This window comes from Canis lupus, chromosome 11 (genome assembly GCF_048164855.1).
Source record: "Canis lupus baileyi chromosome 11, mCanLup2.hap1, whole genome shotgun sequence".
NCBI classification, from domain to species: domain Eukaryota; kingdom Metazoa; phylum Chordata; class Mammalia; order Carnivora; family Canidae; genus Canis; species Canis lupus.
The window spans coordinates 28,401,085-28,466,810 of NC_132848.1; the positions used below are offsets into that span (position 1 = coordinate 28,401,085).

The 65,726-nt window shown below is 55.9% G+C and overlaps 1 protein-coding gene, 1 long non-coding RNA gene and 1 other non-coding gene across 14 annotated transcripts; 1 reads left to right on the forward strand and 2 right to left on the reverse strand.

Annotated features, from left to right (window-relative positions):
* Positions 1-6,257: 6,257 nt before the first annotated feature.
* On the reverse strand, positions 6,258-32,807 carry LOC140642816 (uncharacterized). 9 transcript variants are annotated; one of them, XR_012039212.1, is made up of 11 exons: positions 32,694-32,807; positions 28,035-28,135; positions 15,022-15,235; positions 14,462-14,607; positions 13,346-13,597; positions 11,567-11,707; positions 11,131-11,313; positions 10,693-10,799; positions 10,223-10,331; positions 9,887-10,106; positions 6,258-6,631 (listed from the first exon to the last, which is right to left on the reverse strand). It is a non-coding gene; the product is annotated as an uncharacterized lncRNA (long non-coding RNA). The 9 variants fall into 9 exon arrangements; XR_012039218.1 differs by lacking the exon at positions 10,693-10,799 and having other exon boundaries at positions 6,260-6,493; XR_012039211.1 differs by lacking the exon at positions 10,693-10,799 and having other exon boundaries at positions 6,260-6,631.
* PDGFB (platelet derived growth factor subunit B) lies at positions 30,069-51,390 on the forward strand. 4 transcript variants are annotated; one of them, XM_072843913.1, is made up of 7 exons: positions 30,069-31,164; positions 39,489-39,585; positions 41,668-41,757; positions 42,947-43,152; positions 44,464-44,635; positions 49,268-49,421; positions 49,793-51,390. In XM_072843913.1, the coding sequence occupies exons 1-6, from the start codon at positions 31,102-31,104 to the stop codon at positions 49,393-49,395; spliced, it is 756 nt and encodes a 251-aa protein (XP_072700014.1). In that variant the 5' UTR covers positions 30,069-31,101; the 3' UTR covers positions 49,396-49,421; positions 49,793-51,390. The 4 variants fall into 4 exon arrangements, with proteins under 4 accessions (XP_072700014.1, XP_072700015.1, XP_072700016.1 ...); XM_072843914.1 differs by having other exon boundaries at positions 30,076-31,164; positions 44,491-44,635; XM_072843915.1 differs by having other exon boundaries at positions 30,079-31,164; positions 44,491-44,635; positions 49,271-49,421.
* On the reverse strand, positions 46,354-46,426 carry TRNAE-CUC (transfer RNA glutamic acid (anticodon CUC)). Its single transcript has one exon. It is a non-coding gene; the product is annotated as a tRNA-Glu (tRNA).
* Positions 51,391-65,726: the final 14,336 nt, after the last annotated feature.

The window sequence follows — 65,726 nt, forward strand, 5'->3', positions numbered from 1 at the left end:
GGACACCTGCAAATCCTTGCTCAGTCCCAGGCTCAGAGAATGACACAAAGAGGGGAAGAGGGGACAATGAAAGCAAACACCCTATATACTTGCTAACAGGCTCACGCATGTCCAACAATCAAAATACATCAAAGGGTGTGGAGTGGAAACGTCCCCCTCCCACCCCTTCAGTCGGCTTCTGGAGGCTTCTCCTAGAGACGGCCTATGCAGATAGACTCAAATATATATTATCTTTTTGTTCTCCACCTTAAGCCCACAACCGTAAGTGGCAGGTTCTTCCTCGCACCTTGGAGCGCGGCCCACACCAACAGACACGGGGCTCCCTCGTCCCTCTCCACTGCCGAGCTGTGTGGGGGCCCATCGTCTCTTTCACGAGACTGCGGATGGATGTGTCATTTATTTATTTATTTAGGAATACGAGAGAAGGGCTTACTGAGAGTGTCCTTCCTTGTGTCTGCCACGGGGGCCCCGGCTTTGAGTGTGGACTCCGCCACAAACCACACTGGGTGGGGTGCTGGCGACTTGCTTCTCCTCTCTTGGCCTCCGTTCTCTGGCCTGCGGAGATGGAGGTTGTATCCGGTACTGAGATAATTTGCTGATTGGTGACCCACTGGCTGGACCCTGTTCATGAATGTGTTTTGCTCCCCTATGTTTCCCAAAATCTGGAGATTCCACATTAAAATCCTGGCTTTTGGAAATTCAAGCCTGGCAATAGGCGGCTGGAGCCCTTTGGATGAGGCAAGGGTGCTCCGCTTGGCCACATGCCCCACCACGCCCCATTGGCCACTTGCATTCTCTCTTGCCTGATCCTGTCAGCCTTGTCTGTGTGCGTGTGCCTTTGGCTGCTGCTGTTAGAGTTGTGCAAGCATAATGGGGGCTTTGTGAACTCTCCAAAGTCGGGGGATCCTTCACAGGTCCAGCTTCACCCTCCAAAGTGTCTGGGGTTGGGTGGCTGGAGCCATGGCTCGTGTAGGCCTGGGGACCCAGGCCCTAAGCAGGAGGCTCCAGAGCGTCTCCTCTCCCAGAAGGGAAGAGGAAGTGCTGGCACCACGTCTGGGAAGGGCTCCGGGCTCTGAGCCAGGCAGCTGTGTCCCAAGTGGCAGCGGCTAAGTCTTCTTCCCTAGTCTGGAGCCGGAAGCGAGGCTACAGGCACCTGGAGTTCCCATCTCCTGGTCCCCAGGATGCAGATTCCTGTACGCCACCCCCACGCCTTCCTCTTCCCCACCTACGTTTGGCAGCCACATCCTGTAGGTTGGGCAGGGCCTAAAGGGGAGACAGGACGTGGGTGGGCTCCCATGGGGGACCTCAGTGGCATCCTTTCTCTTCTTGGCTCCAGGGTGCCTTGAGACATAGTTCGAAAACCACTGATGGAGCCCTTTTGACAAATGGAAAACAGGGGTCTGGGGTGAGGAAGGGTGGGAAGGTCGGACCCTGGGGACCATGCAGGCGCCCCAACCCCCAGTCTACAACAGAGCCTGGCACGTGAAAATGCAGTGTGTGGTGCCCCGGCCCACCTCCCCTGGGAAGCCTGCCCTGAGGGTCCCCCAGCCTTGCTCTCTCATTTGTCCAGAAGGCCAGGGAGGTGTTGGGGCTCTATCACTTCCTATGTCGGACACCCCATTTCTCCAACAGCCCCTGTGCGGCATCTGCCAAATGCCCACCCCGCAGGGTTGTTGTGAGCGGTGAATGGGATACAAATGCAGATAACACGAATACTAACCCCAGCCATTACCCCTCCCTGAGCGCCAACCAGACGCTGCGTCTCATTTGTTAAAACAGCTTTATTAAGATCTAACTTGCATCCTTAAAAACTCACTCATTTAAAGTGTGTGATTTGGGGCACACCTGGGTGGCTCAGTGGTTCAGTGTCTGCCTTCAGCTCAGGGTGTGATCCTGGGGTCCTGGGATCTAGACCCACATGGGGCTCCCTGTGGGGAGCCTGCTTCTCCCTCTGCCTCTCTCTGTGTGTGTCTCTCATGAATAAATAAACAAAATCTTTTTTAAAAAGTGTGTGATTCAATGGTTTTTAGTATGTTTATGGAGTTGTACAAGCATCACCATCATCTAATTTTAGATCGTCCCTTAAAGAAACCCAATCCGCACTACACCCTGTTCCCCTTCCCCAGCTGCCCGTTGTCACCTGCATACTCTATGGATGTGGCTCTTCAGGACTTTTCAGATCAACGAAACCCACACACAGTGGAAGGTCTTTTGCGACTGGCTTCTTTCACAGAGCATCATGTTGTAGCATGAATCAGCACTTCATTCCCTTTTTTTTTTAATGGCTAAATAATATTTCACTGCATGGATTTACCACATCTGATTTATCCATTCATCCCTGGTGGACTCTTGGGCTGTTCCCTCTTTTTTGGCTAGAATGCTTCTATGAACATCCCTGCACGAGTCTTTGTGTGGACATATGTTTTCGTTTCTCTTGGGTGTATGCCTAGGCAGAGAGCTGCTGGCTCAGATGGCAACTGTGTTTAACATTTTGAGGAACTGTCAAATCATGTTCCAAAGCCGCTGAATCATTTTACGTTCCCACCAGCCATGCACGAGGACTCCCATTTCTCTGCATCCTCACCAACACTGGTGTCTAGTCTGTCCTCCTGATTACAGCCATCCTAGTCGGTGTGAACAGGCACCTCGGTGTGGGTTTGATTTTGTTTTTGTTTTTTTTTTTAGGTAAGCACCACACCCAGTGCAGAGCCCAACATGGGACCCGAACCCACAATGCTGAGACCAAGACCCGAGCCGAGATCAAGAGGCAGATGCTCAATGGACTGAGCCACCCAGCGCCCCCTGAATTTGATTTTGGCTTCTCTAACCAATGAACCATGGCGATCGTCTTTCATATGTAGTTTTTGGAGAAATGTCTATCCAAATGGCAGGGTCGCATTTAACCCTCACAGCGACATCACAAGATTTGTACTATCGTCAGCTCCACTGACAAAGGAGAAAATTGAGATTCAGAGTAGCTCATGAGAGGTGGTGGGGACAGGGCCGACGAGCTCTGGGCCACAATGCTGGGCACCGAGTCTGGGGAAGTGGATCTCATGTATTACAAAGTCTTCAGAGGGAAGGCCATTGCTGTGGTGGGGATAGGGCGGTATTAGGACCCCCCATCTCCCAACCCTGGGGCCTATTCTATTTCTGTCTGCCTCTGTTTCATTCTGTGACTTTTTTTATTTTTAAGATTTTATTTATTTATTCATGAGAGACACAGAGAGAGAGAGAGAGAGGCAGAGACACAGGCAGAGGGAGAAGCAGGCTCCCTGCGGGTGCTGATGTGGGACTCAATCCTGGGACCCCAGGACCCTGCTACCTCAGGATCATGCGCTGAGCCGAAGGCAGATGCTCAACCACTGAGCCACCCATGTGCTCCTCATTCTGTGACTTTGGACAAGACACCTCCTGCTCCGGGTCTCAGTTTCCCTATCTAACATTTACTCTGCTATGGGAACCAGATTTGGTGCTACAGGTGAATTCACTGACAGACGAGGGGCTTGGTGGTTCCAAGCCCCAGGCGGCTCCCCCTTGTTCCTGGCCTGCCTGGCTGGCTGTGTGCAGGGGCCTCTGTTCTGGGTCTTGGGCTAACACGTGTGATCTTGGGCGTCCCATGCTGGGAGGTTGGGGTCCGCGGGGAAGGCCTTGCTCGGGCTGGTGGTGAGCGGAGAGCAGCTGGTCAGTGCCTGGACTGCTGGTCTGTGGGAAGCAGCACATTTGTCCCTTGGCTGAGGGTCCTCCCCACTGTCCACCTGCTGCTTCCACCTGGGGGCGGGGGGTGAGGCAGGAAGCTGCAAAGGGAGAAGAGGAGGGTCAGGCTGGGGAGGAAGAAACTGAGTAGCTTGACTCAGCCACTGGCTCGCTCACTCATCAGCTGTTCATTCAGCCCTGGGTGCCGGCCCTCCTCGGCCCTGGGCCTTCTAGATGCTGAGCACCGGATGGTCATGGTCGCGGGGATGCGCGGAGAGGGTGGACCCCGCAAGCCTGCGACCCGTGCTGTGAGGGGCACACGCCCCGGCCCGGCCCCACGGAGCTCTGGTGGAGCTGGACAGATGGAAAGAGAAGAAATGCAGAATCGCAGCTGTTCCTTTGGGTGTTTGCCAGGGGCCAAGCAGTGCCCAAGGCACTCGGAAAAGTGCAGTCATTTAATTCACTGTGCGGCACTTTCATGGCCAAAAACATCATCATCTCTGTTTATAGATGGGGAAACTGAGTCTAGGAGAGGAGCAGGGAGTAGGTCATGGGGCCCCAGTGAATTAGTTGCAGAGCTGGGGGTAGAACCAGATATCCTGCTCCCAGCTCTAGGTCCCCTCCCCACCCTGAAGCCCTTTCCTCTCTTCCCCACCCCACCCCCTAGAACTCAGACCTGATGCTTTGCACCCCCTCCTTGCCCCCTACCTCACAGGATCTGACCATTGTTTGGGACAGCCTTCCTGTGTGCTGAAGAGAAACTTGCAGCAGCTGGGGGGTCTGGGGTCAAGCCCTCAATGTGACTTGGGCAAGACCCCCACTTCTCTGGTTCTTCATCAGTCAGCAAGAGGGATGGACTGGGTGCTTTTGGAGGGGCCATGTCTTAGGGGAGCTCTGGAGAGCATGGGCTGGGTTAGGGTGGGCTCCCTGGTGAGGTCTGGGTAGAATGAGCTTGGGGAAGGGTAGCTGCCGCCTTTGGGTCATTTTCCAGGGGACACTGGAGACTCGTCCTCCCTCCCCAGCAGCTCTGGCCGGCTTATCATCTGCCTGTCTCAGGCGGCTCTTCCGAGCGGCTCCTCAGATTTCAGCCTGGAGTTTGTGATAGTGGGATGGTGGGAGACCCGGGGGGCAGGTGGGTGGCCCCGCTGCTAGTAGGGCTCTGGCACCCCGTCTCCCCTGGGTTATCTCTGGTCCGGGCCAGGCTGGGAAAGTGAGAAGCTGTGTTATCTCCTCCACTTCCCTCCGGAGATAGGGCCGCCTCAAAGCCCTCTTGTTCCGCCCCACTCACACCCACCGGCCCCCGGGAAAGTGGGGAGGCACCAAGGCAGCACTGGGGCCATGGCTGGGGCAAGGGGAAGAAGTGAGGCTGGGGGACTGAGCACCGGGCGGGGAGCAGGGGGCCTGGAGGGTTTTCAAGTCTCTCTCTTCTCTATACTCGCTGAGCACCTATGTGCCGGAGCAGCGGGGAGAGTGTAGCCCAGGCACTGGTCAATCAGGTGACTGAGGGGCAGGGATCCCCTTCTGGAACATGGGGTGCACTAGTTACTAGGAGGTCTGGGGGTTCTCAGGGAGGGTTCGGGCAGGTGGGGGGCTTTGGGAGGTCCGGGCAGGGGCTGGATATGTTGATTTGGGTGTATTTCAGGATTTTAGCAACCTGTAGGTCCTGATGCCTCCCAGGCTGCGGAGTCATGGTGAGGAGCCCCAGGGGCAGAGGCACCTGCAGCTCTTGTCTGCAAAATGGGTCTGGGAGGGGCTCGTTCTGCACAGACCGTTGAGGTGGAAGCAAGGTCCTTCGTGCTTCCTGCTGCAGGCTACACGGCCCAGCCCTGCTAGCTTAGGGTGACCCAATGCAAATGTGACTATTTGCCTTTGACAAAAGTGGCCCTTTAGCATTCTCAGCTGGAGTGAGTGTGATGAATGTAAGAATTCGGTTTCCCAAGCCCCTCTAGGTGCTGAGGACCCAGCAGTACGTGGGGGCTGGCTGCCGCACTAGGCCCAGTGGGAAGACAGGGGACCGCTGGCACGTGGCACCTGATGGCTCCACCGAAGTGTGGCACACGGAATAGCACCCCCCCCCCCCCGGATGGTCATGTCCTGAGCCCTGGAACTCGTGACTGTCACCTTACGGGGCAAGAGGGACTTTGTAGGTGTAAGTGGAGGATCTCGAGACAAGCTGTTAGCATGCATAATCCATGTGGGCCCCATGTCATCACAGCATCTTTATAAGGGGGAAACACACTGAACTGTCCACTTAAAAGTAGTTAAAATGAGGAGCACCTGGGTGTCTTAGTAGTTGAGCATCTGCCTTTGGTTCAGGGAGTGATCCTGGGGTCCTGGGATCCAATCCTGCATCAGGCTCCCTGCAGGGAACCTGCTTCTCCCTCACTCTCTGTGTCTCTCATGAATAAATAAATAAAATCTTTTTTTTTTAAAAGATCGGGATTGAGTCCCGCATCGAGCTCCCTGCACGAAGCCTGCTTCTCCCTCTGCCTGTGTCTCTGTCTCTCTCATGAATAAACAGAATGTTAAAAAAAAAGAAAAAATGACAAATTTTATGTTAGATATAGTTTATTACAATTTGAGAAGTTTAACAATGCCTTAAACCCCACATCGGTGACTTGCACACTTTAAACGTGAGGAATTGTACAGCGGTATCTGTATGGTATCTCAATAAAGCTGTTCCAAAAAACAAAACAGAGCCATTCTATAAAACAGCCAAGTAGCATCCTCAAGTGTCAAGGTCGGGAAAGACTGAGGTGACCTGAAGGCCAGATGCCATGGGGAGCCTAGACGTCTTCTGAAACAAGGAAAGGACATCGGTGACAGAGCTGGTGACATCGGAATAAAGACTGTGGTTTGCAAGGTTGTATCCCTGTGAACGTCTTCAATCTGGTAAATGCAGCCCAGTCGTGTTGGATGTTAATAGTAGGAGAATCTGGGTGGAGAGCACGTGGGAGCTGAGTCATCCTTATGACTTCTATAAGCCTAAAATGAGTTCTTTTTTTTCCCCCCTAAAATGAGTTCTAAATAAAAAGGTAGAAAAAAATAGGAGGGAGGGAAGAGGGCCAAAGTCAGAGAGAGGTGACAACAGAAACAGAGATCAGAAGGAGGTCGGAACCTGCCATGTTGCCGGCTCTGAAGATGGAGGAAGGGGCCACAAGCCAAGGAATGCAGGGGTCTCTAGGATCTGAAAGAGGCAGGGGAACAGACTGTCCCCTAGAGCCTCCAGAAGGGACACAACCCTGCCACCATCTGGATCTCCAAAGTGGAAGGTAAAAAAAATTGTGTTAAGTCCCCGGGATCACACCCTGAGCCAAAGGCAGACAGATGCTCAACCGCTGAGCCACGCAGGCGTCTCTGACGGCCTTCTTTAAGCACTTTACATGCAGTAACTCAGTTAATTTTCAGAAACCCCTCTGCTGAAGGACTATTACTGCTCTCATTTTATTATTTATTTTTTTAAAGATTTTATTTATTTATTCATGAGAGACACACAGAGAGAGGCAGAGACACAGGCAGAGGGAGAAGCAGGCTCCATGCAGGGAGCTCTATGCGGGACTCGATCCTAGGACCCCGGGATCATGACCTGAGCCAGAGAGACACTCAACCACTGAGCCACTCAGGTGTCCCTATTACTCCCATTTTAGATGAAGAAACTAAGACACAGGGAGGTTAAGTAACTTCCCCAAGGCCACACAGCTGGAAGTGGGACTCTCAGCTGGGCAAGTGGCTACTGTGTGTGTGTTTAGCCAATGCCCTCACCACCCAGCTTCACCTTGTGTGCAAATTCTGACCCTAGGCTGTCCGTGATAAGCCCTTTGCACAGAGGATTTGGTTAACTTCATACCCTATAAGCTAGATGTTCTCATCATTCTCCATCTTACAGGCAAGGAAACTGAGACCCAATGAGGTGGGGACAAGGAAAATGCTGGAGAGTGTTCTCCAAAGCTGCTGCTGGGGCCTGGGCCCCTCTCCTGCCCTCAGGTCCACATTCTCCATGCTCCCAAATGGGAATGGCATCTTCAGATGTCCCAGCACCCCCACATGGCAGAAGCCAAGGGACATCCCAGCCCCATTGTTCAGGCCAGGAAGCCACCCCCTCCCTTGATGGCCAGGGGAGGCGGTCTTGGGAGGAAGTTCCTTCCCAGAAAGATGAAGGCCCAGGGAGCAGGGTCTGGCTGGGCCCAGGACAGAAGACACAAGCCGGTCCTTTGACAAGGAGCTGGGGTGTGGGCTGTGCACCGAGTTTTCCTTATGAGAAACATTTTCTGGGAGGGGTAGAGGTGGACCCTGGACCCAGGGCAGCTGGTGTCAGCAACTGGGGCGGGGGTAAGGGGTTCTGGCTTAAGGCCTGGCCTCCTCTCTCTCTGGGCTCAGTGGTTTTCTTTGCTGTAACGTGAGAGTGGGCAGGGGCTCCCCTGGGCTCCCAGGGTTCTGCGAGCCTACGACCCCATGGGCAGGTGCTCCCCTGTTCATCCACAGCGATGCTTATTGGGGCATCCAGGCCGGGTCTGCTCCTGTATGTTCTGGAGGCAAGGAAGACGAGGCAGAGAGAGGTTAAGGTCACCCAGCCTGTGAGCATTCAGCTGGGATACATGCCCGGGAGTCAGACTGCTGGGCCCCCCAAGACCAGCAGCCACACCCACTGTCCTGTATCAGGGCTCACTCCCTCTTTCTGCCCTTCCCATCTTCCCGACCCCCAGCAGCAGAAGGGTGGGACTGGATTAGGGATCGGGCTTGGGGAGTGATGGTCTTCCTGTGGGAGTTGAGAACATGGGTGTTGCTGGTGCTCTAGTCTCCCCATCTCCCCGCCTGGACCAGGGCTGCAGACTGTCCCCCGGGTTAGGGAGGGCTTCTCGGAAAGGGGTAGCATCTCAGTGGAGCGAGAGTGAGCATAAGCAGGTAAAGGAAGGGGGAGAGGGCATTCTGGGAAGGGCAAGCCCAGGTCGAAAGAAACGGAGGGGCGCCTGGGTGGCTCAGTTGGTTAAGTGTCTGACTCTTGATCTCAGCTCGGGTCTGGATCTCAGGGTTGTGAGTTCAAGGCTTGCACTGAGCTCCATGCTGGGCGTGGAGCCTACTTTACAAAAACAACAAAAAGTCCCCAAACAGGGGAGCCTGGGTGGCTCAGTGGTTGAGCACCTGCTTTCGGCTCAGGTGTGATCCTGGGGTCCTGGGATCAAGTCCCGCATTAGGCTCCCTGCATGGAGACTGCTTCTCCCTCTGCCTGTGTCTCTGTCTCTTTCTCTGTGTCTCTCATGAATAAATAAATAAAATCTAAAACAATCGGATCCCTGGGTGGCTCAGTGGTTTAGCACCTGCCTTCAGCCCGGAGCATGATCCTGGAGTCCTGGGATCGAGTCCCACGTCGGCAACCTGTATGGAGCCTGCTTCTCCCTCTGCCGGTGTCTCTGCCTCTCTCTCTCTCTCTCTCTCTCTGCCTCTCGTGAATAAACAAAATCTTTAAAAAAATACATCTAAAAAAACAACAACAAAATCCCAAAACAAAAAACAAAAAACCCACAAAGAATGGAAAATCTCTAGCTTGACTTTTCACTTCCAGCTCCCAGCTGTATTTTCTCAGGGCTGCTTAAGCCTGGGGGTGCTTTCCTCGGGTGGGGGTGGGGTGGGAATGGGGGTGCGGTGGGGGGCCTGAATTACCTCTGGCAGGGCTGTCTGTTCACCTGCGGGGGCGCCTTTTTGTACCTGTCTACCCCACTGGACTGTCAGGCACGTGTGGTTAAGGCCCCCGACTCAGGAGCCTAGCTGCCCTGCTCAGATCTGCCTCTGTCACTTGCCACTGTCACCTGGCCCAAGTCACTTCTTGTTACTCGTCTCAGTGTCACCACGGTCGTTGGTCTTATTGCTGACTCCTTCCGGCCAGACTCACATCACAAAAGGTTCATGGACTGAGTGTGTGCGGGAAGCATGGCCAAGGCACTGAGATTAGTACGGAGTGGGGTGGCCAGGTGGGAGCCGGGTAGTGGGCGTCCCTAGGCTGAGCTGTGGCCCTGGGGACCATCTGGGAACTGGCCAGGTCTGCAGAGGGTTCAGGAGATGCCAGAAATCCAGACTTGTGAAATCTCCCAAATTTTAAGGGAAGGCCAAATTCTAGAAAATGACTGGGGGTGGGGGAATCAAGGAAAACAGGGCTGGTGGGGCTGCCAGACGGCACCCCTCTCTGCTTTCTTACCTGCTCAGGTATGCAAATCAAGGATATGCAAATAAGTGCCTGGATTTGCATACAGCCCAGGGCAGAGGCAAAGGAGAACACAGTGTCCTCCAGCTTGCTCCTTCTCTCCCTCTTTGGGAGGAGTGGTCTTGAGGGGAGGGGGTTTTGTCTGTTTTGTTCATTGAGGGATCCATCTCCAGTAACTTCGCCTGCCCCCTGGCACACAGTGGGTGCCCATTATCTGTGGAATGAACAAGGGCATGATTAGAGGGGTAGATGATATAGAGAGGAAGGATGGTGGATCTCACTGGGGGGCTCAGTGACTGGGCCCAGCTCTTGGGGCCTCTCTTTGCTCACCTGGAGAGGGGGCACAGCTCGGGTCCTTTGGCAAGCACTTTGACCAAGTGTGCCAGAAACGTGTGTAACTCACTGACCCAGTAATTCCATTCCAGCCAAGGAGAGATCCCTAAATATGGAAAAAGAAAAACTTCCTGTGCAAAGATCTCCCAAAATACATGATTGATAATGTTGAAAAACTGGAAATCACAGAGATGTCCAACAATAAGGGAATGGCTAAATAAACTATGGAACTTCCACTGGACAAAATATTAGGCGGCCAATAAAAATGAAGTTCACACAAGAGGAAACAGAAACGAGGTGAGAGAGAGAGGGCCAACTAGCCAGAGGAGTGCCCACGCTATAATGGCAAGTCAAAAGGGCAGGATACTACCGTTTTGTTTTTTTTCTTCTTTTAATATACTGTATGATCTCAGCCATGTTTAAAAAAAGTCCCCAAACAAAAAACTATAGAAGGAAATACATCAAACCTTAACAATGATTGTCTCTGGGTGGCGGGGCTGTGGGTGGTGATTTTTCTTCCTTATTTTGACTTTTCTGCATTTTTCAGATTTTCGCAAGTGAACATGTATTGTTGCTTTTATAGTAAGGGCATTAAAAATGAGAAAGAATTCAGAGCTCAGGGGTGGGAGTCGATGCTGTCTAAGATCCGCCCAGGCCTCTGACAAGGAAGGTCAGACTCGCCTCCTGGGTGTCAGGGAAGCTTCTGGGCTTGGAGTTAGCAGCCTGAGTGTCAGAACCAGGGCCGCCTGTGTGACCCTGGGCAAATCTCTCCACCCTTTGGCACCTCAATGGCATCCCCTGTCAAATAGGGCCTGGTCCCCTATATCACATGAGTGGGGCAAGAATAGGACATCAGGGCCCTGTAAGGCTTTCTGGAATTCTCACCAAATGAACAGAAATGATACCTTTCTTCTCAATTCCTGGGAAGGCCAGTTCTGCTTTCAGACCCCTCAGAAAGTTGTCAGCATTCTTGCCAGGGAGCCCCAGGGAGTCTTTGCAGCCCCCAGAGGTACAGATGTTCCTGACTCATTTTGGAAAGTAGAACTGGGGTGATTTCCAGAAATGTATCACCAAGCGGGGGAGAAGCACTGCGGAGGTTTGGGGGGCAGGTGGTTAGAGGCCTGAGATCTGGTCCCAGCCCTTCCCCCCACAGCTGTGTGACCTTGGGCGAGTCACTCAGCACTCCTGGCCTCAGCTTCCTCTGTCATGGGCTCTGGACTCAGCGCTAAAATTCCTTGAACTCTCTCTTGAACCCAGGCCTTAGAAGCAGGGACCCTGTAGTCTGAGAGGCAGCTCCTGATAGCCTGGGGTCCCCAGAATGTCCCATGGGTGACCTCTGACCTCATTCCTTGTCATCATTTCCCAGGAGAGTGGGGGGTGGAAGGACATTCACTGGCTGGTCTCCGGAAGCTCAGTCGGCCGTGATGGGATTGTCCTCAGTTTCCCTCGGCCTCCTCTGTTGCATTTGACTCCTGAGAGGGTCTGGCATTGGGGGAAGGGTGAGCTGCTTCAGGGCAGGTAGTGTGTACACCGGAAAGAGCCCCCGTGTGCACGCAGCCTGGAGGAGTGCACACCACTCTCCCAGCCTGGGGGTGACAGCTGCCCTGTGCTGGTGCCTCAAGGACCCTCCAAACCTCAGACCTGGACATTCCCGGCCTTCTGCTCTGATGCATAGTAGATGTGTTCACATGAACCGGTCATGTCCCCATAAGATGCACATCGCAGACCTCAGACCTAATTATGATCTAATTAGCCATACGGTTACGTCCCCCAGGCTGGGCTTTCCACGGAGTCATTGCAAACATGAATCTTCACAACTGTTTTGTGAGATGGGCCCTAATGCTCTGCAGCACTTACAGATGGGGGATCGGAGGCTCAGAGAGGTTAAAAATCTCACCCAAGGTCACACAGTTGGCAAGGTGGCAGGACCAGGATTTGAGCCCAGGCCATCTGGCCCGAGTCCACACTTGTGACCATGATGCTCTGAGATCATTTAGCCTCTTCCAGATGCTGTTTTGCCAAATGAGAAGCTCAGCACAGGTCAGTGGCTTCCCAAGGTCACACAGCAAATTAGTGCAGAGCCCAGACCTGCTTCAGACTCCTGGACTTGGGGAAAGAGCTCTTTGCACAGGGATGCGAGTGGCTGTGTCATCCCCAGCTTCTGGGCCCAGCAGGGTGTTTGCCACACAGGCCGGTGGACAATGGGCTGATTGGATCCAACTAATTCTTCATTCATTCGCCCATCCACTGAGATCCTTCTGGGTGCAAAGGCCTCTGCCTGGCCCTGGGGGATAGAGATGAGCAAGACCCATCTGCTGCTCATAACGCAGGGACTTCCAGGAGGAGGGAACAGCTGAGATTTGGTCAGAGGGAGGAGGGAAGAAAGGGTGTTCTGAGTTTAGGGAACGGCTGATGCATTCGCAGGGGAGGAAACCCCATGGCTTCTGGGAGGTTGGTGAAGGGGAAGGAGAGGAGGCTGCTAGGGTCTGACACTACTGGGGCTAGTGGTGGGTGGTGGAGGGGGAAGGCAAATGGGGAGCCCAAAGGAGTCAGCCAGAGACTGAGAGTCCAACGCTGGGAGTCTGAGCCCCACCCCCTAGAAGGGGTGCAGGGAGGGGGGACCCAGTTTAGGAAAGGATGTGGTTCCTGACTTCTTGGGTCACAACTGGAAGGGGAAGTGGGGGTTGGGGCCGGGCTGGGTGGGGCTGAGGTCACAAGGCAGGAGTAACAATGGCAGAGCAGCACCCCTGTGGTGGCCTGGGGGGCAGCTCTGCAAGTGCTCCTTACTCAGAGGCAGGAAGGGGGAGAGGGAAGCAGACCTCACCTCTGGGGTTCTCTGACCTCATCTCCCTGTTCTCTTCCTCACTCACTTCCTCACTGGCTTTGTTTCTCGAATGTATCCAGCTCCTTCCTGCCACAGGCCCTTTGTACCTGCTATTCCCTCTGTCTGATATGACTCTCTTCTTTTAATCATTTGCCTCTTCAAATGGTACCTCCTCAGAGAAGTCTCCTGACACTTCTAAACTACACTGCCCCCTCCCCATCCATCTTCCCTCCCCCAACACCACTCGTTCATTATTGCCCTTATCCCTATGTGCCATTTCATGCCCGCTTGTTTACCTATTCACCATCTATTCCCCATCTCAGGACATAAGCTGAAGAGGACAGGGGCTTGGTTGATCTGGCTCATCACTGAATCCCCAGCTCCTGGGGACAGCGCCCGGGGCACAATGGGGCCTCAACAACATGGCACTGAGCACTCACTAGGTACTAGGCACCACTCTGTGGCAGTAGTTTATTTAATTCTGAAAATCCTGTGGGCAGGGGCCATTCCTGGGTTGGTGAGGCCTGAAGCTGAATTCATCTTGGGACCTTTAAGGAAAACATACATGATTAGGAAAATAAAATATGGACCTTACATGTGCCTGGGAATGGCTATGCACGTGAGGGGTGCTGGGCCTTCAAGTTCAAAGACTCTGCAAAGCTTGGATGCTATAAAGCTTTTACATCTGTTGAATATGTGAATGACTGGTTAGCTTCCAACAAATGCTTTACCTTCTCTGGGCCTCAGTTTCCCCTGTTTAGAGCATAGGGAGGTACCCTGAATGGGCGGGAGGGCAGCCCCCTCCCCCTTTTTTTTAAGATTTTATTTATTTATCCATGAGAGACACAGAGAGAGGCAGAGACACAGGTAGAGGGAGAAGCAGGCTCCCTGAGGGGAGCCCGATGCGGGACTCCATCCCAGGACCCCGGGATCACGTCCTGAGCCAAAGGCACTGCAGGCATCCAGGCAAGAGATCACAGCAGCCCGGATTAGGGTGGTTTGTGGAGGTGTGAGAAGCCGTTGGACCTGGATTATTTTGAACCTCCACCCAACAGGATTCTCCATGGGTTGTGTTCCAATGAGCTACTGCTGCTGCGTAACAAACAAACCCCAAACATAGCACCTTAAAACAATCCAAATCATTTCATTATTTCTCGTGGTTTCTGCAGCTCAGGAATTTGGGCTGGGCTCACGGTCTGGCTTGGGGTCTCGCGTGCGTTTGTAGCCAGTGGTGAGAGCCGGAAGGGCAAGGCGGGGGCGGTGTGTGCTGGCTGGGTGTCTTTCCCCTCCTTCAGTACAGCCTCTCCATTTGGGCTGTGGGCTTATTGGGCTTCCCCAGAGCATGGCGGCCCAGAGCTCCCATGATGAGGGTCCCAAGAGAACCAAGCAGAAGCTACGTTGCATTTTCTGACCTAGCTTGGAAGCCACAGAGCATCGCTTCTGCAAATGCAAGTCTATCCAGATCCAAAAGAAGAGGAGCATCGGTGTTGCGCCGCCGTAAGAGTGTGTGGGATGGGAGACGCTGTGGTTCTCTCTGGAAAACGCAACCTGTCACAGACTGAAAAAGCAGAATCTGAGTGCTGTCACTGGGTGACGAGAACAAATGGCTCAGCCCCTTCACGCCTCCGTTTCCTCATCCATAAGGGGGAGCAGATACCGGCTACATCACAAGGTTGGGATTCCACACGAGCCACGCATCTCCCAGGGACGGGCCAGGGGAACTGAGCTGCCCCTGCCCACATTTGCTACACTCTCTGCAGCCCCGGGGGTTCTCTTCCACAGAGAAGGTGGCGGTCTGTCAACCACCTGCCACCTGCCTGGGCCCGGGCTGCCCTCCTCGTGTGTGTGTCTGTACAGGTTTGCTCGTGTGTGCGCACCCATGTGCTTGGTGCCTGTGAGCGCATCCTTCTCCCAACCAGGCTGTGAGGGGCATCTCGGCCTCTGGCCCAGCAGCTCCCACAGGACACCTCACCTTGTCTGCCACAGCCAGACGCTCCTTGGGGCTAAGAATTCTTCTCAAAGCCAGGGATCAGGATGGCCCCCCTTGACCTCTCTCAGGCCAGGCCTGTCATGGTCACCTCCACCCTGCTGGGTCCCCTGATCCTCCTCGGGCCTCCTTCTCCAGGGTCCACGGGGCAGCAGAGTCATTCCAGATGCAGGTGTGGAATTCTAGGAAGGGCAGCGTTCTAGAACCAGAAGTTGGGTCGGTGATCACCAAGGCAAGCGCAAGGGGCACCAAGGAACTTTTAGGGCAAAGAACATGTCCTTTGTCCTGCTTGAGGGGGTGGTTACATGGCTGTATGTTTGAGGTCTGTCTCCCGCTGACTTTTATACCTTGCTAAGTTGACAATGACAACAACAACAACAACAACAAAACCTTTCCCGGTTCCTCATCTATTCAAGTGCTTGTCGAGCCCCTGCTGTGTGCCTGGCACTGTTTTAGGCACTGGGCCACAAAGCTGTGGGCAAAGCAGACAAAATCCCTGTCTTCACGGGGGGGGGGGGGGCACATGGGTCATAACTATGGGATATGTTGCCAGCAGTGATGCCAGGGGAGAATCAGAACAGCCTGGGAGCCAGGAGGGCCTGAGCTCATTTGCAGGCCATCAGCCACCTGTCCCCTCTCCACCAACACCTCCCAGAGGTCTCCCTTGGAGTCTGGTCTCCAGCAGCCCTGGTGGGGGCCGGTCTCTGGGAGAAGGGGGTAACCTGATGGGCTGTGCTTCCTGTCTCACCAGGGGAGGACAGCGGGACGAGACATGTGCCCCTGTGCTGCCACCTCAACGGCCAGACAAGGGGACATAAGCTCTTTCAGGTCCTCATGAGCACATCCTCGGCACACACAGGCTTGGGCACACACATTCCCCTCGGACATCGGTGAGCACACGCAAACACTGGGCTCGCCTGCGGGTGGGAGCCCACAGCCCGACTTTGCTGCCTGTTCTCTTTCAATCACATTCTGTGGCTTCCACATTCTTTGGGAGCACGCTCGCGGGGCACACACGCGTTGGTGCACACACCCACGTGTTACACCTTGGCTCTGCCGCACTTGTGGTAGGGGTTGGTGCTCAGTGCTCACTCTTCATGTATGTATCCTGTCTCTACCAGACAGCCCTAAGAGGCAGGTACGATCATGACCGCACTTATTTTAATTAATTATTCATGAGAGAGGCAGAGACACAGGCAGAGAGAGAAGCAGACTCCCTGTGGGGAGCCCGGTTTGGGACTCAATCCCAGGACCCCAGGATCACGCCCAGAGCCCATTGCAGATGCTCAACCACTAAGCCACCCAGGCGTGGCTCATGACCGGAATTTACCGATGGGGAAACAGAGGTCCTGGGGGGAAGGGTAGTTATCTTGCCTCAAATCTGCACCTGACAGTGGAGAGCCAGATCTGAAGCCAGGCCATCTGGCTCTGGGGTCTGGTGTTTGCGGCTCTCCAGAGAGACCCCCCATATGTCAGGGACACCCGTTCTCAGTGTGTCCTGCTCATCGGGAGACCCTGTGCCCCATGTGTGCATAGCACCTGAGAGTCTACCAAGCCCTCTCCCATCCTGAGACGGGACAGTGTTGGGTCTTACTCAAGGTCACACAGGGGTTGATGGCAGAAGCAGGACCAGACCCCATGTCCCTGCCTCCTGGGCTCTCGATCTCGCCCTGCCCTCCAGGACTGCCAGGGGCACCACCCTCTTGCCACACAGACTCAGGAATTTGCTGGAGAGCCGTGAGCAAGCAAGAGGAGTCGTGAGAAGGCAGGAGTGCATCACTGGGAAGGACGAGGAACCTTCCAAAGGAGACAGAAGATCCAGCCTGGGTTTGGGGGAGTTATGGAGGCAGAGGGGGAGCCCGAGGGACCAGAAGGTCCTGGCTTCTGAAGCCACTCTTGACACCGGGCCCTGCAGATGTGCCGCATCCAATCCTGTTTGATGGGGCTGGTTTGTCCCAACCAGAGGACGGGACCCTAGAATCTGGGTGCTCCCTCCACGACTCCAGGGAGAGCAGGGTCAAGGCCAGGGTTGAGGGAAATCTAAGCAGGGTACCTGTCTGGGGATGAGGAGTGTCGGCCCAGGAAGCACAGCTCCCAGCCCATCCTCCCTCTCTCCGTCCTCTGTAGGAGGCTGTGCCCGGCCAGGCATTGTTCGCAGGTTTAAAAATAAAGGCATCTTGGCCTGGGCCTGCTGGCAGAGGGGAGGAGGGGGTGGCCCTGCCCCAGGCCTCAAGGGCATCTGGCTGGAAAAGGAGGCCTCGCCCAGCTCCACCACCAGCATAGTTGGGAGTGTGGGGGGTCCCCAGAGAATCACCAACACCTCAGCTCCTGCAATGAGATGTGGGCAGATGGTACCTGGGTACTGGCTGCCCTGCCCTCACTCCAGCCACTCAAGGCTGCCCATCGCCCTCGCCAGAAGCTTCCAACAACCTGGGACCACTGGGGAGACATAAGTCTCCCCACAGCACCCTCTTTCCCCCACCGGCTGATAATACCCACAGTAATACCTGTGTCCCAACAGCCCCGGTGGAGAAGATGCTATTGTTACCATTAAGCAAATGAGAAAATCGAGGCTCAGAGAGGGTTAAAACTTGTCCAAGGCCACATAGCTGGCCAGTGGAGGAGCTAGGGCTCAAACCCAGGTCTGTGTGACTCCCGAGTCAGGATCCCAACCAGGTGCCCCACTGTCCCTTGCCACTCCAGTGCTTCACCTCCTCCCAGGCTCCATTTCCAGGCTCTCCTTCTGGCCAGCAGAGGCAAGAAGCAGTCTATTTCTCCCAGGGGGTTCAGGAGGGAGGCAATGAACAGATGAGGAGCACTGGAGTGTGCCAGGGGCCCGGGGTGGGGCCTGATTTGGTGTCACTCTCTTTAATTCTTACACCAGGGGAGCCTGAGTGGCCCAGAGGTTGAGCATCTGCCCTTGGCTCAGGGCATGATCCTAGGGTCCTGGGATCGAGTCCCATATTGGGCTCCCCGCAGGGAACCTGCTTCTCCCTCAGACTCTCTCTCTGTGTCCCTCATGAATAAATAAAATCTTAGAAAAAAAAAAAAAAAGAAATTCTTACACCAAGCCCTTGCACAGGGGGATCATCTCCATTTTGTCGGTTAGGAAACTGAGGCCCAGAAAGACAGTCACTGTCGACGTGGGATTTGAACCGAGAGCAGCCTCAGCCCAAAGCGTTTTCCTTGCACTCAGTGTCTGAAGGGTTAATTGGAATCTCCAACATAGAGCACCACCTCCCCCCACCCCAACAGGGTTCAAGTATAAACCCAGAGGCGCTGAGGGTGTGGGTAGCTGGAGGGAAGAGTGTGATGGAGGGGGGCACGGTTGCTAGGGAACCAGCTCCCCCACTCCCCCACTCCCGAAGAGACAGTAAGTCAAGTCGGTAAGTCGCTGGAGCAGCCCGAGTGGGTTCCACTGCAGGATGCCCCCCCCCCCCAGCCCCACCGCCACCCCACCGCCTGGGATGCGACCTGCAGGGCCCTGCCCTTTCCCAGTGGCTCAGGACTGCCAGCCTCCCCATTCCAGACAAGATCCGGTGATCCCTGTCCGCCCCCCAGGCCTCTGTCGAGGCTGGCACACCGGTGCTGGCACTGGAAAGCGACATTCCAGAGGCCCCCGCGACTCCCTGCCAACCTCGGATTCTTGGCAGCGCAGGGGGAGGGCTGCGGTTGGGGAGGATTGTGGGTGGGAGGGGCCAGAGTCGGAACACCTGTCCACAGGATGTGAAAGGAAGCAGGCCAGAGACAGAGCCCCCCGCCCGCCCCTCTGGCCTGCTCACCCACACCCCAGCAGGAGCCTGGGCCGAGGGCAGGGGCTCAGACACCGGGTTCTTGAAAAGACACTTCCTCCTCAGCTGGCCAAGCTCCCCTTCCTACCTCCTATAAAAGATTATTCGCTTGCTGTGTGACCTTGGGCAGACAGCACGCTCTCTCTGGGCCTCCAAGCTCAGGAGAGGGCCGAATCAGGAGGATCTTGACGCGCCCTCCAGCAAACAGTGTTTATTATCCCAAGGTGCTGTGGCTTCAGTCCCCTCCCCGGGCTCCCTGATCCCTCTCCACGCGGCAGCCCACAGACCCCGTTCCACCTGAGTGAGGCAGCGGCTCCCCTGCTCGTCACCCCGGAGAGGGCATCTCCGGCTCGGGGAATGCTACCTGGCTTCTTCTGCCTCCTGACCCCTGCCCTCCCCTCTCCCTCCTGGGGTGGGGGGGGATCCTGGCCTCCAGACGGGCCCCAAACTCCGTCCCCAAACTCAGCAAGTCTCTTCTCTCCTAGGAGTCCGCCCTTGCCCCTCCTCTGGCCTGGAGGCCTCAGCCCCACCCAGCTCTTCTTCGAATAGTTCTTTCTGGTCATCCAAGGCCCAGCTCAAATGTCACCTCTCCGAGAGGCCTCCCCTGACCCTTCCTCTGAATCAGGGCCATCCACCCCACCCCAGTTTTGTGATCGTATCTCTCTGATTTATTTCCCTTATAACACATGTCATGTTCGAATCTTCGAAAACGATCCTGGCCATTTACTGCTCACTTGCTGATTGTCCTTCCTCCTCTGTACTGTCCACTCCGGGAGGGCAGGTCCACTCTTCACCCGGCGCTGGGCCCGGCATGCAGCCAGCACTCAGCGAACCACTAGAGCCCTCGTGGGTCTTCCTCGTGCCCCAGGCCCTTGGATCTTCAACATGTGCTTCTCCCCCGGAAGCTCACCTGCCCCTGCCTCCCTGGCTTGTCCCCATCCAGATTGGGGCTAAAATTCACAGGGACTCTTCCCTGGGCCCAGAGGCCCGAGAGGCAGGGCAGGCAGGGAGGGAAGACCCGTGGCCCCTGGTCCCCTGGCACCCCGTTCCCCAAGGGCAGGGGAGCAGCCTTGGACCTGGAAACCCCCTGGGTCTGGCTGCTGGGGCAGGCAGTTCCGGGGTGACCTCATCGCCTTGAAAGCAGGGCAGCAGGGGCAGGAAGCAGAGGACGCATCAGATGGGCTAAATTTAGAGCGTTTGATTCAGCTCAGGCGGGACAATATTCCTGGAGTCCCCATTGTTTGTGAGGGGCCAGAGGGCAGGCTGTCCATTGAATGGCTGGGTCTGAGCCATGCCAAGCTGTCTGGGCAAGCAGAGGTGGCGGGTGGGGGGCGGGTGGGGTGAGCCAGGCCCAGGGTCCTAGGGACAGAGTCAGGTGGGGTGGGTGCAGACTCTGGGGATGCTGCCCTGGGCAGTAAGACCCAAGATGGGAAAGAGATGCCTCGTAGATGAGGAAGGGGGCTCTTGGGTGGCAACTGCTCAGCTGGGTGACTGTCTCAGGACAGCCAAGAGAAGCCATTAGCCCCCCTCCCTAGTCTACCATTTTCCAGGCCAGGGGCCTGAGGCTCAGACCCAGGCAACGAGCTGCCCAAGGCCACCCAGATGCCCTGTGTATGTCCCGATTCCCGGCCTGGGTGGGCAGCCCTTAGCTGGGCCCGAGCCCATGGCCCTCTCACCGGGACAGGTGCCGTGGGCCCTCACCCTGGCAAAGGCCCTCTCCCAGCGAGGCCAGGCGGCTGCAGGGGGGACAGAGAAGAAGGTGGCTCTGCTCGCGCAGGCTCCAGAACCCGTTGCCATGGCAACCCAGGGTCCGAGCCTGCCCGCTCTGGAGGCGAGCCTGAAGCGGAGGACTTCCCCGGGTGAGTGGGCAGGGGCTGGGGCTGGCTTCTGACCCCAAGTGCCAGAGCCCAGGATGGGGCCAGCAGCCCCGCCTTGCAGCCTGGGCTCCTCACTCGGGCTAGGCCAGGGCTCCCTGGTGGTGTCCTGTTTCTGCACCCACACCTCATGCCCACGCTGTGGCCAGGCAGCCAAAAGGGGGTGGGGACTGTCCTGGATTCCAAGCCACCCCGGGAGGGAGAAGGAAGCTTTCCCCCCACCTTGAGTGCTGCAAGTCCTTCCTGCAAGTTGTGCTGAGGCTCTGGGAACTCCTTGGGCTATCTGCCTTGGAGATGGGGGAGGGGACAGGTTCCAATGGACCTGATCTTCCCGCTGACCTGTGACAGGCACAGGGAGAGGACCAATGATGTTCACTCGGGGTCCTGCCCTCTTTCCTCTTCCCAGCTCAGGGAGGGCCTTGGCAAGGAAGCCCAGGCCCCCTCCCCTGGCCCACAGCTCCAGGTAAGAACCTGGCATCTGAGCCAGGGTGGGGTGTGTCTGATGCCTCACATGGGGCAGCGGCTTCCCCTGTCCTTCTGGGCCCTGCCCACTGCCAGCGCCCGGGGTTCCAGACCCCCTCTCCCTTGAGGCCCACTGCCCTGCCCCGGGCGGTGGCCCAAGGCTGTTCTCTGCTCCTCTTGATTTCACATCATGACTCATGTTATCATGTTCTCAGGAGCTGAGTAACCACCTGAGTTATTTATACCCTGGCCTAGCAGGCTTCCTTCCCTCCTCCCAGAACTCAGGCAGGGAAGACTGGGAGGGGGTGGGGAGGAATCCGGGAGAGGGGGGATGTGGACTGGGAGAAGGCAGCTGAGCACCCCCCCACATCACCTCCCCTGGGGTACCACCCCCGTAAAGCACCCAAAAATAACCGTGACTATCCCAGCACAACAGGATGGGCCTGGATCTATGGCATCGATATATAGGTATTATGATGGTTTGGGGAGGGGGGAATTCCTTTCCCGAGCGAGTCACCCGTCTGGAAAAATAAAGAAGGAAAAAGCTGAAATTTTTTCCTTCCATCAAAACAGGAAGGAGCTGGGGGAGGTGGGGGGTGGATGGGGAGATGACGGGTGGAGGCTGAGATGCATCCTCTACCCTGCGGTGGTCTTCAGGGAGGGGAACCCCGGGGCGCCGGCACACGGGGCCCACTGCTCTGCGGCCGGCCCTGGGTGTCCCCAGTGTGGCCATTCCTGGCTGCCCAGGGACACTTTTATCCCCTCCCTCCCAGGCCTGTGTGTAGGACACACACAGATGTCCACGTGCACACAGACCTGTGTCCCTCCTCCTCCCTACCCCATCCCTCTCATACACACATCACACATCATACAGACACACTCGCTCACCCCCACATGCCCCACCAGATCCCACATGAGAAAAGATCTCACCCTGGGTGGGCGGGACTTGGGAGGTCTGCCTTCCTGACTTATTTGTTTTTCCCTCCCCTTGAGCACTGTCCTGGGAGTCCTAAACTCAAGTTCACCTCTGACTCTGCTCCAACAATGACCAGCAGGATGACCTTAGGCAAGTCACTTCTTCTCTGGGGCCTCCGTTTCTCGTCTGTGATAAAGCTACGGTCATTCCCTCATTCCCACGCTGCTTCCCTGGGGGGCAAATGGAGGGAACAGCCCCGTTCCAAGCGAGTGGCATCGGAACCAGGGCTCCCGTTTCCTGAGAGCTTTCTATGTGCTAAGCATATACAATCAGTTGCTAGATTAACCCCATCACCAAATGTGCTCATTCTAGAATTATCCTCATCTGCGGCCCAGAGGGCGGGGACGCCCCCAGGCTTACAGGGCTGGGGTGTGGTGGAGGTTGGTTTTGAACTCTGGGCTCTTCTGTACTGTTGGCATCCAAGGAGGAATGGAGGAGGTGCCGTCAGAGCCCCGAGGAGGAGGAGGAGGAGGAGGAGGAGGAGGAGGAGGAGGAGGAGGAGGAAGAGGAGGAGGAGGAGGATCTAGCTTCTCTGGCTCCATGTTCCCATCTGGGACCACTGACAACGCTGTGCCATCAGCAGGGACGTCGTGCCCTGGTGGCCAGGGGGCGCACCTGTGCCCAAGGAGCATTATGCCCACTGTGGTGGCTGTTACCATTCAGACGATTAGTCACTCCCACTGGGCTGCCCTGTTTGCTTATTGACTTATGTAAGCACCGCCCGAAGGTGTTTGTACCGTTCTCGGTCTTTCTGTCTTCCACCTGCCTGCCTCAGCCTGCATGCCCCTCAAGGGTAGGGGGCTCCAGAGAGGTGAGCTGGCAATGCAACACGCACTTCTTTGTGAGGGCAAGTCTGGGGTACCGGGCAGGGCATGTCTGCACATCCTCCCCACGATCAGATTGTGTCGGGACCCCATCCTACAGACGAGGAACTGGGGTCCTGGACTCTCCTCCTCCAGGCTCAACATTGGACAGGCCTGGGACGTCCCCTCCAGGAGCTGTAGCTCTGCAGCCCAGGGCACTGGTTCAATCTGGCTTGGCAACCCCCTGATTGTGTGAATCAGGGAAGTCACGGCACCTCCCCAGGCCTCAGTTTTCTCGTCTGTAAAATGGGGATAATATACTTTGCTCTCCCTGCCTGCTGGGTGGCTCAAGGGACTTGGTGTAAATGTTCCATCCATGGGCAATCGCGTTGCTCGACGATTTTCGACCGGTGCTTCTCAAACTGCTGTGCAAGTGAGTCACTGGGAGTCTTCTTAAAATGCCGAGTCTGACCTGGCAGGTCCGGGGTGGGTCTGGCCCTGCGTGCTTCCTCCAGGCCCCCAGGTGCGGCAGAGGCCAATCGGTGGACCACGCTCCGAGGAGCCATGGTGTGCATCAGACGACGATGAAAAGGTAGTGGCTGTGCCCTGTGCTGAGCATCTGCGCTGTGCCGGGCCCCGGGCGGGCGCCCCAGCACCCCTTCTCACATCTGGTCCTCACAGTAGCCACATGAGGCAAATGTACTGATCCCGGTTCACAGCTGAAGAAACAGGCGGCTCAGAGAGGTCAATGTCCTGCCCAAGGACACACAGCCAGTAACCGGCACAGCAGGGTCTCAAAGCCAAGCCCGCGGGGCTTACCCACCAGGGTTCTTGTCCGGGGACCCAAACCTGCACAGGCTTACAGTCCCTGCCCTCGAGAAGCTCATGGGCCTGGGGCGGGGGTGGGGGGGGTGGAGCAGCGGCAGCGGGACCTAGGATACATCCAGGACATGGAAGCATCCTCAAGTGGCCTCTAGGCAGCCTGAGAAGGGACAACTTGCTACTTCTGGGAACTCACTCCAGGGAAAGCTCCCCAGAGCGCAGTCGGGAAGGGTGAGGAAGTGGGAGAGATGTGGTTGGAGAGGAGAGTGAAAGGCACAGTGGGAGGGGGATCACCACAAGTAGAAGTGGTCTGGGGTAGAAATCAGTCATCCACTACTCCTTGTGAATCCACAGCCTCGCCCAGAACCTTTCCTCATACCCACCTGCCTCCCTCGCCCCCGCCCCCACACTCCCAGAGTCCCCGCTCCCCAGCAGGAGAGGGCTGGGGGTCCCTGCAGTTGGCAAAGCTGTCGCTCATTTCTGTCCCTGACTCACTGTGTGATCTTGGGCTCAGAGGTCCCCCCCGAACCCAATTGGCTTGTATTGCAGGGTCAGGGTCTTGAACACCGATGCTGTGTCAGGCTTTCTCCCAAAGGAGGGCTTCCTAACGGCTGGGGGAGGAGATGGGGACCCTGGTGGCAAGCTGAGCAAAGGGAGGGGTAATGACCATCCATAACCTGCCATCTGTGTCTCCTTTCTAGCAGTCTCCCCTGTCCAGGGTCAGCCGGCCAGGGTGGGGTGCCACTCATGGCAGAGGAGGAGCCTCCTTCAGCCAGGGGTCCAGCCCAGTGCTCACCAGAGGGCCCTCACCAGGCAGAGGTCTAGTGAGGCCAAAACCAGTGGCTGAGGGAGGGCGGGGCCCAGGAGGACTGGGCAGCTATGTTTCATCCAGAGAGTGATGCCGGCACCAGGCTGCCCAGTTTCAAACTCCAGCTCTGCCCTCACTCATCCTTGACAGTGCCAAAGCCGCTCCAGGCCTCGGTTTTCCCATCTGTAAAATGGGGTTGACATAGCTCCTCTCTCATAGGCTGGTTGTGAGGCCTAACTGGGTGAATATACCTGAAGGCCTGGGCTCATGTCTCTCAGGAACATTGAGGACAAATCTGTGGCTTTATCACTGTGGTTAGCTTCCCACCCTTCTGACGGACAAATCATGTTTCCTGCAGTCACGAATATCCTCCTCCGGAGAGCTGGTGAGGGCCTGGTGCTGCTGTACCCCCACCAGGAGGGGCTGCCTGCCGCCTGCCCACCCCTTTCTCCCTCCTGCCCTATCCCAGGTGAATCTTCAGAGCACAGCGGCAAGGACTCCCTGATTTGGAAAGGGCCCGCTAACCCAGATCTAGTACACAAGCTCCCACCTACAGGGCTGCAGATGACCCGCCCCCCTACCGCCCTGAGGAGGTGGACAGGTCTTGGGGGCCCACCGCCTCCAGCCCTGCCCAGCCTCCTCCATGCAGCCCACTTTAATTTTCTGCATGGAAAGTGACATGAAACACTGGGCAACTCCGATCCAGGCCACACAGGGAGTCATCATGTAATGGGGAGATGGCAAAAGTGGGGGCTTTGGCATCAAGGCTCTGGATTCAAATCTTGACACACCCGCTTCCTCGCTGGGTGATGCTGGGCAAGCAAGTATCCTTCTCGGAGTCTCAATGCCCCGCCCCCAGGTATGAACAAGGGAAGAACCCCAGCCCCGCAGGAGGTGGCCTTGCTCCTTTGGTGGTGGAGTGGTGAGATTGCTACCCTTTCCTCAGGCAGAGTGCTTGGCCCCCCACGAAGGCTCTGTAGGGGAGGTGTCCCGGTTACCAGGGGCCCAGCCTGGGAGCAGCCAAGGGTGCAGTAAGGATGAAACTGCATCTTTCTAGGGAAAGCCGACCAGCACCAGCTCTGGGGACGGGTCACCTCCCAGCCCGTTTGGGGGTGGGGGCGGGGGCTCTGCTCCATTTCCAGCCAGCTTCCAGGACAGGTAGATCTGAGCTGTCCCGTCCAAACATCCTCTTCCTTGTCTGGAGACTAGAAAAGCTAAAAATGCATTGCTCAGCCCCAGGAAAACAAACACTGAGCTTCCCTTGCCTTTGTACGCAGGACACGAGGCCCAAGGCTGCAGAGGCCGCGCAGTAGGCTCCCCCAGCCTGCCCCAGGCCTGGGTGTCTGTCTGTCTGTCTGTCTGTCTGCCTTCCTGGGGTCTCTCCTGCCTTCCCGGTACTCACAGCCACAGCGGCACAGCCTCACCAGTGTGTGGGCGTCTCCAACAGGAGCGGTGGGGGCTCTGTGTGGCGACCACCGCTCCCTTCCAGGTGATGTGCCTGTAGCCTTCGCAGCCTGGGGATGCTCCTCCCCCAGGCCTGTCTCCTGAGCGCACAGGTGGGTGTGTGCGTGTGCGCAAACGCCTGCAGCTGGAGCGATTATATCGCTCAGCCCCGCAACCAAGCCAAGCTTTCGACGCTGAGGATGTGTTAACTCCCTGGGGTGATCACTCTTGTTATCCACATTTTATAGATGAGAAAACCGAGGCTCAGAAAGGTGACGCTCAAGGTCACGAGCTAGTAAATGGTAGAGCAGGCCTTGAACCCCAGGCAGTCTTTGCTGGGAAGCCTCGTCCCCTGACCCACCCCCACCCCACCCCCTCACCCCGCAAACCTCCAGTTCCTCAACCACCAAAGGAGCACCAACGTTACAATACCTCCCTCCCTGGGTGAGGGTGACACAGGCCCAGGCCTCGAGGCCGGGGCAGCGGGGGCAGGGCAGTGAGGGGCCCTGGGCCAGCTGACCTAAGCTACCCGTGTGGGGGCAGATATGTACTTTGCCATCCTACAGCCTGGGGCTGGGGCCCCAGGCCATTTGTCGCTTGGCCTTGGACTGTCCCCAATTTGGAGCCTGACTTCCTCTGGCCATCAAGCTGGGGAAAGCAGGCTTGCCTGGCACGGGTGCTGCTAGGGCTCTCTTAGGAGAGCAGGGATACCCACTCTGCACTGGAGGGCCCAAGTCTGTCCCCGGGATGGAAGCCAACTCCTTCCTTGGCCCTGAGCCCCCACTCCCAGGGTATGAGATCTTTTTGATGGAGGACAGCTTAGACTGCTCTAGACACACAGTCCAAAAAGCCCTGGCCTTGGGCAGGCCCCTCAGCAATTAGCTGAGGGCTGTGGCCACTTGGCTTTCTGCTGCGTTCAGACTTTATCAAGGGGGTGGGGAGTGAGAGTCATAGGGTGTGGCCCCCAGCCCACAGGACCAGCTCCCAGACCTACTGGAAAGCCTGGTTCCTAAGGGTCCCAGGGTCAAAGATGGGCCGGGGTCTTTCCAAGTCTGTGAGGTGCCTCTGTGCATCTGGGTTCAGAGGCTCCTGTTACAAGCCCCTCCCCAACCCCTTTCACCCCTGAGGCAGAGCCTGGCATCTTTGCACCGAAAGGCAAAAGGCCGGGACTCAGAGGAAGAAATAGGCAAGATATGTACTCATTTATTCATTCCTCTAGCAGACATTTATTGAGCAACTGCTGGGAGCTAGAATCAGGCCCTTGTTCACCTGGATCTCAGTCTAGTGCTAGACTGATAAACGGGCAATGACAACACGAGGGAAACACAAGTTTCCACTTGCTGTGGAAACCCAGAGCAAGTACCAAGCCCAGGGGGCTTCCTGGAGGAGGTGCTAAGTCTTAGGAAGAAAAGAAGGAGGTGTTCTTTAGAGAACTGCTCGTATAGAAAGACCCCCCCACATTGGCATGGTGTCTACAAGGAGAGGGTACGGGGGGCGGTGTCTCTTTAGCATGGCATTCAGGCTGGGAGCCCTGTGGTTCCATCTGTCTCTTCTGTCCCCGTCTTGCCATTTCCAAGCAGTGCACAAAGACCTCTGGACTGTAATGATTTGTGTCTATCCCACTTAGCAGCCTGGTAGGTCCCAGAACCCCAGCTCTGGGTCTCCTATATTACATTTCCACCTCGGGCCTGCAGTAAGGATGGGTGGGTGCTCAATGATGCTGCTCCTAGTAGCCTCCCTCCCCTTTGCCTCCCTCCCCGGAGGCTGAGCTGTGTGTTCCCTCCTTTGTGCTCCCACAACACTTTGTGCGTAAGTCAGAACTCATGTCCGTACAGCACTTTCAGTTGGCAAAGCACTTTTACATATGTTGTGTTTGATGCTCACAAGTGTAAAATGTGTCATAATTATCATCGTCAATCAGTCAGCACCTGCCAAGAGGCAGCATAGCATGGTGTTAATTTAAGCGTGTGGGCTCCACAGCTGGAAGGCTTGGGTTCCAGTCCAGTCTCTACCACTTACCGGCTGTGTGACCTTGAACAAGTTGCTTAACCTCTCTGTGCTTCAATGTCCCCATTTGTAAGATAGCAGTAACATACTTCACAGGAGCACCGAGAGGCTACCTGCGGAGTAAGAAGAACACTGCTGATTACACACACAGGGTTGCCTCAATAGCCGTCATCTCATCTCTTTTATAGATAAGGACACAGAAGGTCAAGGTCAACATCACCTGGTGTCCTGTGGTTTTTATCTCTAAGTCTTTAGACTTCAAATCTTGTGTTTTGGGATTACCTTCCCACCCTCCCACCCCCAATCTCCCTTGTCACCCTGTCTCCTAATTTATCTGTTTACGCATCTGTCCTTCTGGATCGGGGCTCCTCCAGGGCAGGAGCCTGTATTAGCCTTGTGCTGTCCACTTGGGCCCGGAATAGCACATAGCTGCTGGGGAACACTCAAACCCTGTGTTGAAGGGATGACGCGCTCCATGTGCCAGGCATCCTGTGCAGTCCTTCCAGATGGATTATCTCATCTGAGCCTCTAGACCACTCTCTGAGGTAGTTACCAATTCTACAACCGTAATGAGGTACAATAAAATACATGGGTCAGTTTTGATATATGTACATACCCAGGGAACTCATCATCACCAGCCACACTGACCAACATTCCCATCACCATTAAGACATTCCCAGGCCTCTTTGAAATCCTTCCCTCCCTCCAGTTATAGACTTATTTCTAGTTTATAGGGGAGGAAACCAAGGTCTGGAGAGGTTAGGCTTCCCAGAGACACCTGACCAGCAAGTGGCCACACCAGGATCTGAACCAAGGTGACCTGCCCGCAGCCTGCCTTGTGGCCACTGTGCCATGCTGCCTGGGCAGTAATGGGTACAGGTGGGTACTCGAGGCTGCTTGTAAAGAGGCCCACCTGGGAAGTCCCCCCTCCTCTGTGCCACCTTTGCTCAGGTCCAAGAAGATGGCTTATGAAGAGACAGCCGCTGTCCCTGTCTCAGTGACTGAGGCATGAGGAGCAAGCTGGCACCCCAGAGGTTATGTCTGGGTACCAAGGGCAGAAGACACAGACAGTACAAGGGGACCAGATAAAGGTGTCCTACAGCCAGAAGCCAGGCGATGCAGTGAGCCTGCGGGTCCCGTGGTGGGTGCTGGGCTGGGCGGGCATGCGTGTGACTCTGTGACTGTGACCGTGTGACTGGCTGCGGAAGGCAGGGGCCGCAGCCGCTGTCGGAGCTGGGGGTGGAAGGCGTTAACTGTGTGAATGCTGGCGTGGGTGTGTGTGTGGGGGGCCGGGCCTCAAACCCGGGGGCTGAGGTAGGTAGTAAACATCAGGATGACTGTAGGATTGTGATGGCGGCCCTGCAAGGATGCTGCAGGGTTGAGGGGGTTTGTGTGACTTTGCAGTTCAACAAATTCAAATTCAGCCAATGCTGGCAGTGCCTGTTGTGTGCCAGGCAACCAGCTAGGAGGCGGAGACATAAACCCCGCTTTTCTGCTGAATGGTACTGGCGGCAGGGGTCTGTGTGGTCACCTTGTGGCTGGGTGCTGTCTGCCCTTTCCCGCCCTTTTAGGTCCTCCCAAGAACCCTATCCTGCTTTGAGGCTGGATGGAAGAGCACAGAAAGGAAGTGACTTGGCCAAGGTGACCCAGCTCCTCAGCACCAGGGCAGGATGGGATCCAAGCTGCCCAGCCTGAGTCCTTCACAGCTAGACCATGCCCCTGTTGGGGTGCAAGCGCTGTCCTGGGGCTGCAGGCTTGGACTCCTGGCGGTGGCCCTGGAGACAACTCCCCAACCACGTGGGCTAGAAATCAGGCCACGGTCACTGTGCTAAGGGGCGGGGCGCTAGGTCGCCCCTAGTTCTCCCCTCCCCAGGGCCAGATCCTGGACTGGGGGTGCTGCCGGGCTCTTAGAGACCCCTGCGCGCCCCGCCCCCGCCTCAGGCCCTCCCGGAGCTCCCCCCCCCCCCCTTCCCGGTGCTGACTCCCGGCCAGAAGAGGAAAGGCAGTCTCCACCCACCTCTAGCGCTCTCCCTTCTCCTTTATAAAGGCCGGAACAGCTGAAAGGGTGGCAACTTCTCCTCCTGCCGCCGGGAGCAGCCCGCCTGTCTCCCCGCGCACCCGCAGCCTCCCCCGCTGCCTCCCTGAGGGCTCCCCTCCGGCCGCCAGCGCCCATCTTTCATTCCCGAGATAGAGATATTTTGCGCACACACACAGACACACACGCGCAAAAAAGGGAAAGGAAAAAAAAAAGGCCCACCCTCCAGCCTCGTTGCAAAGAGAAGCCGGAGCAGCCGCAGCTCACAGCCCGCAGAGGACGCCCGGAGCGCCGAGCGCGCGGACTGACGGACCGACGGACTCGCGCCGCGTCCACCTGTCTGCCGCGCCCGGCACTGCGCGCAGCGGGCACGCCGCGAGCGCGGAGCAGCCGTGCCCGCCGCCCGGGCCCCGCGCCAAGGCGCACACGCTCCGGCCCCCCCACCCGGCCCGGGCGGGAGTTTGCACCTCTCCCCGCCCGGGGACTCGGGCCGCCGCTGCAAAGCCAACTTTGGAAAAAGTTTTTTTGGGGAGACTTTGGCCTTGAGGTGCCCAGCTCTGCACTTTCCGACTTCGGGGGCCTTTCCAGAAAATGTTGCAAAAAAGCTAAGCCGGCGGGCAGAGGAAAACGCCTCTAGTCGGCGAGTGAAGACGAACCATCGACTGCCGTGTTCTTTTTCCTCTTGGAGGTTGGAGTCCCCTGGGCGCCCCCACACGGCTAGACGCCTCGGCTGGTTCGCGACGCAGACCCCTGGCCGTGGATGCTCGCTCGGGCTCGGGATCCGCCCAGGTAGCGGCCTCGGACCCTGGTCCCGCGCTCAGGCCCTCCCCAGCCCCTCAACGACGGAGCCGGGGCCGGGGGCGGCGGCGCCCGGGGGCCATGCGGGTGAGCCGCGGCGGCGGCTGCAGCGGCCTGAGCGCCTGAGCGCCGCAGACCCGAGCCGAGCCCACCTCCCTCCCCAGCCCCCGCCCCCCACCCTGGCCGCGGGGGCGGCGCGCTCGGTCCACGCGTCCGGGGCCCCGCGGGGCCGGGCCCGGAGTCGGCATGAATCGCTGCTGGGCGCTCTTCCTGTCTCTCTGCTGCTACCTGCGTCTGGTCAGCGCCGAGGTGAGTTGCGACGGCGGCCGGGGCTGGTCGGCTTCATTCATTACCTCCCCCTCCCCCCCCGCCACCCCCTCCCCTCCCTGCAGTGAACTTTGGACCCTTGCAGCCCACGGGCCTAGCGCCGGGCGCTAGGTGACCTCCGAGGGCTGGGACGCGAGGTCCGGGAGGTGCCGGGCTGTGCGGGGAGGGGGCGGGGGTAGCTTTCTTTCCCAGGGCCGATCCTGGATCTCTGGCCCTTTCGGCGTCGGGGGAGGGTGTGTGTGGCCCCGTCCCCCACCCCTCAGGAGCCCCGAGGGAGAGAGGGTGGGGGTGGTGCCGAGGGCGCAAAAGGCTGCGCGTTCTCCGAGCCCACTTTGGTTCCAGCTTAGGTTCTGTCCAGGACCCGGCTTGCGCGGGAGGTGCGCGCTCGCGCACCGGTGGCAGCCACGCCACCCTTCCGCGGGGGGTTGCCTCCCCACCCCGGCTGGGGCTCCGGGTCGGGACGGGCGCCCTCGGGCCAGCGCAGGGCATGCCCGGCCCTAGAGCGCAGTCCGGCAGCAGCTTGCGTCTTGGGGGCGGTGGGTGCCGAGAGCGCGGGCGGGCGAGCGATCGAGGTGGGGAGAGGTTTGGGGCACTCGGGAATTGGGGAGGAGTGCGGCTTTTAAGGAATCCAGCCCTCGGGGCGGTGTGTGCCCCAGGCCCCGCCAAACCTGCGCCCGCGCCCTGCGAGAGGGAGCGCCTCTCTCCCCCGCTTGCAGGGTGCGGAGCGCGCCTGTAAAAGCGTAGCTGCAAGGCAGGTGGGGTGTAGAAACGTCTGCGGGAGCTCTCAGGTCGGATCGGTGCCCCCACCCCTCCCAGCCACACGTAGCAGTGAGTTGGCAAGTCCACCCGGAATCCAGGTGGGAAAGGGGGCGGGGCAGGGAGGAAGCGCGAGGTGGAGGGGAGGGAGTGCGGCGGGGAGCGCGGCGAGCCTGGGTCCCGTCCCGCCTCCGCTCGGCCGCGGCCGGAGCCCGCACCTCGCCGGCGCCCGAGGAGGGCCGGCCCCTCCTGGCGTCTAACGAGGCGCAGGAAGGCGGCGGCGGCGGCGGCGGCGGCGGCGAAGGGGTTAAGGTGAAGGGCTCCGCGGCCGCGGCCAGACCTTGGGCCGCCGCCAGCGCAGGTTGTTTTGACCACAGAGGAGCCGTCGCCGTCTCCTTTTGTTCTCGGGGCTCCTCGAGGGCCGCCGGCCGCCCGCCCTGGGGCCCCGCCCTTCCGCGGCCAACCCCCCGCGGTCCGCACCCGGGAGGGAGGCCGCAGGGCTCGGCCCGGCAGCCTGCAGGCCCCTCCCGACGCCCCCTCCTCTCCGGTCTGCAGCCCCCGGCCGCGGCCAGCTGTTGGGGAGGGGGGCGCCGGCCGGCCCCAGCTGCCGCCTCGTCGCGCCGCGCCGCGCCTCGCCTCGCCTCGCCGCGGGGCCTGGGGGCCGGGCCCGGTGCCAGGGCGTCCTGGGAACGGCGGCGCCCCCGCCGCTGCTCTCCGCAGCCCACCCCGCCCGGCCCCCGGACTCGCTCACTCACCCCACGCATGCACACTCTTGGCCGGAGGCGATGCTGCGCTCCGGCGGGCGGGCGCGCAGAGCGACGGGCACGCACTACCGCGGCCGGGTCGCGCGCCCGCCGCCGCCACGCCCGTGCACACGCGGGGCACACGCGCGCGCACCGCACACACACGTACGCCTGGTCCCCGAACACGCGGCCTGAACACACGTGCGCGCACACCCACGCACGCACACAGGCACGCACGGCTCCTCTACACCCAGCCCCGGGGGCCCACCCCCGCGCAACAGGTGGGCGCACCGTGGGTCCTGGAGCCTCGTCACCGTCACCCGCGTAGTGGCCGCGGTTCCTTGCTGGGCCCTAGGAGGGAGGGCAAACAGGGACCCTCCCATCAGATCCCCGCGTCGCAGCACCCACTGTTTTTTGCTTGCTCGGGTCAGCTTGCCTCCCCTCAAACAGTAAACAACCCTCTGAAATTGCTTTTTTGCCGACCACCCCCAGGAGGCGGAAAATAGTGTTGATGCGCCTGGGGGGCGCTGCGGTCCAGAGCATTTCTCCCTCCAATCGGCCCTTCTTTGAGCCTCCAAGACTGGAGGACCCACGCCGCTGAGGGGGCTCCCACCTGGCTGTTCAGCCTCCTCCTTGCTGCTACCAGCATGTTCTGGAGAGGCTGGGTGACAGCTGGGTGAGGCTCTCCGGGGCTTGTCCTCCCCATTTCCGCCTTCCTCCAGCACCTCCTCCTCCTTCCCCACAACTCCATGGGTATGTGTGTTTGGGGGCACGCTATGGCACAGAAGCCGGTGCCTCTCTCCTTACTGTAATCACAGGGTCCTGGAACACAAGGCCCTCGGGAACCCACAATTGTGTGGTGCTTTGCACTTTCTGAAAGAAGCACTTTTCATGCTAAGCCTATGTCTGTCTCATGCTCTCATGAGGCTCTGGGGAGGGTGGGGGAGGAGACATAAAGGGGAAACCCATCCACATGGGGGTCAGTCGAGGAAGGAAGACTCCAGGAGAGCTTGCTGCTGGTCATGGCCTTGGAGCTGGCCTTGTCTCTGGCATCAGCCTCAGGTAGAGGCCTTAGCAGCTGGGAGGGAGGGGTGGGAGCTCTGATGGGGAGCCCAGCAGTGGGTCCGCCAGGCCTAGGAGGTCCCATCTCCATCAGCTGAGCTGGCTTCCGGGGAGGGTAACTCCCACTGTCATGTGATGCCTCCCGCCTCAGCACCCTTCTGCCGGGAAGGAGTGAAGGGGGCCTGGCAGCCCTTTACCATCCAGCTTCTTTCTGGTTTGTTAATGGCCTTAGGTGGTGGGGGGCCGACTTGCTGGGTTCCCCCAGCCCTAGAAGCGTCTGCAAGTTTAGGACCCAACAGAATTTACAGGCTCTGGTACAAAACCTAGAAGAGTTGGGGGGAGATTGATTCAGCAAGAGTGGTAGAGAGGTGTTTGCCCTGGGCTTCCTGGGTCCCTCTCAGTCTCTCCTCCCACCTCCCCCTGCCCCCATGTCTCCTCTAGGACAGCTCTTCCATTTTCTGGTTTATTTATTGTCCGGTTTCCCTCACTAGTCTAAACTCCACTAGAGAGTTTGTCTTGGTCATCACTGTCTCCCTCTTAGAGCATTGTCTGGTCCAAGGTGGATAATCTATAAATATTTGGGAAAGGACAGTGGATATGGGGGTTGGGTGGTGTGGGTGGTGGCAAAGAAGGACCAGACATCCGTCTAGCGCTTGCTAAGTGCTTTATAAACGTGTCCTCGAGTAGTCCTCACCCTCAGGGCAATGCAGCCAGGCTCCTCTGCCGTCAGGCAGGCATTCTCATTTGAGCCCTTCCCCCCCATCTTGAGAGACAAGTCTGTCTTTCTTTCCCACATCTTGGGACTTGGGCTGCCAAGATTGGACAGGACAGAGGAAGAAACAGAAGGAAAATCAGACTGCAAAGATTCTGTGTATATTGAGCTGGGCCTCTGTTTCTGCCCCCCCCCCGCCCCCCCCCATGTGACGATCGGATTAGCTCAGAGTTCTCTAACAGCAGAATTCCCCAGCCTCTCTGGAAAATGCAGATTCCCGCTGCACCCCACCACAGTGCTGGGAGTTGGGCCGGCCGGGGATGTGGGGGGTAGGATCGGGGTGGTGGTAGTGGGGGACAGTGACTGTGATGGGCTGCCCTGGCCCCTCTTCCAGCCTTAACAGTTTTTCTGCTCCAGAGAGAGGTGGCCAACCCAGTGTGGGGCTGGGCTAACATTCAGGCGGGGCGGGAGGGCCCAGGAGCAATTGGGAAGGGAAATGCTAGGTGGGAAAGTCTGGTTCTAAATGGCTTCTGTGGTCTGCCCAGAGAAGGTTTCTTCAAAGGGCTTGGCTTTGGCATCGAATCTAAATCAGGCCTGAGACTGTCAGGCAGGCAGGCGCTCCAAGGCCTTGTCGGCTTCTCCCTCCGCCAGCCACAGACAACGCCCCTGGTTGCTTGGGCTGAGCCTGTGTCATCTCCCTCAGCGGAACGGCAGGCCGGCTGGGGAGCATATCTGTGTGTGCAGCTGGGGCCCTGGGGGAGGGTGGGGTCCAAGCCCCTTTGATCTGCCAGCCTGGCTGGGAGCAGGTAATTCACCTGGCCTCACGCTAGCTCGTGCCCTTCCTACCTTCTGCAGCTGGCGCTGGGGGTGGGGCGGGGTGGGGAGGCGGCTGTTTGCCTTGGCTCCCATGGCTGGCTGTGCCCCAGCTGCCTTCTCACCACGCCCTTGCCCTGTCAGGAACCCCAGGCCTGAGATCTGGGGCAGCTGCATGAGGATGCCGTGGCTTTTTCCCTGTGCACCTAAGGAGGGTTCTAGAACCTGTGCCCACGAAACCCGGGCTCCGGGCTGCTCACCCTCCCACACCAGGAGGGGCCTCTGACCCCGAGGAGCAGGTGCCCATGTGAGTCTCCCCTAGGGCACTGCATCCTGGAGCTGACCGCAGGCTGAATCTCCCTATCCCTCACCCACCCCCAGCCCCGGAAGGGACCCGCCAGCCCACACGGCCCCGGGCAGTGCCAGTGGGGGCTAGGGTGCCATTTCCTGGGGCCCAGCACAGGGGATAATGCAAAGCCGCATACTCTCCCAGGGCAGGCAGCTCTCCGCCCACCAATTGTCTTCCTCAAAACTGCCCTGCACTGCTGGCCGTGGGCATGTGTGCTGCTCGCTGCTGCCCTCAAAGGAGCCACCCGAAGGACTGAATTGGCCACAGTGACAGCTCATTAAGTACCCGTTATTTGCTGGCTGCTCTGCGAGGTGCAATTATGCCTCCCAGTAACACCAGTCAGGTGTTCCCAGCCTCATTGAAAAGATAAAGAAGCTAAGGTTGTTACAGCCTTAATCCGAGAGGCCAGGTTTCCTTGGCAGCTGAAGCCCCTCCCTGCTTTTCTGTGTTCGAGCTTCTCAGCCTCTGCACCGTTGACATCTTGGGCCAGATGATTCTTTAGTGTGGAGGGTTGTCCTGTGCATGGTACGATGTTTAGCAGGATCACTGGCCACAGCCTACTAGATGCCAGTAGCGCTCTCTAGTTGTGACCGCCTCAGCCATGGCCAGTGTCCCCTGAGGACCTCCCCAGCCCCTGGTTGAGAACCAATGCTCTGAGACATCTGTTTCCAGAAAGCTCCACAGTGGGCTGGAAGGGGGTGGGGTGTGGCTCTGCTATTGTTGAGGAGACCTGTAGCCCGTTACTTACTTCTCTAAGCCTTTAGCTTCCTCATCTGGAAGATATAGGTAAATAGAGCCAGCTGCTTAGGATTGGTAGTTAGTACAGCATTGAGCTCAGTGCATGGCTCATAGTCAGCACTTACTAAAAGTTAGCTGTGGTATTATTATCAAATCCAGGGGGCTCTTAGTTCTGGACATCCAGTGGCCAAGTTACTAGAAACATGGGCAGGGATGGCCTCTCTGCTTGGAATGAAGTGGACTCTTTAGGAGGCAATTTGCATAGGTGGTGGTGGTGGTGGTGGGGTAACCCAAGTGGTCTTCCTGGTGGAGGAGGTAGAATCATACAGGAGAGAACCTCAGTGAGAAGGGGGATAGTCCTTCATGCATTTTATGAGTGCTTCTTGAGCACCTACTGTGTACTTGGGCTCTTTCCCACCTCCCCAGTCTGTCCTGGGCTCTTCAGCATTCAGCCTGGGAGGGTCTGGATCTGTTTCCATAAAAATCGCCTCTCTTGGGTGGTAGGCTGGGTCTGGGGCATCCACTAGCCCTACTTGGGGTCTGTCCACTCTGCCCCGGCTGGCAGCTGCAGCCACCTCTCCAATGGGCAAAGAGGTCTTGGCATGAGCGCTATATGCCATTTGGTACTGGGCCTTTGGACCCTCTCCTGGGGGGTTAAATTTTATTATTTTTTTTGTAGGGGGTTAATTGAATCATTACTATACAGACAGCCTGGGAGCCCTCACCCTTGGCTTTCCTCTACTGCTTCTCCTACCACCACAGGCAGAATTAGAATTGAATCAAATGTCTTTGACCCCTTGATTCACAGATGAGAGCCAGGACCAGAGAGGGGCAGTGACCAGCCTGGGGTCACGGGGTGGTTAGTAGCAGTACAAGGGTAGAATTTAGTTCCCTGGACTGCCAGTTCTGGGCTTGGCAAAACCCTCAGAGGAAGTAGCCTGCCTTGGTCTTAACTGGGGACCAGCCGCCTGCTTTCTGGTCTGTGGGTAGAGCCCTGTGTCCACATTTGGAGATACCAAAGGCAGGTCTCTCTCTTAGAGTAGGAGGAGGCGGAGCGCGGTAGAGGTAGGGGAGTGAGAGGTAGCTGAGCTGATGGCCTTCTCATGTAGCCCTGGCTCCCCAGCTTTGTAGCCATGGACCCTGAAGGAAAGCCCCCGGTTGCCAGCCAGGCTTACTGCTAGGGCCCCAGCCTTCCCCGCCTGGAGCCTCCCGGCAGCCCTAGACACCACGCAGGATTATAAGCTCCACATTCAAATGAAAGAACTCAGCTCAGGGGTTTCAAGGAATTCGTTTTATTTATATTATATTATATTATATTATATTATATTATATTATATTTATTATTTTATATTATCTTATCTATTCATTAGAGATACAGAGAGAGAGAGGCAGACACAGGGGAGGGAGAAGCAGGCTCCATGCAGGGAGCCCCGTGTGGGACTCGATCCTGGGACTCCAGGATCATGCCCTGAGCTGAAGGCAGGCGCTCAACCGCTGAGCCACCCAGGCGTCCCAAGGAATTGGTTTTATCTTTTTTTTTTTTTAAGATTTTATTTATTTATTCATGATAGACATAGAGAGAGAGAGAGAGAGAGAGAGAGAGAGAGGCAGAGACACAGGCAGAGGGAGAAGCAGGCTCCATACCGGGAGCCCGATGTGGGACTCCAGGATCGCGCCCTGGGCCGAAGGCAGGCACTAAACCACTGAGCCACCCAGGGATCCCCAGGAATGGGTTTTAAAAGTGATCTTACCCACACTCTACCCTGGCTTCAAAGCCGGCCTGGGTGGCCGGAGCCGGATGGAGATGGTGAAACCCCTGGAGGAGGTGTTCCTAGACACCCTGATAACTGTTTGGGGAGTGAGAAACTGGTCCATCACCAAGCTCCTAACAGAGCTTTTGGAGTGAGTCCCCCGGGGCTGGCCACAGGGCAGATGACCCCACCCCATCCCCCACTCCCACCCCTAGTCAGGCCAGGACCTCAGCCTATGCAAAGCCAATCAGAACTCCAGTCCTTGGAGTGTTCTGTGAACTGACTAGAGCAGGAGCTCCTGCTCCCAAATATGGAGAAACTGAGGCACAGAGTTAAATAAGTCAAGTCTGCCAGGACTCCCCACCCAGGGCTCCTTCCACAGGACCGTGCCATCCTGTGTCTGTATGTGCACATGTGTGTGTGTGCATGGGTGTGAGTTTGGACATGAAGCAGCGTCCCATGCATTTCCTTTGTCCTGAGGCACTGGGTGTCCAGATTGGGCGCTCCTTCTCAAGACTTCTGGCATCAGCCCCTCAGGTCTCCTTGGACCATGAGGGACATGGCCGTGACCTTCCTATTGGGCTGCTCTCATGTCATTGTGAGGCCTGTGGTTTCCCTGGAGGAAGCTGGGCTCCGAGTGGGGCCTGTTAAAGCACTTATTAAGTTTCAAGTGTTTTTGGTAACAGGCCAGAGGGGCTCTAAAAATAGGGTTTGGTTGGGCATGGGGCATGGGTAAGCTTTCAGGTTTCATGTCTGTATCTGAGGATTCCCTTCTCTTTTGAGCAAGAGACTAAATAGATTCATTAGTACCTGGAGCCCCTGAGACTGGGCAGCACCTCCAGCATTTAGGAAACACCTCATGTATCCAGGGAGCTGGGAGCACAGGCTCTAACATCAGAAAGCCTTGGCTTTGAATGTAGGTTCTGCTGATCATTGGCTGGAGGACTCTGTTTTCTAATCTGTAAAATGGGAACAATAAGTCTCCAGTGACAAATGCTGGCTATCATTGGCTGTCGGGTGGGGAGGAAAAGCAGAAAGGTGGTTGGAGTCTTCTGGAACCTGTGGTGTGATGTAGGAGACAGAGGTATATAACCCAATCCTTCTCAGAGCAGGGCTCTTGATTGGGGGTGGGGTTGGGCATCTGAGCTGGGTCTTAGAGGCTCCAGCAGGTTCTGGCTCCCAGAACTTTGTGCTTTTGGTCATCTGGCCTGGAATCTGGTCCCTGCCTGTGCCCCCAGCATGACTGTGCATTTGCCCACAGCCGAGAGGCCCCCCCCTGTGGGGGGTTTTCCATGGGAGGGTATGTGTGTGGCGATGAAGAGGGCCATGGCTGGAAAACCCTCAACCCCAGCTCACCTGGCCCCACGGTGTCTGCCTGGCAGGGGGACCCCATTCCCGAGGAGCTCTACGAGATGCTGAGCGACCACTCGATCCGCTCCTTTGATGACCTCCAGCGCCTGCTGCACGGAGCCTCCGTAGGTAAATGGAACCCTTGATCATTGCTCTAGGCCTCCACTGAGTCCTGGGGAACTGGGAGGGGCAGGGCGAGGGGCATCCTCCCTTCCTCGACTTTCAGAAAACTAGAGGCCTGTGACTGTCCTGGGAGGGCTCGGCCACACCTATGCGGGGCAGGGCCGAGAAGGTGGACGGGTTGGTACCTGGGATGTGGGGTGTGGCAGGAGAAGCACCCACATGTGGCTCTGGCTTGGTGCACGGGGTGGGGTGCCAGGAGAAGGAGGGCAGGGAAAAGGTGCCCAGGGCATATGCCACATGTGGATCCAGGTGTGGACTCAGCCAGGGGGGTGGTGCCGAAGGAGCCATCTCCCTGCCTCTCTGGCCGAGGGCCCAGTCTGTAAGGTCTCCTGGGGACACCTGGCCCAGACCAGCGGGCAGCCCTGCCCTAGCCCAAGAGTGCACTCAGCGAATGGGCACGTGCTTGGTGGCACACACGTGGCAGGGCTGGCGGGCTGGGTCGGGAATGTATTTATAAACGCTGTCTTCAGAGCAAATTCCATTCTATTCTAACCTCTGGCCTGTTCCCTAGAGCCCTGGTCAGCACCCCCCCTGCACCCCCAGCTCCCCTTCCCTCTAGGGTTTTGTCTCTTTGTCACTTTGTAATCCTTGCCCAGACTCCTATCTACGGGGGACAGTGTTTCCTGTCTTTGTTTCCTCTCCCCGTTGGGCCCCTGGCTCCCTCTCAAAAGCATTCCCGGGCCCTTTCAAACCCGCCTGTGCCGGGGGCTGGCGAGGCAGGCAGGAGGGGGCCCCAGCTGGGCCCACCTATTGTTCGCTGGGCCCCCCACCCGACGTCTCCCACACCCCCCACCCCATGCCCGACTGGCCAGCCCTGGCCAACACAATGGGGCAACTTCCAAATTTAGCCTTTCTGCAGTTTCTTTCCAAGGCCCTAGGCCCCCACCCTCGGACAGCCCCTACACACCCCGGCTGGGGGTCGGGATTGGGGACAGAGGTTCTCAATAGCGGGCCTGTTTCGAGGCAACCATGTGGCTATTTTTTCCTAATCAACTTAACCTTTCCACAAAGCACATCTTTTCCCCCATCTCCTCTCCACCAGGGACATTCCAGAGATGGCAGGGAGAAAGGAAGGGAGCGAGAGGGACAGACAGACAGGCTGACGCAGGAGCAGTAGGCTGGATGGAAATGCACCAGTTGTAGGACCGGCTCCTCCAAATAGGACCCCTGGGAGCCCACACAGAGGAGGGGGAGCTTTGTGGTTGGCAGGGCCAGGGGGAAGGGGAGACACCTCCCATGGCAGTGGTGGCCACCACCAGAGAGGGATGGATGGCTCCAAGGGGCACCGATGCCACCAAGATGAGGACCTCCCAGGCTGTGGAAAGGAGCTATAGTCTATGACCTGAGGGAGAAACGGACAGTTTAGGGCAGACACCAGGTCAGAGGTTAGAGGGGAGAGGCAAACCCAATGAGACACTGGGAGCTAGAGCAAGACCTGGGCCTGCAAGGCCTTGAGGTACTGGCACCCCCATCCCAGCAGACTGGCTCCCCACCCCCACTGCTCTCCTTCCCTCCTCCCTCTGCCTCAGCTGGGCCATTGTCCGGGGCTCCAGAAGGGCTGTGTCCAGGGCATGCTGGTCCCCCCGGGGATTCTGGGAATTTCTCCATTCAGCACTTCCTATGGGAACGCTGGGCGGAGGGGCACTGGAAACTGGCCTTCCGAGCTCTGGGTCCTTGCCCTGCCCTGGAGGCTGAGGAGGTTCGCTTACAGTAGCAAAAGGGAAGGGTTATTTTTAACTCCTTTGACATGGGTTCTGTCCAAAAATGTGGCTGAAGAGCCCCGAGTGGGGCTGAAGGCCCCCTCGCCAGGGATGCAGTCAGTGCCCCACCACCCCCTGAGCCCCATGGCCACTCTGGGGTTGGAGCTAGGACCCTCAGGTTTACTGGGAGCTGTTCTTTGGAGTAGAGTACCAGTGAGGGGTGAGAGGCCACCTTCCTGCCTGCCCCATATCCCCCTTGGAGCCCCCACTCCACAGTCAGATCAGCCAGTGGTTATCAGAATGCATCTGACTGTGCCTTCTCCTGCAGACGAAGACGGGGCCGAGTTGGACCTGAATTTGACCCGATCCCATTCTGGAGACGAGCTGGAGAGTTTATCCCGAGGGAGAAGGAGCCTAGGTGAGGCTGCAGATGAGAATGGTTGACCCCTCCACAGTGGGAGCCGGACAAGAAGAACTGGGGTGTGCAGCCAGCCCAAGGCTCTGGGCTGCCCCATTCATCACACCCCGAGGACTGAGTTGAACCATGTAGAACAGCAGAACTGGAGGAGTTGAGTCATCATGCCCCATCACCCAACAGTTTCCTAAATACAGCGTTTTTAAACTCATTTGTTCATTCCTTCAACCCTAGAGATAAATATTACTGACCCCATTTTATAGAGTTGGAAACTGGGGCCCAGAGAGGGTAAAGCCATGGCCAGAGTCACACAGCGAGCAAGGGATAGGGCTGGGATCCCGGCAGCTCTTCTCACTTGAACCCAGTGCCATCCTCATGGGCTGTGTGTCTCTTCTATGGCTTAGGGCTGCAGCCTGGGACAGCAGGCAAAGCTTGGCACCTGCCTAGGTCCCATAGAAGCCCTCCCAGGGGAGGCCAGTGACTGCCCTAAGCCCCTCCTCCTCCTCTCTGCCCAGCTGTAGTCCCCAAACACTGTCGACAGTGGCTAGGGGAACATTCAGATAGGAGTTGGTGGTCTGAGTTCAGGTCCTCACTCCAAATTTGGGCAGCGAGTCAAGCCTCAGTGTTTCTGTATGGGAATGACTGCAGAGCCCCAGCCTGGACCGGACACTTGCTGTCTGCTGCTCACATCACTCCTTCCACCTTCAAGTGCAGTATGGGCGCTGTCATCCCCGTGCCACAGATGGGGAGACAGACTTTGAAAGAAGCAAGGATGTAAGAATAGATTACAGTGTAAAAGGGCAACATGAGAGTGGTTACAAAATAATAAGCGAGCGGGAGCCAGGAGCCAGGCAAGGGCACAGATGTGTGAGATCACAGAATGAACTTGAGGGCTGGCCGAAGAACACGGACATTCGTGCCAGGCCAGCACTCCCTGAATGACCTCACTCTATCCTTGCAGCAGTTCTGGGGTGTAGATCTCATGGGGAAACTGAGGCTGAGGGCACCTCAGCAAGCCATCCCAATCCCACAGCTGATAACAGCCAGGGTGCGCCATCGCCCCCCACCCGGGGTGGGGGGAGTGGTGGGGGTTGAAGGAAGTGGGACCCCGCTGGGCATTTCTGGGGGAGAGCAGTCCCCGAGGTGTCCCGCTGGGTGGACCCTCCCGACCATGGTCCCCCTCTTCCTTCAGGGTCCCCGACGGTCGCCGAGCCGGCCATGATCGCTGAGTGCAAGACCCGCACCGAGGTGTTCGAGATCTCACGGCGCCTCATAGACCGCACCAACGCCAACTTCCTGGTGTGGCCGCCGTGCGTGGAGGTGCAGCGCTGCTCCGGCTGCTGCAACAACCGCAACGTGCAGTGCCGGCCCACGCAGGTGCAGCTGCGGCCCGTTCAGGTGCGCAGGGCGCCGCCGGCCCGCTGGCCCTGGCTGGGGGCTGCGGTGAGGGGGTCTGGGGGTGGGGGGCTCCAGCCTCCATAGGGGCGGAGAGGCATGCCTTGGGGCGGGGGGCTCTGTCCAGGTAGGGCCGCGGCAGGCGGCTCTTGGGACAGGTGTGCCGAGGCCACCTGTGAGCCCTCCAGGCCACCCAGGCTGCTGTACCCAGAAGCCGCAGGCAACCCCCCTCCCCCAACGCCTGGCAGGGTGGGGTGTAGGACATTATGTGAAGGGTGCTGTCTCCTTTCTCAGGGATAAAATCCCCAAATATTCCTTGAAGAGAGCTGTCTGCAAGCATTTATCAGACACTCAGAATGTTCTGGGCTGCTTGGTTTTCCTCCAAACCTGTTCAGAAGCCTTGCTGTGTCCTTAACGAGGAGGGTGCAGAGACCCTCCAGGCAACAGGCACAGCAAATGCTGGGGAAGCCCCCAGCGAGGGTCAGAAAGCTGAATCCTGCCTGCTTTCTGGAAGCATCGGGTATGCACTCTGACTCAAGGCACATTCTAGAATAGAGGCGGCCCTGGGGAGCTCTGGGTCTCATGCTGGGCCAGGCCGGGCCAGAGAAGCCTCAGCTGCCTTCTGATTCATGTGGAAAAGCCCCTTGGGTCAGCCTCGCCTCCACACTGACTCAGGCGGGGCAGAGCTGCTGGGCAGCGAGCTCACCTAGGGCTCAGCCCTGGCTGGTGAGCCCCACTCTTGCCAACAGCTCCACCTGTTTTGCCACACTCCCCTCCCTGAGGTCAGCTGTGGCTTTGCCCCGTGCCCACCACCTCCATCCCAGGCCTGGGCCCGGTGCCCAAGATCACAAGTGTCACTCTCTCCTGCACCACCCACTGTCATGGTATCTCCTGTCCCCTGCGCTTCCAGCTCTGTGGATGGACACCTGACAGCTGACCTCCCCCTTCCCGCCTCCCTCCTGGATAAAGCCTCCCCCCACTTCCTTCTAGACAACCATCTCCCGCCTCTGCCATAGTCCCTGACCTTGGCTGGCGCTCCGGGAATGAGGACACCACAGGCCCTACGCACAACCCGGAAATGCCTTTCTCCCTCTCTGGGAGCTCCGAGGGGGCTGCGGCCAAGCTGGAGGCCAGGTCGGGAGGGCTTGTTTTGATGGAAAAGCTACGAGAAGGGCAGAGGGCAAGGTCCTGCCATTGTTTAGGCCAATGTCGCTGTCCACTCCCGGCTTTCGAGGAAAGAGCCCTGCAGGGGACACTGGGGTGGGAAGAGCAGGCGGGCGGGCTCCCTCAGCCCCTGCTTGTGTGGTCTTACAGAGGCACTTGGATGGTTCTGTCCTCCAGGTGAGAAAAATCGAGATTGTACGGAAGAAGCCAACCTTTAAGAAGGCCACGGTGACCCTGGAGGACCACCTGGCGTGCAAGTGTGAGACAGTGGTGGCTGCTCGACCCGTGACCCGAACCCCGGGGAGTTCCCAAGACCTGCGAGGTAACCGCTGGTCCAGGGTCTGTCTCTGAATTGCTTAGCTGGGCAGCTCCCTTCCCTTGTGGCAGCTGTGGGGGAAATTGGATCAGGCTTGCCCTTGGTTAAGTTCATCTGAAGCTTTCTGTCTCACTGAGAATAATCCAGATTCCTCCCCTGCCTGCGAGGCTTTACATAAAGGCTTTAGCCCCTGATTGGTCTTCCAGCCTTGCTGCCAGCCATTCCCCCTCATTTATGCCACCCCAACCAGCCCGACCTCCTCAAGTGTCCAAATATGTGTCTGCCTCAGGGCCTTTGCATAAGCTGCTTTCTATCTGAAATTCACTTCTCTCAACTCTTCAGAAAGCTACTTGTCTTCATTTGGGTCTCAGCTCAGAAGTCACCTCCTCCTAGAGGTCTGCCCTGACTACCTTGTCCAGTGCAACTCCCATCCCCATCTTGCTACCAAAGCCCCCTACTTTGTCGAACAAGTACATGAAATGGTGAGACAAGAGGACACTCCATGGATATTATCTTCAGATATTTGACAACTCGTCCTGGGAATGAGAAATCAAACTAATTCCCTGTGGTCTTCAGGGGGGTTAGGACCAGGGGGGAAAAGCCACTGGAGGGAGATTTTAACTCCATATACCAAAAGCTGTTCATCAGCCAGGGGGCCAAGAGGGAATTATATGCCTTGTGTGGTAGTGAGCTTCCTGTCCTTGAAGATGTGTAGGTAGAGCCTGGGCAACCCTGCAGCAGTGATGGACAGACAGAGTTCAAGCATCGGTTGGCTGATTGGAACCAGAGTTCCATTTTTCTCTTTTAGAGTTCACAAAGTCACAATTTCTGGGGCGTGGTTTGACCTGAGTCAAAAGGGACCCCAAAAATGATCTGATGCAATTGCCGGGTCCACTTTTTACAGAGGAGGTGCATGAGGCTCAGAGAGGCTGAGGTCTTGCCCAAGGTCACACAGCCAGTCCCAGGCAGGGGTACAGATAGAGTCTCGGTATCCTGAAGTCCTGCTCCTGGCCCTTCCCTCACCCAGACGGCAGTCGCTGGCTCTTACCTGCCTTGTCATTTTCTTTTCTTTTTTTTTAAAAGATTTTATTTATCTATTCATGAGAGACACACACAGAGAGAGAGGCAGAGACACAGGTAAAAGGAGAAGCAGGCTCCATGCAGGGAACCCGATGTGGGACTCGATCCCGGGCCTCCAGGATCCACTGAGCCACCCGGGCTGCCTTTTCTTTTCTTTTCTTTTCTTTTCTTTTCTTTTCTTTTCTTTTCTTTTCTTTTCTTTTCTTTTCTTTTCTTTTCTTTTCTTTTCTTTTCTTTCTTTTCTTTTTTCTTTTCTTTCTTTCTTTTTTTTTTTTTAAGAATTTTACTTTGTTAGAGCTAGCTTTTCTTTTCTTTCTTTTCTTTTCTTTTCTTTTCTTTTTTCTTTTCTTTCTTTCTTTTTTTTTTTTAAAGAATTTTACATTGTTAGAGCTAGAATGATCCAGAGAGATGACCTCACAAGTCAGTGGTTCAGTGTCATTGAAGAGCTGCTAGAGCAGAGAGAGCTTAATGGACTTAATGAAGGTGGCACAGTGGCAAAGTCTAGCCCAGAAGCCAGGTCTTGTACTGTCTAGTTCTGTGTTCTTTAGGCCGTCCTGCTGCCTTTTCTCCCTCGAATGTTTATAGTAAGGATCAAGAATTTAAAAAAAATTTTTTTTAAAGATTTTATTTTTAAGTGATCTCTACACCCAACATGGGGCTCGAACTCACAACCCTGAGATCGAGAGTCTCATGTTCTGCCAACTGAGCCAGCCAGGTGCCCCAAGGATCAACACTTATTAAGTTAGTATGATTAGAGGAGCATTAAAAAAAAAATCATGAAAAAGAAAAAAAAATCATGTATTGATTTTCAATAACTTTCTGGTGGTAGAGAACAGAACATCCTAGAAGCAGGCTTGTCTCAGCCTCTTCATCCTGTTCTGAGAGCAGAGCTGAAGCATGGATGCCCTGGGAAGGTCGACAATTCGACAGCTCCAAACTGACCTGTTGTAATTGACATGATGGGTGCCTGGGAGGCTCAGTGGTTGAGCGTCTGCCTTTGACTCGGGTCAGGATCCCCGGGTCCCGGGATCGAGTCCCACATCAGGCTCCCCACAGGGAGCCTGTTTCTCCCTCTGCCTGTGTCTCTGCCTCTCTCTGTATGTCTCTCATGAATAAATAAAATAAAATCTTTAAAAAATTGTATAAAAAAAGTTAACATGAGACAACGTGGAATAATCGAATAGCATGGAATAGTAATAATAATTAACACAGATTTCTAGTCAGGACAGATATTCTTCTTTATGTTTAAGACAGGGTTCTTTTATGTGCTTTTGCTTCATGTGATTTTCCAAGCAGATTTTGGAAGGCATGGTCAACTGATTAATATGTAGATTACATAAAGGCTTGCCACGTCAGCTCAGCCATTTGGCCCTGCATGACAGTCCCGCGGGCAGCTATCCACAGCCCGGCTAATAAGGCTTGCTCCTGTGGCCTCTGTGATGCCAGTGTCAGACCTCCTGGGCTCGAGACTCTGCTCTGTCACTCATGAGCTGCATGAGGACCTTGAGCTTTCCCAGGCTTTGTGCAGCCTGGGGTCCTGCTGATGACCCCTTCTCTGGAGCCCAAACTGCGGGCCCTTTAGTGGCCCTTCTAGGTGTCCTCCCTTGAGGGAGATCTGAGACCTGCCTGCGTCCTTACACTGCCCGTTTGCAGAGATGAGCTAACTGCCCCATGGGAGCTTATGTCTGTAAGGTGGGAAGTCAGCATTGGCCCCAAAGAGCTGAGGGGGCCAGGGCAGGCTCCCAGGGCGAGCTGGGCCTTGAGCTTGGCAGAGAGAGCTTTCATGGCCAGGATGTCCACCTGGGAGCTCAGGAGGAAGAGACCTAAGTGGTAACCTTGACTGAGGCTCACGAGCACTGTGATGTACAGGCCAGTGGTTGGAAGTATGGACTCCAGAGGCCGACTCCTAGGTTCAAGGTCCAGTCTCTCTGCCTCAGTTTCCTTATCTGTTAAATGTAGATACTTGTACCTGCTATGAGAATAAAGGAGCTTAGAACGATTCCAGGTGTAACGGAAGCGCTAGCCAAGGGTTTCTGGCTGTTTCCATGTGTTATCATCTAACCCGAGGTCCAGGGCTGTTGCTGGCTCAGTTTTAACGATACAGAAATGGAGGCACAGAGAGTTTATATGACTTGCCCCAAAGCACCCCACTAACACCTGGGAGAGCCCAACTTTGAACCCCGGGGGGTCTGGCCCACAGTTTGAGCTCTGGCCCGTCCACTGAACTGCTCCTTGGAGTGGCGAGGGTCGGGCGATGACAGGCACGGGGACGGGGGGCCTCGCCCCACGGTGAAAGTGTGTGGTTCCGTGGGTCCAGCCCCTGCCCAGTGCTCCCCCATCGCAGGATGGCAGGGGGCTGAGAGGCTGGCAGGAGGAAACCTCGACAGGAGGGCCAGGGAGGAAATACGAAAGTGAGTAAGAGGAGCTCCCGTCTGCTGATCACTTCTTAGTCTGATCTTTGGCGTAAGACAACACGATTTTATCCTCTTCCTTGATTCATGGGGGGACTGGGCTCCGCCTGGCGGTTCTGCCCGTGTCTCCTGGGGTCACCGTCCATGGGCTGCGGGGGCTGCTGGGCCCTGGTCCCTCTCCTGCCATCCACGTCGTCTCCTCCCCACGTGGCTTCCCTGGAGGAGTAGCTAGACTTCTCCTGCACGGGGCTCCCCAAAGCAAAGTGGGAGGAGCTGCCAAGCCGCTGCCTTCTTTTTTAAAGATTGATTGATTGATTTTTAAGAAGATTTTATTTATTCATGAGAGACACAGAGAGAGGCAGAGACACAGGCAGAGGGAGAAGCAGGCTCCCTGTGGGGAGCCCGATGTGGACCCCGGGATCATGGCCTGAGCCAAAGGCCGATGCTCAACCACTGAGCCATCCAAGTGCCCTTTGAAGTTTTACTTGAGAGAGAGAGAGAGAGAGAGAGAACATCAGCAAGGGGAGGGGCAGAGGGAGAGGGAGAGAGAATCTCAAGCAGACTCCCTGCTGAACGCAGAGCCTGATGCAGGGCTCGATCCCAGGACCCCAAGATCATGACCTAAGCTGAAATCAAGAGTCGGCCGCTCAACTGAATGAGCCACCCAGGCGCTCTAAGAGCTGCCAACCCTTCTTAAGGGTTTTGCCTGGAACTGGCACAGCACCACTCTGCCTCATTTTATTGGTTAACAGATCCGAGTCCACGCCAGGCTCAAGGGGAATGGAAATCAGGAAGGTCGGTGGGGTAAGGCCAAGGAACTTAGAGCCAGAGTGAATCTACTCCCCTGTGTGTACGCTGGTAGACTGCCATTTGTTCATCTTACCAGTCCTACAGGGTAGGCAGTCTTATCCCCCGCATTTCACAAATGGGGAAACTGAGGCACAGAGTGGTTCAATAATGGTCCCTAAGGCATGTGCAGCTGGTAAGCAGTGGAGTTGGGATTTGCACCCCAGGAGGGCTGGCTCAGACTCCCACCCCTTCTTTCAGCCCAGGAGGTCTGGAGAGGTCTCCGGCAGGTGTTGGTGGAGAGCGATACACCCTTTCTGGAGGCTGCCCACCTGCTGACAAGACCTTTCTTTCTCTCAAGCAGCCAAGACACCCCAAACTCGGGTGACCATTCGGACAGTGCGAGTCCGCCGGCCCCCCAAGGGGAAGCACCGGAAGTTCAAGCACACACATGACAAGAAGGCACTGAAGGAGACCCTCGGAGCCTAGGGGCATCTGGAGGAGATTGAGGGCAGGTGAGGCCTGAGGGGGACCCTGAGGCCCAGGCCCCTGGTGTTTCTTCTCCCTGGCTTGTGGCCTGGGCCATGAAGGGGCTGGGGACAGGTGATCCCACAAACACAGAATCCGGGCTCTAAGCCTGGATCCCCTCCCACCCAGTTTCAACTGAATTTTCCCATGGAGTGGGCAGGTGTGAGGGGCTTTGGGGACCCCAGTCCAGCTGTGTCACAGCATGCCCTAAGAGAATGGGAAATCAAACCCTCAACTTCCCCAGCCCTGAGCGATGATGGAAATTGGCTCCCCGACCCTGGCAAGGGAGGTGTGTGAGCATGGGATGGAGCCCCTGGGCTGTGTCTGACCCCCTGTGTCCCCTCTGCTTGCCCAACAGGGTTATTTAATATGGTATTTGCTGTATCGCCCCCATGGGGTCCTTGGAGTGATAATATTGTTCCCCTCGTCCGTCTGTCTCGATGCCTGATTCGGACGGCCAATGGTGCTTCCCCTCTTCCGCGCGTCCATCCGCCCACCAGCGGGTCCCCTCACTGGCCGCCAGCACCTTGCCCAGAAGCTCGAGAAGGAAACGGAGGACCCGAACTCCACTGCTGGCTTCCTCCGCTGACCCCAAGGATCTGGGATAGATGCTCAAGAGAGACCCACAGGCTCGCTGCTCCCCAGCTCCCGGCTCGGGTCCCACCTGAGTACCGTGGGCTGGCCCAAAGCCTTGCAGGTGGCCACGAGGCCCTCGAGGCATGGAGGGCCTGCCTGGACCCGGGACCCCAGGCCAGCTCCGAAGGGACACCTGCAGATGGGCCAGGTGGCTGAGACCACGGGGAGGGGAGTGCAGACTGGAGAGAAGCCCTCCCACAGCGCCCAGGCCCAGAAACTTCTCCCCGGTCCCGTCCACTCACAGTGGCTTCCTTTCATTTATGAAATCTCTGAAGACGTGGACTCCTCTGGGTGGGCGTGGCCCCAGCACCAGGCAGCCAGGTGCCCCCGCAGGTGGGTTAGAGATGAAGTTTGCTCTGGAGCCGCCGTGGATGGTGACCTGGGCATTCACTGCCTCCTTTCACTCCCCCCACCCCCGACCTTCACTTCCTCTGTTTTTTTCTCTCTACCTCCACCCTGTATCTTCCTCTTGTCCTGGCCCTCAGTCTGCTCCACCGAGGGACTCTTGGACTCCATTCTGAGGCCATGAATAACCCCACTCATGCTCCGTTAGGCAGAAGACCCGGGGTCAGGGCAGCACGGGGGCTGCCCATCCTATCCCAACCCAGCCAAGACTGCCATGTAGGTTTGTGCAGGCTGCACACTGCACAAGGGCCCTGCCTACAGGGATCATTGTTCATACCATAGAACGTGGCCAATTTGTGTATTTATTAGGACAGTTTTCTGGCAGATGGAGAAAACCTGTCTGGAGAAAGGGATCCTTTTCCTAACTGACAGCAAGGCTCTGTGTGGACCAGCTGCGCCCTGACTTAACCAGTGGCTTGGAGTGGTCGGATGGGAGCGAGCCCATGTTGGGTGGGGAGGCAACACTATTGTCCAGCTGGCCTCCGTGTTCCTGGGTCCCCAGCTCAAGCGGTTCCCCTTCCAGGCAGGTGTGAAAAACCCAGGAGAAAGTCTCCAAGGGAGGGGGTAGCTCCTGCTTTCCCCTACACACTCCCCCCCCCCCATATTAGATTCTTTTGATTTCCACTTCTGGTGGCTTCTTCCAGGAAACCAGCTCATGGTCTGGGAGTGGGGGAGAAAAGAGAAATGATCCCCAGGTCTCCCTGGGGTGGGGTCTGAGCTCCCACCTTCCCCCCCACCTTCTACTGCACTTTCCTCCCTACCCCACGTCCAAAATCTGCTTCCTTCAGTTTGTAAAGTCGGTGATTATATTTTTGGGGGCTTTCCTTTTATTTTTTAAATGTAAATTTATTTATATTCCGTATTTAAAGTTGTAAAAAAAAAAAGATAACCACAAAACAAAACCAAGTGAATCCACCGGAGTTCTGTCTGTTGGCCTCGTGCGTGACAGTTACACTTCCCTTATTGGCAGGATTTACCCACAGCCTATTATGTGTTCCCCTGGCTCTGGGAAGTTCAGGCACATGCTCATGTACATGCTCACACGTGTGTGCATACACATGTGGGCCCCTGTCGGGGGGTGGGTAAGAGCCATACAGCCTGTCCTATAAATCTTGGTCCTGCAGCAGCTCCTCACACCAGACCACAGGTCTCAGCCCTGTGCCTGTCGCTGGCAGTGACAAAAGATGGGTTTTCTCCAGCGTGAGGATCCCCATAAGGGCAGCAGATCTTCGGCAGGTAGTGGGGCCGGCTGTGGTGAGGGGGTCCCCAATGTGGGGAAGGCTGGAGGAGCTGTGGATTTCAGAGGAAGCATAGCTGAAAGGTGGATCTGAGCTCAGCTCTTACCCAGCTGTGTGGCCTTGGGTGAGTCATAGCCCCTCTCTGGTCAGAGCTTCCTCTGAAACACAAGAAGATGACCAGATTCTGTGCTTTCCCTTGCCTGCAGAGACTTGGGCACCAGCCCATGAAAAGGAATCTAAATGTATTCTGGGTCCCGCTTGTGGGCAGACTGGGGCTGATGGGGAGCCCCAGGAGGTGGGGGGTCTGACTCATCCTAAGCACAATCTAAAACTGAAACCATTTTGCCCCCATAAGTAGTGATCTCCCTGTCACTGGAAGTATGTAAATGGAAGCTGGGTGACGACTTGGCTGAGCTTAGACTGAATGACACCTGATTGAGTGATTGGTTAACTGAGTGACTCATTCATTCATTCACTCACCTTCTTGAGCCCCTGCCTTGTGTCTTTCTCTAGCAAGGGCTTTTCTAGCAATCTCCTGGTCCTACACTTGGGAAATTGGACTCCATCTGTGGTGGTGGGAGGCACAGGTCAGAGGGGTTTAGCTGGAGACTGAGCCTGCCTGCACAGCTCTGTAGGACCCTCCCTCTCCCCCAAACCCCCAATGTCCTGGGTTCCCAGGGCACCAGAGAAATCTCTGGCTGGAAGGACGGGGGAATAAATCCGGTAGGAGGTGGAAGTTAGGGGGCCGCTGGAGGGCTGGCATCTTGAAAGCGGCCAACTGCTATGCTGTTCCACGTACAGCTGCAGGAACTTCTCCGGGGAATGTGGAACGGAACTTCCCTGCACCACCCCGCTCCCCGATGCCATCTCCAGTAGCAACAGTGCCAACCCTGTGTGCTTTTCGGGGACCTGGGGGGCTCTCTCTGGGTCTTAGAACTGCCAACCTAAAATGGCATTCTTCTAGATACCCCGCTGCTCGTGAGAAGGCATTCCCTTCTTCATCCCTTTCTCTGTCCTTGACTGTGATATAGACATGACGTCTGGTACTCAGCAGCCATGTTGAGCCAGGAGGTGAAAGCCAAATACTGAGATTGGTGGAGCAAGATGGAAGGGACTGGGTCCCTGACACACCTCACTACCTAGATTAGGAGTTTTTATTCCTTTTTTTTTTTTTCCAAGTAGGCTCTATACCCAACTTGGGCCTTGAACCCATGACCTTGAGATCAAGAGTCACATGCTATACTAACTGGGCCAGCCAGGCACCCCAGGAGTTTTTACATAAGAAAGGAAGAAATTAAAAAAAAAAAAAGGAAGAAATTTCTTTCTGTTTGAGCTACTTTTATCTTGAGTTTTCTGCCCTCTGTAAAAGGATCAAATCCTGATAATAGCCTCCTTCTTTCTGAGAAAGAGAAGATGTGGCCACCAGGCTGGTCTGGGCATTTGGCATCACCTTATGAACTCTTCTCCATTTGAGGCCTGCTCAGATCTCATTTCCCCCTGAGGAGCCTTCCCTGCCCTAGCCGGCAGCTGTCCTCCCTCAGCCAGAGCCAAACTGGAGCCCTCTTTAAAGGGTTAGCGTTTACTGCCTCCAGAAAATAACAAAATAGTGAACACTGACAGCGTATAAAGTAAAATATCTGTGAAAATACAGGGTTGTTTTAACGAGCAGAGGGGAAAACGAACAGGGACATTATGGTGAAGGGGCTTAGGGCATTGAGATCACGTAGCTCCTCACTGGCTGGATCCCAACAACACTTTCCTCTGCTGACATCATATCTGGTGTGTCTCCACCATTCTGTAGCATCAGAGGAACCCCAACACCCGTGCGTCGCCTGGGTTATAGTCTCATTCAGCTGCGTGATCCTGGGAAAGCCCTGCTCCCTCCAGATCTGGGCCTCAACCCTGTGTGCTTCCCTCCCTTTGGGCCTCCCTGTAGGTATCAACCTTTCTGACGGAATTGCCCCCAGCCTCCAGAGCCCCCCTTTCTTGCTTGCTTTGTTCATCTTCATGATGCTTATCCTCATCTGGCTCACTCTACACGTACATCATCCTTGTCCCCCTTCCCACCACATATTGGAACCGTCACATGGAGGTATTTTGTGCATGACGCTATACCCAGAGCCTAGGATACTGCCTGGCACTAGGTGCTCAATCAATGCCTGTTGAACAAATGAACAAAAAAGTGTGTTATTGGGGTGGCCAAGTGTGTCTGTCTCAAGTCACAGCTTGCCTGGCTGATCTTTATCACACACTATGTTGGGCTAGAAAATTGCAGACTTTGGCAGTGTCACTAACTGCAGATAAGATTTTTCTATTTCTCAGCTAGGTCCATGCTTAGCATTGCATCTTCCTTGATTGGAAGATCCTGGAGGGTTAAAGGTCATGTCAAACCCATCTTCTAAGTCTATTTAGTCATTATCTCTCTGTGTGTCTATGTTTATCCATCCATCCATCCATCCATCCATCCATCCATCCATCCATCCATCCACTTAACCACCCAGCCATCCATCAACCTACCGCCACCCATCCGTTCCCCGCCCATCCACTCACTCACTCATCCATCCATTTGTCTATCCACTCATCCATCCCTCCCCTACCCATCCATCCATGCACTCACCTGTGCATCCATCCATTCATCCATCTATCCATCTGTCCATCCACCCACTCATTGAGCCATATCCCTCTTTCTCTATTTATCACCCTCACCATGTCCCAAGTTCTGTATTTGCTGCCTCATTTAATTAACTTCTGAGGAGGCTGGTGCCACAGTGGAGAGAACACAACACAACTAGGTCCCCAGCCCAGCATTGATACCTCCTGCTGCATGACCTTGCAGAGTTTTTTCCCAGGTTAGAGACACAGAGGCTGCACACTGCCCCTGACACATACTTAACCTGGAGTCAATAGTAGGGGCTGTTAGTTTTGAGCCCTCAGTGCGCAGCACAAGACTGATGATAGTGCAGTGGAGTGAAGATGGAAACCAATGAAAGAATGAACACAAATCACAGAGGGATTAAAATTTAGCTGCAGGCAATGCGAGTTTATATTCCTGCCACTGTCCCGTTATTCTGCTCAATTAACCCGACAATCCTTTCAGGCAGATATTATTGTCCTCATGTCACAGATGAGGAAACAAGGACTCAGGCTCCAACTCCCTCCCCCTGCTCCCCAGAGCCTGGTTCTCCTATAAATGGCTATAGTCCCCTTGGGACAGTGTAAGGAGATCTCAGTGGACAGACTCAGTCTGAGGCTGGAGAAGGGATGTCTGCAGTGGGAGGGGTGCTGGGAGGAGGGGCTCAGGTCGGGCTTCTGTTTGCCAGATCCAGGTCTCTCTGGTTATAAAAGCCACGTGTCCTTGTGGGTCACTGATCCATTCTTGCTCTAGGGACCTTGTGATCCATTTGTCCCATGAGTCCCCCAAAGGTCAGACCACAGGGTCTTGGTTTCTACCCCAGAAATCGGGAGTCAGGCCACTGGCAGGATCCCCACCGGGACACTGAGGCCTTCTGAAAGCTGTTGGGCTGTATCAACAAGGTGGTTCGTGCTGTCTTGGTGAAGGTGTTAGGTGTGGTGGGTCATCCATGGTTGATTCACAACTCTGTCTATTATACCTGGCTGTTTGTCACCTCCATCTCAGTGACCATGGGCCACCCCTGAGTCAGCCTTCAGCATCATACTTGCCAACCCCCAAACCAGCCCTGGAAACAATTAGAACCACCTCCAGCTGAGACCCACACCCTGAATCCAGAATTGCTGGTCGATAAGGCCAGATTAATAAGCTCAGCTCAACTGACCCATTCACACATTGTCTCCAGATTTTTAATCATATGAAACAGCAAAGTTTTGCTCAGATTTTGATTTGGAGACGATATTCAGTCCTGCCCTAGTCTGGGGACCCGACTGTGGTCTGAAAACATGAGGGCACGGGGGCCTTGGGGGGAGGGTCATTGAAGGGACCCCGTGAAGGCAGGATCAGTGTTATCAGACAGTGAGGACAGATTCCTTCAGCCTGCAAGGGGGCTCGGTGGGGATCGGGGGCTCCAGGGGTTCAGCATCACCCCAAACACTCCCACGTGGCTCCATGCAAACGTCAAGTTCACTCTTTCCCAGGCAAGGGTCTGACCTCCACAGAGCACAGCTGGTGAGGCCGCGGCAGCAGCCACTGAGGTAGCTCACCCTTCTGCAGGCTCAAGACCTTAGGTTTTGGTTTTTGCTATCTCAGCCTGGTGGCTGCAAGAAGCCAGTGCTCCTTTTAGGACAGAAGTCCTCAGTTTTTTATCTGGATCTTGAGCCATGAATCTAGGATTTAGGAGATTATCTTCTGGTTCTTCAGCAGTCCAGCCCTGTGAGAAGCAGCAGCCTCCACCCACAGTCTCATCCTCACTCTTCTAAGGCAACAGAGCCTCAGTCTGAGCCTTGCTTTCGACAGGCTCTTCATTCCAGGTGATTCTTAGTGGTGACTCTGAATTCCTATTTCCCTTGACATGCCGCAGGATTCTAGGGCTGATCACTTCTGATGTGCGAATTTTTACTGTCTTTGGTCCCAAGCAGTCCAGATAACCAATCCCAGCTTCTCTGAATTTCTTCAACATCTGTTGCCTACAACCACCCTGGGCACCAGTTTCTATATAAGGCACTGTTTTTCGTTGTGGGCAAAAGAAACCAACTCTGGTTAACTTAGGCAGGAAAGGATGTTCAAAGAATAGATATTCAAAGGATGTTGGGTGACTCATAAATCCTAAGAGCTGAAGACCCGGGCTTGTGGTCTGCAAACAGAACCAATACTCTCAGACACCCCGTGAGGTTAACACTCTGACGCTTGCCACCCTGCAGCCAGCATGCCCCACACCCGACACCCAGCCCTGGGCACCACCGTCCTAGCAGCTCAGCGGGGAAGTACTCTGCTTCCTTCCAGCTTGAGTTTTGTTTTCAATTCTTGGGTTGGTGAGTTTCGAAGGCCCCATCTGCAAAGAAGTCTGAGAACATGGGTGGCTGACACTTCTAGTTGCTGTACAGGAGGGTGATCCATGAGTCTGAGACCCATGAAGTGGGTTTAGAGAGTGGGTGGGCAAAATAATGACCCCAAACAAAAGCCAAATGCCTGTCTCATTCTGTAGCATGCTTTAAAAAAAGATTGTATTATTTTTAATTTTTTTTATTTTTAACCTTTTTTAGATTTTATTTATTCATTTGAGGGAAAGCACAAGCAAGGGCAGGGGCAGAGGGCAGAGGGAGAGGGAGAAGCAGGCTCCTTGCTGAGCAGGAGCCTGATGCAGGGCTCTATCCCAGGACCCTAAGATCATGACCTGAGCCAAAGGCAGACACTTAACCAAGAGAGCCACCCAGGCACCCCTGTAGCATGCTTCTTTCGTCTCTTCTAGGCTAACACAGAGTGTGTTGACCTCCCAGGTCTCTGTCCCTCTTCAAAGTCAAACTCATATTCGCTTTACAGCCACCCCAGCAGGAATGTAAAATGGTGTGGCTGCTATGAACAACAATTCAGCAGTTCCTCAAAAAGTTAAACAGAATTACCATATGACCCAGCCCTTCCACTTCTGGGTATATCCACAAAATAATTGAAATCAACGTCTCAGAGATTTATTTGTACACCCACGTTCATAGCAGCATTATTTGCAGTAGCCAAAAGCGGAAGCACCCCAAGTATGCACTGAGAGATGAGTGAATGAGCAAAATGTAGCATTTTCTTATAATGGAATATTATTCAGCCTTAAAAGGGAAGGAAAATCTGACACCTGTTACAACATGGGTAAACCTTGGAAACATTGTGCTCAGTGAAATAAGCCAGACACAAAAAGACATGTATTGTCCGATGTCATTTATCTGAGGTCCCTGGAATAGTCCTGTTCATAGAGACAGGAAGTGGAATGGCCACCGGGAGGCTGGGGGAGGAGGGAAAAATGGGGAGTTCATGTTTAATGGGCGTAGTTTCAGTTTCTCAAGATGAACAGTTCTGGAATGGATGGCGGTGATGGTTGCACAAAGATATCAACGTACTTAAGACTACTGAACCGTACACTTGAAAATGGTTAAGATGGTAAATTTTATGTTATGTGTTTTTTACCACGATGAAAGAGGGGGAGCCAAAAACGACTGCCCTTGGAGCTCCCCTGGCCAGAAATGAGCTTTCTGTCCTCCGAACCCCTTCAAACATCCCACCCTAGATTTCCCTGAATTAGGAGACGCTGGGTGGCAAGATCTGTCTTCGAGGGCAGGATCTGTGCCTGAGCCACCCATCTGTACCCACCCTCTCCCTCCCAGGCCTGACTGGGTGCCTGGCATCGGCAGACATTGGATGGATGAAGGAAAAAGAAGTAGGGGCGCAGCCCTCGCCTCTGGCCAAAGCCCCCTGAGAGCACAACAGCCATAGTGAGCACCGTGGGAATGCACGCCTGCCCTCCCCAGACAGTGGCGCCGTCAGGTAGCCTGGCCCTGCACCCTCATAGCCCATGGCCGGCAGGTGCGTGGCGAGGTTGATGGTGAGCGGGGCCTGGCCAGTGGTCCCTTTGGACTGTTTCCTGCTTTGGGGTATCTGAGTCCTTCATGACCCAGCACCCTGGTATAATGGTTAAGAACGCAAAACAGCTCCGTGCTCACTAGCTTTGTCTCCTCATTCGCAAAGTTGGCATAAAATAGTCCTGACTTTATTTTTTTAAATTTTATTTATTTATTCATAAACATACAGAGAGAGGCAGAGACACAGGCAGAGGGAGAAGCAGGCTCCACGCAGGGAGCCTGACGTGGGACTCGGTCCCGGGTCTCCAGGATCATACCCCAGGCTGCAGGCAGCACCAAACTGCTGCACCACCAGGGCTGCCCCAGTCCTGACTTTATAAGGTTGTGTGAGGCCCAAGCAAGATGATGTATTAAACTACTTGGCATGGTATCTGGGGAAGCACACCTTGCCCGTTGCCTCACCTGGCCGGTGGCTGTCCTCTGTTTTCCTGATGAACAGAACCCCCCTCTGCTCATGGGGCCAGCAGAAATGCTGTGATCTTAGCATCAGAGGATGGGCTGTGGTTGGCCTAACCCATTCGTGGACCTGATTGCCTTGGACCTGTGGTTGGTCTAAGTAGGGCCATGTGACCCTATTCTGACTAATTCTGACTAATGGGATGTAGGTCTGTCGCATATGGAAGGACGGTCACAGTGAAGACCCCTCCTCAATAAAAAGACAGATACTTACAGGAACATAGCCCTTCCCTTTTGTCCCTTCTTCCTGCTTTGGATGCAGACATGATGCTTGGAGGATCAGCTGCCACTTTGAAGTCATGAGGTGATAAGGATGCTAAAGAAAGCCCCAGCCCTGACGTTGTCAAGCCACCTGACAACACCAGGGTTGTTCCTAATTAGGATAGTTCCTAAAATCTTGGGGTGGAAGAAAATTAAACCTCTATCTTTCTTCCCTCAGCCAATATCAGTCAGATTTTTGTTTCTTGTCCTTGCAACTGAATGCATTCCTATAGAATACAATGTCACGTAGCCCAATAAATATTAACTTTTATCTGACCTCATATGCTTTTCCACCCGGGGGCAAGATGTGCGACTCTCTGAATGTCCCATGATGGATAAGATGGAGGGAGAGACAACTGTCTCCCCAGGCTCTTGGGAGGATTAAATGAAAGACAGCCTGTGCAATTGCTCTGTGGACCGTGAGAGCTTCGGCTGGGAAGGGGGGGGGCTGTTGTGAGCCTCTCTCCTGGAGACCAGGGCTCCCCAGGTGAGGAACAAGTTAACTGCAGCCAGAGAGAAGAAAGCAAGAGGACATGCCTGCAAGCAGAGCCCCAGCCCCAGCCCCAGCAGGTGGATGGGCCTCGCCCCCATTTCTGGGGAAGTGTGATTACCGAGGAGCAGCGTGACTGGGTGCTTAAGCTCTTGAGCCCTGGAGCCCAGATGCCTCTGTCTCTCCCTCAGACACGTGGTAGGCTCTCTGTGCCTCAGTTTCCTCACTTGAAAAAAGGGGGCAATGATCATAGGGCATCAAATATAAAAAGTGCATGGAGGAGCTTAGCACACGGTAGGGATGTTCAGTCAGCGACGGCCCCCCTCACCCTATGGTGCAAACTCCAAACTCAGCGGCATAGAACAACAAGCACGGATTTCTCCCTCACGGGCCTGAACGTGGGAACACAGAGTTCCGCATGGCTGGCGAAGAGGTGGGAGGCGCGGCGACGCTGCCGGGCATGCCAGGGCCTCAGTCCACCGGAAGAGCCAAAGGTAACTGCAGGGAGCTGGCTCTGCTGGCCGTCACCTCCTTGGGTCCCCCCACCGCAGCCGCCTGCACGCCCCCCCATCACAGTACTAATCTGTCCCCTGTGTTTCATTGCACATTTACCCTAGGCCCCCAAGACAGGGACTGAGGGCATCCTGTTCCTCGCACAGGTCAGGAGAGACTGGCATGGCCCCGGATGATTCTGGAGGATGCCTTAAAGGGAGGGAGGACTGAACCTGAACTTGAGGGAGGCTAGCCTGTGGCAGGTGGATCAGGGAAGTGAGTAAGGCCAGGCGCGGGGGGTGGGGTGGACAGGATCACGTCCTAGGACAGGGGTCAGGAGCTGGCAGGGGAGATACGGTCAGATGATGGCACTTCTGAGTCAGGCGATGGAGAAGGACCTGGGGTCCCCTGGGTCCCGGGAACATGGTAAGGTCATGGGAAGCGGGCAACTATCTGGGAGCCTGGCTGTGGGGATGAGCGTGGTGACTGCAGGACAGGGTCAGGGTGGGAGGCTGCCCAGGCATTCACAAACGTTCACCGAGCACCTACTGTGTGCCAAGCCCCGTGCTGGGTGCTGGGGTGCAGCTGTGAACGGGAGAAAGATCCTGTCCTTGCAGAGCTCATATCCGAGTAGGGAGAGAGGACAATGGAAGAAATAGGTGTGACGCAGGGGAGGTCCAAGGTGACCAGTGCCGTGTGCTGCAGACCTACTGTGAGCTGAGAGCTGGGATCTCTGCCCTCTAGTCGCTCAGCCTCGTAGGGGCCAAACCGTGTGTGTGCATTTGTCCCCTGCTCTCTGGTTCGTGGCCAGTGGCCTGTGTCTGTGTGCATGTGTGCACAGCTGTCTGTGGGTGTGGTTATGAGTGTATCCGTGTTTTACTGGCAGCTCTGTGTTTTCCTGAGTGTGTGTGTGTGTGTGTGTGTGTGTGTGTATAAGGAGGGAGGCGAGGTGGTGAGGGCTGTGATCCAGACCTTCCTCTGCAGTAGCAGAAGCTGAGGTCTGGTGGGGCGGGAGCTGGGGGGGCTTCTCCCTCACACCTGTCCCCTTGGCTCCAGGCTGGGGGTGGGGAGCCCTGAGGGTGCCCATGACTTTGTGGGAAGAAGGTCAGGGCGCAGCCGGAATGTGTTTGCGTTTCCTGGGTGATTGACGATGGGAGCAGGCTGTCTTCCTGAGACAGATGTAGGAATGTTTCTGCTAATCAAAGCGGAAAGCAGGGGCGTGGGGGCCGCCTGAGGCCTCCCCCAGCCCTGCGCCGTGGCCACCTGTCGGGGGCCTGGGAAACAGTTGGGCAATGCTAGGGAGAAGCTCCCACACCCAGGCGACCCCACTGTCCACCTCTGCCTCTCCGGGAGTCTTTGGTCAGGCACGGCTCACCTGCTCCCCAAATACACCCAGGGAAGTGTGAGAATGGGGTCCAGGGTTCAACCCAGAGGGGATTTGGAGTGGAGGAGTGGGACTTTGGGCATCTGTCCCAGCAGATTGGGGGGTGGGCAGGAAGAGGAAGGGTCCATTTCTCCAAGGTTCCTCCTCCTGACCCCTGTCTCCAGCTAGCCCTGCCAGGGGCCGTCTCAGGGTAACTCCCCCCACTTTTCTTTTCTGAGTCACAGTTTAATACCCCCAGAAGCACCAGTGATGGCAGGAAATAACCCAAATTGGAAAACCGAGGTGGGCCCCAGGTCTCAAGGGTGTGGGTGGCTTGGCTGTCCCATCCCCCGGCCCCACATTCCCCCAGCGCATTGCTCACCTGCTCTAGTCCCATAGGAAGCCCACGTCCTGGGAGAGGTAGGGCAGGGACAAGTGGCAGATAGCATGACACCCAAACCAGCCAGTGTGGTCTGGACTTGGCCTGGTCTAAGCTTCATCCACTCATCTCATGAGATCCAGAGACTCCCTGCCCTGTCTGCAAACATCCGCCTGCGTGGATATGGGCCCTTATGTGAGGACTCTGTAACTGAGGTCAGGGTTGGGGGGTGCCCAGGGGTTTATTGGAGGGGGTTGGCTGCCGGTCAGAATGGCTCCCACTCCAAGAATTCCCTGTGAAGCTGGGGCGATGTCATCCCCCACCTCCCCACCCCAGCCCTGCACTGCAGTGACTTCCCCAACACAATCCTGTGGGGCTTGTGGGCCAGGAAGGATGTGCTGACTCCATGACTTGCCTTGTTTCCCAAACCCGCACAGGCAGGGCGCCCAGGCCCCCAACCCTGGCCCTGGCAGTTCCTCAGCCAAGATGGGTCTGAAGCCACTTTTCTCAGGTTTGGCTCTGACACATCTCTTTCCCCCTCCCACTTTCCCCATCTCCTCCTTGACGATCAGGGGAGGAGGAACATGCCTGTGAGTCACCCCATGACTCACAGGAGACAGAGCCAGGGCCTGGTGTGTGAATGTGTGCACGTGTGTGTTCCTATGTTAGGGAGAGGAGCCTGAGCTGAGATGGGGAGGTGGGCCTTGGCTTTCTGGCCTTTAAAAGTTTGAGCTCAGGGTGCCTGGGTGGCTCAATCCATTAAGCATCTGCCTTCAGCTCAGGTCATGATCCCAGGGTCCTGGGATCGGGCCCTGCCTTGGGCTCCCTGCTCAGTGGGGAGCCTACTTCTCCCTCTGCTCCTGCTCCTACTCTCTCTCTCCCTTCTTCTCTCTCAAATAAATACATACAATCTTTAAAAAGTATAAAATCGGGCAGCCCCCGTGGCGCAGCGGTTTAGCGCCGCCTGCAGCCCGGGGTTTGATCCCGGGGACCCTGGATTCAGTCCCACATCGGGCTCCCTGCATGGAACCTGCTTCTCCCTCTGCCCCGTCTCTGCCTCTCTCTCTGTCTCTCATGAGTAAATAAATAAAATCTTTAAAAATAATAATAATAAAATAGGGCAGCCCGGGTGGCTCAGCAGTTTAGCGCTGCCTTCAGCCCAGGGTGTGATCCTGGAGACCTGGGATCGAGTCCCACGTTGGGCTCCCTGCATGGAGCCTGCTTCTCCCTCTGCCCATGTCTCTGCCTCTCTCTCTCTCTGTCTCTCCCCCTCTCTGTGTGTTTCTTGTGGATAAATAAAATCTTTAAATAATAATAATAAAATTTAATTTAAAAATATAAAATAATAATTTGAGCTCATTGCAGCCAGACCCCAACTGATGGGACCCCTTGGTCGCAGCCAGGTTGGGACAGTCACCTGGAACAGATGGGTAGGGCCTGGGTTCTAGGTGCTGACCATATGAGGGCTGACCCTGCGAACATGGGAGCTCAGTGGCTACTTGGATGCTTACCTGGGAATAGGAAATTCCTCCCTAGTAGGACACCCCTGCAGTGAAAGGTACTGGAATTCAGTTAGCAAACATATCACTGATGGATGAATTAAGTGACTGAAGAAGCATATCTGGCTGGGTAGGGGAATTTGGGATTCTTGGCTACGAGAACTTCTTGAACCTTAATGTGCAAAATACCCTAGGGATCTTGTGAGAATGCCGATTCTGGGGCTGCCTGGGTGGCTCAGTGGTTGAGTATCTGCCTTTGACTCAGGTCATGATCTTGTGGTCCTGGGATCGAGTCTCACATCAGGCTTCCCACGTGGAGCCTGCTTTTCCCTCTTCCTGTATCTCTGCCACTCTCTCTGGTTTCTTGTGAATAAATAAATGAGGTCTTAAAAAAAAAAAAAAAAAAAAAAAACTTATTCTGGCTCAGCCAGGGCATCAGAACCACAGACCTCACCTCCTAGGGAATTGGAGCCAGATGCGAATGGCAGGCAAATGTTTCGTGTATTAGTAAGAAGGGAAAAGTGGCTACCAGAAAATATAAACTGGACAGCTGGACATAAACCCTGGCAGAGCTCCAGGGTGGACAAGGACACAGACAGTGTCCTTCAGTGAGGACTAAAGGAGGAATACTTAAATTGTCAAAGCCAATGCGGGTTCTCTGTGTTTTAACAAGCTCTAGGCTAACAGAAGAGTGTTTGGAAGGAAAAGCTCGGGGTCGGCTCAGGAAAGGTCCTGGTCCTGAGCCAGTTGTGAAACTTCTGGGCAGGCCCTGAACCAGACCTGTGTGATGGGGTCACTCAGCCCATGCCTGTAGTTCAGGGGTCCTGGCCCAGCAGCCGTGAAGGTGGCCAGACTTCCTGGAGACAATCAGCTTGTTCTATGGCCAGGTCCTGATGGCCACAGCGTGGGTGACCTGGAAACTGTGTCCTGTATCTGAAGATTTACCATGTGCACACCAGGAACGTGAGTTGGGGAGAGACACAGATGTTGGGGAGCAGAAGTCGAGTAGGAGAGATCGTGCCATTGGTGCTGAAAGGGACCCTGAAGGTCATCCCCCTGCTCCCATTTCACAGATGGGGAAACTGAAGCCACAAAGGGAGAGGGAACTGACTCAAAGTCTTATGAGTAACTGGTGGGATCAGGACTCGAACCCTTACCATCTTACTTTTGGAGCAAGATTCTTATGCTCCCTATTCCAGAAAGGACCATACGGAAAGAAAAGGGGCCTATGTCAGGGGAGGTTGTGGGACCGATCGGGAGGGGGCTGGTGTCCCTGAACCTCATGCATGCCCAGAAAGGCCCAGAAACTACCATTTTGTTGAGGTTTTTGGTTATATTGAAAGCAGGAAGAAAGATCTAAATAGGGTTAGTTAAATTTGTGCTATTTTAGATATCTTACATTGATCAAATTAACATAACAACATACCATTCAATGACTGTATGCTGATCTATTTGGAAATAACCTCAAAAGTCAATATAGGTCTTACCTGCATATGGAGCCAAAGCTCAAAAGCCTCCAGGCTCCCACCGGTGACAATGTCCCCTGAGTGCCTCCAGGTGGCTGTGGATGAAGGATGGAGGATGGATGGAGGGACTAGAAGTGGAGGTGTGAATGTGAGCTCAGGGGGCAAGGATATCTGTGTCTGTTTTGTTCACCGGCACTCTCGGAGTCTGTAGGAGTGCCTGACATACAGCAGACTGTCACCGTGCACTGCTGCATGACTGCGACGGAGCCGTGGCGTGGCCGTGGGAGTGGAGAGAGGCGCTGAGGCATCATTTCTGCAGGTGCACGGGGCGGGGCTTTCTTTTTCCCCAGCCCTGACCAAGTGAAGCTGGGCAGAGAGCCGGATGCCTGAGGTCTGATCCCGGCCTCCTCTGTGGTAGGACAAGCAGCTCCCATCTCGAAGCGACAGCACCTGGGACTGTAGAATAGGGGTTCACCATGTGACACCTGCAGGTCTCAAGGCAGCATCAGACAACTTTGATGTCCCTTCTTCCTTTGGAAAGGTTTGGGAAAGGAGAATTCTGGAAATAGTTGGAGAGGGGGATGCGGAGGCACAGATTCCGAAGGGGTAGAGAGATACAAAAATACAAAGCATCCCAGGCACCTGGGTGGCTCAGTGGTTAAGCGTCTGTCTTCAGCTCAGGGTGTGATCCCAGGGTCCTAGGATCAAGTCCCACATCGTCCCTCTTTGCCTATATCTCTGCCTCTTTCTGTGTCTGTCATGAATAAATAAATCCTTAAAAATCTTCATGAAAAATAAAAAGAAAACATGACCAAACGAAGCATAGTGACGATCCACAGCCGAAGCAGGTGTGCGGTCCGCGCAGACCACCGCACCTGTGCACTGCTACCTACCACCTAGGAACCGACTCCCCCACCCCAGCAGTGAGGCCCGGCCCAGCCCAGCCCCACTGAGCACAAGGATGTCTCGGCGGGACGTTCACTGCGTGCCATCTCCACATGTTGGGTCCCTGGCTTTCCCCAGGAGTCCCCCCCAGCCAGCTGGGGTCTGGACAAACCCAAACACTTGGCCAG

What these genes read in the sequence shown, in the direction of transcription:
- PDGFB (XM_072843912.1), top strand. Translation starts at nt 33,603, where the DNA reads ATGAGGCTCTGGGGAGGGTGGGGGAGGAGACATAAAGGGGAAACCCAT. An exon ending in GTCTCTGGCATCAGCCTCAG is followed by an intron (nt 33,744 to 39,488) that starts GTAGAGGCCTTA and finishes TCTGCCTGGCAG; the next exon opens with GGGGACCCCATTCCCGAGGA. An exon ending in CCGAGGGAGAAGGAGCCTAG is followed by an intron (nt 41,758 to 42,946) that starts GTGAGGCTGCAG and finishes CTCTTCCTTCAG; the next exon opens with GGTCCCCGACGGTCGCCGAG.